At 46.8% G+C, this 72,089-nt stretch overlaps 1 non-coding gene across 1 annotated transcript; it reads right to left on the bottom strand.

The window, feature by feature from the left end:
* Positions 1-57,937: 57,937 nt before the first annotated feature.
* Trnas-gga (transfer RNA serine (anticodon GGA)) lies at positions 57,938-58,008 on the bottom strand. The gene has a single exon. It is a non-coding gene; the product is annotated as a tRNA-Ser (tRNA).
* Between the last annotated feature and the right edge of the window lie 14,081 nt (positions 58,009-72,089).

Below are 72,089 nucleotides of genomic sequence, written 5' to 3'. Positions count from 1 at the left end.
CTTGTACTTTCTATTTATTTATTTCACCGTTAGAGGTGTGGGGGTACAGGCCAAAAGCTGTGTGTTCACAGCTTGACGGTGGCCTGATGCCTTTGCAGCAGTGTACATTAATTTCAATGAAGGAGACACTAGATAAATAACAAAGATGCAATAGAACAAAAAATATTATACATATACAGAGCATTTCGTTTTAGCTGCAACAAATTTTCATAAAATGGGATGTTGCCTTCGGATGCTTTCTCTTTTGCCATTGGATTACTCGATGGGGCTGCTATTAGGACCTTGGTCCTCACTGCTTTTTTCCCAATTTGGGGAGTAATTCACAGAAATATTCTAATCAAATTTGTAATTCTTGACTTTTGGGAGCGCATTGCAATTGCGATATTGCATGGTATGCTGGAACCACTGATGAAGCACAAAAGTAATCGCAGCGCGCGCTACAGACCTAACTATATCACCTCCGCCGTCTGCTGCAAGCCGCAACTGATCGGCAAAAGAGCAACAGTGACGTCGATATCTCCACCTTCACTTAATGTCACAGAAAAACATCATAACGCGATTGAGGCAAACCATTAAAGGAGCACAGAAAGCGCTCACGACCATTTTTTTGAAACTAAGCCGTTGACCTGACCGCTAAAACGCACCATGCGAAGTCATTCGATCGACAGACGCATACATATCGCGAAATTCGATTTTTAAAATCGCGACCGCGCGCAGCGGTGGCAATGCCCGCAACTTGCCGCCAGATCCCTCTGACGTCATCGCGGTGCAACCGGCTAACTGGTTTGCTTGTTTGGAGAAGCGTCGTCTGCTACACAGAGAGAGAACTGGGAGCAGAAAAGAAAAAGAAAAAAAACGTGCGAAAAGCGCCGGCCCCGATTGGAGTGCGATCTCTCTTGTAACCGTGATGACCTCACAATCCTCCTCCTCCTCCTCGTTTCGACCTGCAGAGCGAGTCGAGCAAGAACGTGCGCGTCGATGTTCGGGAGCGTTTTATTCCAAGAAAAATACCGGGTACAGAGAATTTTTTGTGTTTGTTGTCACGTCAAGTTACGTCCTTTTGTAATCCGCCAGAAAATCTTTACGTTTACGGTTGCCCTTGCGTGTTACGCCCGCTGATAGCCAATCAATGCAACGGAACATCCTTCAGAGTGGAACGAAGATACAGTGCTGGACAAAAGTTTGTGGAACACGCGAGCGGTACGTGTATTTTCTCCTCGGTGCGACACCCTAGCGGCGGGCGGAAGCGGGCTCGTTCATTCGTTCAGAGGGAGGAACGGAGTGTACCGGTAGCGACACCAATCCAAAACACTTCACAAGCACGTTCAAGCGATACCGAAACTGCCGCAGTGCGTCACAACCGGCGCACTCGCCCATCTTTCTGAACGAGTGAACGGTATGCGGACATTTCGGTACAAGACATTTCGGTTGCGCATCACCAGTACTTATCATACCGGTGAAGGGCAAGAGCCGTGTCCATCATGATGAAACGAGTGATACGGCGACCGACTGTGAACACAAGAAGGAAGAAAAGAAAGCAAAAAAGAAAAACAAAACAAATATCATAATACATACCGCAATAAGGGTTTGCCTGAATTGCGCATGACGTTTTTCTGTGACGTTAAAGTGCCACTCCGGACTCGGAAAACAGCGTTCATTTTATTTAGTCCATGAAAAGAATGTGCCTCAAGGATTCTATACGCGAAATTTCAATCCTGTTTAAGAACGCTGTGCATCTCTGCCAATTTTTGAAGATCTCCTGAGCCTCCACAAGTTTCGATGACGCGAGGAGCGGGTGACGTAATCATAGACCCACAATTTGCAATAATGTCATGTTCTGGGGAGGGCACTCGTCTCCTAGCAACGACGCCCGCATCCTGGAGGGTCACGTGGTGGAGAAGTCACGAGAGAGAGAGAGAGAAATACATGATGATGATGATGATGATATGGGGATGACTTCCGCTCATTGAGCAGAATGCTACCCTCGCTACAACGTTCCTCACGAAAGCCTCACGGCCTCATCGGTGAGGTTCCTAACGAAAGGCCTCACGGCCTCACCTGTGAGGTTCCTCAGAAAAAGTCTCACGGCTTCATCCGTGAGGTTCCTCACAAAGGGCCTCACGGCCTCATCCGTGTGGCCCCTCAAGGAATACGTTGTACCCCCAAGTATTGATGGCCTCACGACGACTGACCTCATGAGGGCCCTCATGATGGGCCTTACGAGAGAGAATGCCTCACGACTGCCCTCGTGAGGAACATTGAGCGTGGTCTGGCCTCACTCACCCTAACCTCATCGTCATGTGGTGAGGCGTCTTCAAAAGGGTCCTCATGAGTGAGGACGCCCAGGTATGGCCACGTGAGACTCCGCTAACGGAGTGCAAAAGGTGAGCCTCCCGGAGGACGCAAGAGCAACAACGTTGCCAGATGAGAGCCGGGCGCTCCGTCGAAGCCCAACGTAACGTTACAGTCCTCAAAAATAAAAATTCATTCGGTCTAGCTTTCACGTCACGTAGATCCAAAATAATTTGCAGGAATGTAAAGCGAGACAAGAAGATTTCAGTAACATAACTTTTGTTAGAGTTCTGAAGACACGAGATTTGGTACTTAGTGGCACATTAAGTGAGGGCGGAGATATCGACGTCGCTGTCGCTCTTTTGTCGATCACTTGCGGTTTGCAGCAGACGGCGGAGGTGAAATGGTCAGGTCTGTAGCGCGCACTGCGATTACTTTCGTGCTTCATCAGTGGTTCGAGCGAATCGTGTGGAGATCGTGCTTTAATATCGCAATGTGCTCCCTAAGGTCAATATTTAAAAAGTTGATCAAAATATCTTTGTTAATTAGTCCCCTAAATGAGAAAAAATACGGTATCCTAGTAGCAGCTCCGCCGAGATCTCCAGTGACAAAACTAAAAGCGTAACTGAAAGCAAGCACCAGAAAAATTGGTGCACTATGAGGCATGCTCGGAGAACTTCGCCGAATCGTACATCGGAATGAAATAAAAGGGGTAAAGTACTACTTCGTGGACAGAAAACTGGAACAATATGCTGCTCTTGGCTTCCCGTTAAGATCCGAAATGTGGTTTACTGAACCGAAATATTGCGCCGACATGAAATCTAACCACGCGAATGCGACAAGTGTCCATCAGAAAGCAGGCCCAAGAGAAATCGCCATTGCGCTGCACTGTCGGATATGTTCTTGAGCGATTTTGTTTATGGTGCTATCAGTCTGCATCCCGCCTTTGTTGCGGGATGCAGATTACGGCTCACACCTGAAGAAAAGAGGTATCACATCAGCGAGATATCCCCACCTAGTTCTGTAGGAATAAGGGTGTTACATTGCTGTATGATTTCCAATGTACGACTTCATGAACTTACACATCATACTGAACAATACAACAACAATAATATTAATGAAACAAATACAAATACGAATACATACAAATTCCTGCTGGAGTCCGGAACGAAACTACTATGCACACACAATACAGGGTGTTCAAAATTAAGCTTTCACTAGCACTTTATAAATAAGCGAACAAAAGAAAACTGGTGCTATTTTTTCTGTTCCTTGAGTAAGAAACAGCTGCTACATAATTAGCAGCACCTGTTTCTTACACAAGTAGCTTAAAGTTATCATCCGGTTTCCTGTCATTGCTGTGTTTGCGTAGCGCTCGTGAAAGCTTAATTTTGAACACCCTGTATAACATTACATATGAAATCACTGATGTCAGTGTCGTACAGGGGCACCTCATGCAATTGCAGTCCTATTGGTATTTGTATAAATAAAAAAAAAGATGTGAACTGTTCACCTATTATTACCATTGTAAAGTTGATCTGCATTCAATAACCCTCTAGTGGCTGCTAATGTTCACGCTACTCAAATGCATTTTTACATGTTGCAGGTACACTCATGAGGCAAAGCTTTTTATCTTTCAATTCAGTTCAAATTTTACGGTGCCCATGAGCAACCATACTGGTCTTCGTATTTCCGCACCGCACCAAATACTTGTAATGAAAATAATACACTGACGGTAATCATGTACGACAATAATAATAATAATAATAAAGAACATGATTGTGCGCTCAAGGCTGACAAGAAGGCTTTTTCGACACACAAAAATGTCTATCTGTAAGCCGGTATGGGCATCGCTAGGGAAACTGAAAGGGAAAGCCATGCATGACACGCCGCCTGACAAGCGATGCTGCCTTGTCAGCGGTTGTGACATTTATTCAGAGGTGTTCGTTGACCTCAGTCTATTAGGACCGCGTAATTCACTGCGCGCTACGTTAACCGGTGATATTGCCTTCGGCCGATAGTTATCGCGAAAGTGCTGGTGAGGTGGGGGGGGGGGGGGGTTTCTCTTTTACTTTTTTTTTTCACGTTTGGGGGAGGGGGTCTGTTTATAGGAGTAGCCGAATTTGTCGTGTGACGGATTCAACCTCTCCCTAGTATTTTTCTTCATCAAGGATCTTTCAAGGTTGATGTTATAACCTTTCTAGTGCGCACAAATTTAGGCAGGAATGTACTCATTACGAATTTAATATTCATTTGACTCTGTCTCGCCTCGCTTCGGGACAGGCAGCGTTCAGGACTGTCCCTCCGCTGACGACCATTATAAAACTTGTTGTGTCGTAGGTTATCTTTATTATCACGCATCTGCTTTCCTCGTTCCTTATCTGGTTATCTTAATACACGTTTGTGTTATCTTGTTTAGTTCATGCCGCAAGGCGGCGTGTTTGACATAAGCTATATAAACAGTGGATTTTGAAATAAAGGTTGTTGTTGGTTTGGGACCTGCTTGGCTGGTGCCTCCTCCTTCCTGCCGGGAACATCACAAAATGGCGACGAGGATGGGATCACAAAATGGCGACGAGGGCTTAAGTGCTGTACGAACCACGAGCCACGGCCACAGGATGAGCTTCTTTGGTCTTCAGCCGCCGGCGCCGTTTCTTCCATTGCCGGGGGACCCAGAGTTGCCATGGGAGCAGTGGCGCAGCATGTTTTTGAACTACTTGGCTGCCATTACCGACACTACGTTCACGGGCCCGAGGAAGAAGGCGGTGTTGTTGCACTGTTTGGGTGCAGAAGGGCAACGGATCTTTCAGGCTTTGGAGACGGCGACTGTTGTCATGAAAGAGGGCGAGGGAGACGGGAAAGATGGTGGCAAGGACGAGAGCAAGCAGAGTGAAGTGTTGGAACAAGCGTTGCAGATCCTGGACAAGAGGTTTGGAAGTGCGCCGAACGTAGCCGTTCTTCGCCACCGGTTTCGTGCGAGACGACAGCAGCCTGGAGAGTCAACGCAAGCGTTCGTCGGAGAACTAAGATGCCACGCAGCGAAATGTCAGTATGGGACATTTGAAGATGATGCCGTCAGGGACCAATTACTGGAAGGCACTGTGGTCCCGGGACTACGGGAGCGACTACTTATAGAAGGCGGACGGTTATCACTGAGTGCTGCGGTGACGTTGGCAACTACGTACGAAGAGAGCATAAAGGCCGCCAAAGAGTTTCAGCAGTCTGGTGAAGTACAAAAAGTTGACAAGTACCGGCAGCAGGAGAGAAGGAAAGGGAAATGGCCGCAAAAGGAAGCCAAGGGCGCAGACCGACAACCAACGGGGGGTCCTAAACCAACATTACAACGTGCCGGTAAGCAATTGGCATGTTATCGTTGTGGAAAAATTGGTCATTTCGCCAATGACGGAAATTGTAGAGCCATAGATAAGAAATGCAGAGGATGTGGAAAGATTGGACATCTTATCAAGGTCTGCCGAAATTCAAAGACTATTAACGCAATTCAGTCAAACGACGAGGATATCGCTGTATTAAGAATTGGGGACGGACATGCGAATGAGGTGTATGCCGAAGTTACTGTGGAAGATGTCTCCATGAGATTAACTGTCGACACTGGGTCAGCGGCTTCGTTAATGCGTCAAGATGTGTACAAGGTCAATTTCGAGCGGAAGTACCCGTTAGCACCACCGCCGCGCAAGCTGGTGAATTACAGTAATCAGAAGATATCTGTTACGGGCTGCTTCGAAGCTAAGGTTGTGTTCAAGGACAAAGTGGGGACGATTTTGTTCTATGTTGTACCAAGGGGAACAACCTTGCTGGGACGTGATGCCGTCCGGGTGTTGAACATATGCATTGAGGGCAAGTCGTTGCAGTGTTTGAGTATCGATGGGACTAATGAGAGTGTCTTGCCGCCAGATCTAAGAAGAGAGTTCGGACAGTTGTTTGAGAAACGCATTGGTTTTGCAAAAGGATTTATGCATAAAGTGCATGTGAAGGCTGATGTCAAGCCTGTAGCACAGAAGTTGCGTCGGCTACCGCTGGCGTTGAGAGACAGGGTGTCCAAAGAACTGAATAAGCTCGAAAGTGAAGGCATCATTGAAAGGGTTGATGCATCGCCGTGGGTGTCACCAATTGTGGTGGTTCAGAAGCCGGACGGTAACATTCGACTTTGTGTCGATCTGAGGGAGCCCAACAAAGCGATAGTAGCTGATGCGTACCCGTTGCCTACAGTGGAGGAATTGCTGAATTCTTTATCAGGAGCGAACTATTTTGCAAAATTGGATTTGGCGTCAGCATATTATCAAGTTGATCTGAGTCAGGAAAGTCGTGCGCTGACAACATTTATCACACATGAGGGACTGTTCCGGTTTCGGCGTGTGTGTTTTGGACTAGCGTCGGCACCATCGGTGTTCCAGAAACTGATGTTGCAGCTTCTTCGAGACTGCCAAGGAGTCGTTGTGTACTTGGACGATGTTGTGGTGTTCGGCAGTGATCGGGAAGAATACCGGAGAAATTTGCGAAGGGTCTTGAAGAAAATAGCGGAGGCTGGACTAACCCTTAACAGGAAGTGTGTATTCGACAGGCAGGAAATTCAGTTCCTCGGGCACCAGTTGTCTTCCGGTGGAATTCGGCCTCTGCAATCGAAAATTGATGCTGTCATGCAAGCCCCAGCGCCCAAAAATCAAGAAGGACTCCGTGCATTCATAGGACTTACTGGTTATTATGCCCGCTTCGTACCTCGCTACGCGCATGTGGTGGAACCCCTGCGTAGACTTCTACGTAAAGGTGCGTCGTTTGAGTGGAATAAGGAAGCGGACGAAGCCTTCAGGAGAGTCAAACAGCTTCTAGGAGCAGCAGGGGTACTGCGTCCTTTCGACCCTAAGTTGCCAGTTATTGTAACAACGGACGCCTCTAGCTGTGGAGTTGGAGCGGTGTTGCAGCAGCGAGACGAGAAGAGCCTGCACACAGTAGCTTTTGCATCGAGGACCTTGTCCACTGCAGAACGGAACTATTCGACAGGTGAGCGAGAAGCGCTCGCTTGCATCTGGGCTTGTGAGCGATGGCATGTTTACCTCTGGGGGAGACACTTTACACTTAGGACTGATCATCGCGCGCTGGTCACTCTTCTGTCAACCCGAGGGCAGGGACATCGACCTCTGCGGATTGTGCGCTGGACAGCCAGACTCCTGAATTACCACTACACGGTCGAACATAAGAAGGGCTATGAAAACGTCATAGCCGATGCCCTGTCTAGGCTGCCTCTGTCCAACAGCGAGGAAACAAAATTCGATGAGGAGGTAGTTTCATGGGTAACTACCTGTCTGACAAAGGCAGAAGTACAGCGAGCAACGGAGCAGGATGACCTGTTGAAGAAAGTTATCACATACATCAGGACGTCTTGGCCAGTGAAGCGGAGTGTGTCTACAGAGGAAGAACCGTTCTATCAGGTACGGGAGGAACTGTCCGTAGTTGATGGTCTTGTGTACAGGGGTGAAAGACTAGTGGTTCCAAAACAGTTGTCGAGAAGGATCATTTCCCAAGCTCATCAGGCTCACCAAGGGATGGTAAGGACCAAACAACGAATTAGGCAGGTATATTGGTGGACCAGCATGGATCGAGAAGTTGAAGAATATGTAAAGAGTTGTGCAGTTTGCCAAGCAGCAGATAAGTCTGCAAGAGTGTCACCGGCACCACTACAACCAGTACCATTACCTGAAGGACCATGGCAGAAGTTGGCGATTGATATCGTCGGGCCATTTCAGTGTGCTCCACAAGGGTGCAAATTTGCCATCTCGCTGATGGACTATTTTAGCCGATGGCCTGAGGTTGCTTTTGTTGGAACTGTAACAGCGCAGGTGGTCATTGGGTTTCTTCAGCGTGTGTTTTGCCGTGAGGGGCTGCCTAACGAATTAGTCTCGGACCACGGACCTCAATTTACGTCAGCAGTATTCGAGGAATTCCTGAAGAATCAGGGTATTAAGCACTTATTTTCGTCTGTGTATTATCCGCAGGCAAATGGATTGATAGAACGGTTTAATCGTGTTCTGAAAGATCAAGTGCAGCTTGCAGTTTTGCAAGGGAAGCCAGTGACGGAGGTAGTACAGCAGGGTCTGCTGGCATTTCGGTGCACGCCGCATGCTACAACGGGATGTGCTCCAGCAGTGCTCTTGCACGGCCGAATGCCTCGGACGAAGTTGCACGTGGTTGGCATAGCAGTGCCTTCAACCCCTCCCGGAGTTGATCTACGTCGGAAGGTGAGCGACCGACAAGAGTATATGAAAAGATACACGGACGCGCGTCGAGGTGCAAAGTCACCACAGGTTAATCCCGGGGATTTCGTTCGCATAAAATTGAAGGAAAAAGGCAAGGCAATGCCTCGGTTTTCAAGGCCATTGAAGGTATTGAAGAAATGTGGGAAAAACTCGTTTCTGCTTCAGGATCGTCGGGTGTGGAATGCATCAAAGTTAGCACTATACTCTCGGCCTGTCTCTACGGATGCAGCCTGTTCGTCAGAGCTGTTGTCGCCTGCCATCTACAGTGGGGTGCAAGATGTATTGTGTGGTGATGTGCAAGCAGCTCAAGAACCTGAAGGACCAACCAACATAGACACGGGGAGTGATGTCCAGACCCCAGAGCCAGTGCCTCCAGCTACTTCTAATGAGGAGGGGGATGAGGATGCAAATGTGCAGGGAACTGTACCCGAGGGACAGCACACAAGTCGACCTCGGAGAGTGCGACGACCCCCAGCGTATCTCCGTGATTATGTTTTGGATTAGAAGTAGGAATTTTGAAAATGTGTGGAATGTTGGGACGGTCTATGGTCGCGTTCTGTGGTTCTAACTAAATTAACTTGTTTAACAAATACTAACAGTTACGTTAAGGGGGGAAGAGATGTTGTGTCGTAGGTTATCTTTATTATCACGCATCTGCTTTCCTCGTTCCTTATCTGGTTATCTTAATACACGTTTGTGTTATCTTGTTTAGTTCATGCCGCAAGGCGGCGTGTTTGACATAAGCTATATAAACAGTGGATTTTGAAATAAAGGTTGTTGTTGGTTTGGGACCTGCTTGGCTGGTGCCTCCTCCTTCCTGCCGGGAACATCACAAAACTCAACTAAACGTGTGTTGGCAAGCTGGCGAACGGCGTTGTATCCACACTGCGTAATTCGCTCCACCGCCGCGGGAGGGGTGCCACCGTACGCGCCCGTCCCCAATAGATTTGTAGTATGAGAGCATCGATCTAATATCAAAGAGTCTGCTGCTTTCTTCTGCTTGTAAATATAGCTGCACAATACAGTACAGCGAACAACAACAAATACTCTGATGATCATGATGAATGGGGAAATTCGCCACCTGAGTACACACAGTACAGAGAGGGGCAACACCGCCAATAGAACCACCGTTCTTTACAGTGTAAATTAACTTGCACCAACTTCGTCCGAGGAAGGTCCGGGGTTCCCTCGTCTTTGACACAGGAGAAAGTGCGCGTTATAGACGAATATTACTTGATTGTATATCGTATAAAATCGTGACGGATCGTGCGCGTTTGTTCAGGTATGAGTAGTGTACGGCACAGGTAAGCATGCAATGGCGACCGTAATCCGCATTGTGTGTCCTTTAGAACCAACCCTGCGTTGGGTTTTTCTCGAAGCTGCATTGGTAGCCCACAGAAAACAAAGGACGGCTGAGACGTTACCAAAAGCAAAACTCAGTTTCCTCGCCCTCTTTTGCCGGTGGAAATCGAGCGTACTTCCGCCGTTCATTGGCTGCAAACTCACGCGCTACCAGGAGTGCGTCAGAGAGACATCGCCGATCCTGGAGACCCTGCGTGTGTCCACGCATACACTCGGGGTCATCCCTCGAGCCTCAACCATATGCGAGTGAGAAGATGGTGGCGGGTTACGTATGCTAATTGATGCATCCATCTTGTGGAACCATCTATTTCACACCCTACTTTGACCATACATCCGCTGCCGTAAGCGCAACCCAACTTGATGGAAAAGCGCGCTTCCGTTCTTCTGACACACAATTATGGTCCGCGTGCGCTCAAGTGCGAAGCTTCGGTCTCCTCCTGTTATGACGTTACGCCTTAATATGCCAAAGTGGAACGTCAATGTGGAAACAGTGGCGTGCCGCCTTTCCTCCTTTCGACCGAAATTAGCTTCCATGCGCCAAACCGCTTCTGGATGACGGGAGAAATGCGTGATGGGTAATTGTGCCTGCGTACAATGCTCCGATGTGGGATGATGTGATAATGGCCGGCAGTTGTGTCAAATGTGTAGCACTGGCCCCCGTACGGCTTGCAGATTAATCGCGTCATGTTTCGGGTGTCAGTTTGATTTCGTTTGACTCGGCTACACGCGTTTGCTCCGTTTAAATTGAATTGACTATAGTATTTGAATCGAAGCGTTGAAATTTACGAAGTGTAAGAATAATCTACACAAACGAGCGTTGGTCGGCAATACTGGTCTAATTTTCCCCATATATTTCCAATATTCCGTCACGTCCGGGTCACGGTCCGCCTATCTATCCCTTACGGCCCACATTCGTTATCAGCCAGTATTCGACGGCCATATTGGACCAATATGGCTTAGCTGCTTGCAATATTAGGAAAATCTAGGCAAAAGCGATTAATCCGACAATTGGTTCGACAAAATTAGGTTTCCCGGTTTTCAGAGTCAGTTGTTGGCATGTTCGGAAGATGTTCTTCGGAGAGTATTATTTTTCGAGATTTCGAAGTTTTTAGTCGTTTATTTTTTACGACTGAGTTAATATCCAAAATTCGGGAAAAAAAGCGACAGTTGTGAAACCATATATTCCCAAGAAGAATGAAAAGCTTGTAAGAAAAAAAACGAATAAAGAAGACGCTTACTGATGTGCGCCAGAACCTCTTGACAACGACATCACGATCATATGGCGACGTAAACATTTCCAAATCCGGATATTCCTCGACGTAGTCGCTCGCAAGGCAGATATCTCTTGTGTCCCATTTTACACAAGCAGCACAACGTACTGAAAGTCGAGTGCAATAGGGGTGGACGGTATGTGTCTTATCAATGTTCTTTAGCTTCACGAGTCTGTTCAAGGCCTTCCACCTACCCGTCCACCCCTAATGCACTCCACTTTTAGTACATTGTGCTGCTTGGGTACTGTCTCTGTTGCATGTTACTACTTGCCCTTTTAAGAAGACCGTTTGTGCGTCATCTATGATCCCTTGTCCAATATGACGAGGAGGAGAAGTATGATTCGCAGCAAACGGGAAAGGCGACGGCCATGTGATAAAGAAAAGCAAGAAAAGGGGGGATATGTGACTGTGAGTCACGACGAAGTCGGACTGGCTACCCCAGGACACTTACACACATATTCACGGCTATATACTTACTATACACGGCTCTGAGAGTAAGGAGGGAGCTGTTTGTAGCTAAAATTCTTGTCCCTAGTCCCTGTGGCTGGAACACACAAAAGCGGAGTTTTTCGGATAAATCCGAATTGGTCAAGTTTTACCCGCAGATTGTCGGATTTTTTTTTTCGGATAAATCCGAAAACCCGGAACTCTAGATGTAACCAATGTCGAGCCATTACTGGGCCAACATGCTGTGGTGCCTGGTTATATCCAGAGTCATTTAACCTAAGAGCAGAGTTGTACGTAACGCGTTACAAGGAACGCGTTATTCGGTAACGTATTACCGTTTGTGGTAACTAAGTAACGCCTGAGTTACTTTCTAAAAAATGCAACTAATAACGCACTTAGCTACAAAAATTGGTAACGCGTTACTGTTAGTCACTGGTTCTTTTTTTTCTTTCTCTCAATGCCACCAACCACGACCGCCAATTGTGATTTTTCCTGCGCACATAGCGGCATTCCACGAGGCTGAAGCACGCGGCAAAATCCCGAGCGAAGAGAAAAGGATGCCAGAAAGCAATGTCTTTTTCATTGCCCTAGTGCCCACAGTGTTTCAGTTTCAATGTGTTGTTTGTGTTCCTGCCTTCAAAGATTCACTGTGCTCAGGACGTTGAGTGCTTTGTCTCTCTGTCCCCTACTCGGGAACGTATGTCAGCCAGCTTCGAGTACCAGTTGCTATTGAAGTGCAATATATCGTGGATGAGCTTAAACAGAGAAAAAAGAAGGCGGGGCTTTCGTATTTCTGCTGTCTTGTACGTAAATGTAACGTATAGAAGTAACGCGTTACTTCCAAGTAACGAGAACGTATTCCATTTATTTGTTAGTGACGACTAACGTATTTAGTCCCTTTTTTGTCCCTTTCTCCCCTTTCCAAAGCCCCTTTCTAACGTGTACAGCTCTGCCTAAGAGCAGAAATCGAACCAAACCCAAACCTGAACCTGAACCGAAAACCGTTATTAACCGTTATTTTTGTTCGAACCGAAACAGTCGACGCCATCTTGGAGCTGAACGGGAACTAAACCGTTAAAAAAATACCGGTTCAAATAACAGTTCATACGGAACTAAGGGCAGAACTTTGCATGTTGTGCACGAACATAAAAACTTTTTTTTCGTAGCCTTCGTCTTGCTTGCCGAAAAAGTTAGGCCCTGCAGGAATGCTGTGGATTTAATCGGGTCGTGAAATAAAAACAACAACAACTTTATTTTAAGATGATGAATTGGGAATTATGAACGGGAGTTATGACTGAAAACTGTTTTGACTACTCATAAGTCATAACTAAGACATACACATGAATTTATATATATGATAGGGATCAACGACAGTTTTTGTAGCATTCACGAACTCACATATATTATAGTAATATACTAATGAACCTGGGCTATACAGGGTAGCCACCCTCTGCATAAATGATCGCTGTCACATAGCGCTGTCCAAGAAAAAGTGAGTGAGCGCCTATGACGTTTGTTTTACAAACAGGTGCTGCATTGTAAGATCAGCCCGTTTGTAACACAAACGTCATAGAAGAGCTATACATCTTTTTGTTTTTTGTTTTTACGTCGCTATGTGTTAGTGATAATTTCTACGTTATCGTGAACATCCTGTATATAAATGCGAGTAGGTGGACCAACCGATGGATATGTCGTCGGCTGTGGGACTTTCGGTATATCAAATTTTCTCTTCTTCGTTTTTGCTTTTCTGCTTTCTTTTTGTTGTTGTTTTTTCGTGTGTGCAGTGCATTGCGAAAGCACACTATCTGAGCTCAAATACAGCATGTATCCGTGCGTACGACACTGCAGGATAAACTGCCAACATGCGTGTGTGAACTTACAAACGAACATACCAAGCTGGTTTTCTTTGTGCATTTGAAATAAAAAAGGGTAAAACAATCATACTGACGTCGTATTCAAAAATCGTGGATCGGTCGAAAATGAGTTGAACTCGAGTTGAATGAACTCTCTGTTTGCACTTGCTCTTGCCCGTGCTCTGACTTCGTTTCACAGACACTTCACTCTAACGGCGACATGGTAGCACGGCGGCGGTCAGTGATAAACGATATCGCGCCGTTTACATAAAGACCGCCGGCTCAGAATCGCACCATTCCAATCCAAGTACCATGAAGCGTCGTTTCCTGATTAACGTGTATTCGCGTTTCCTGACTGGTAAGCAATATATCAAGAGCAATGACTTAAATAACTTAGGCCAAGGTAGCAGGCCTGGTTGACTGTTATTGTCCTGCCGAGATTCTGCGAACAACCTGGTGGGTAAGTTAACCACCGCTACATGAGCTACGTGCTGGGGCAGTCAACCCAAACCGGTAATCAGACTTGTACACGTTACTAAAAAAAGTAATTGATTACCGTTACCGTTACCTTGTACGAAAAAGTAATTTTTTACCGTTACAAATTACGTGCCGGAAAAAGTAATGAAGTAACGCCTTGAAAAGTAACGCGTTACTTTGCCAATTACTTCCGATATCTGAGAAAACGATTTGAACAAGGTGTTGTTTCTGTCCTTTCGCTCCAGCGCTGTGAACATGCCGGATAGCTGAGGCCACGGCGACAAGTCATTGCAGATCGTCGACATCGTTGTGATATCGACAGTATTCCGCACAAGAGTGACAGGGGCTCATGGTCACAAGAGTGGCATTAGGTTATCGGGGTCGAGAGTTCTGTGAAAAATGTGTCAAGAGGTTGAGAGTTTTGAGAGTTCTGTGAAAAGAGTCCCAACCGGAACTCCCACAAATGACTCATCAGGTTCACGGTACAACCTACAGTCCAACTTACTGCATACAGGCCGGGTTACGGATAGATAGTGCACATGAATGGGGGGAGGACAGTGTACTCAAAAATACACTACACGTGCGAAACACTGTGGCAATTGACCTCGGGGTCCTCGGGTAAGTAACTGTTGCGGGAAAAGTCCTAGAATTAAGACAGCTGCGTTGCACCGAACTTGCAGAGGGCAGTTGGTTTTGTCTTCTCGCTGCGGTGAATCATCCCATATATGTGTGTGTGCGTCGTCCCGAACAATGTGGATTCTTTAGTTTCCAAGTAATTGATTACTTGGTAATTGATTACTGAAAATTGTAATTGAATTACTCAAAAAATTACTGGGCCCCAAAAGTAATCGATTACGTTACAAATTACTCAAAAAAGTAATTGATTACTAGTAACGCAATTACCCGTTACCCGTTACGTACAAGTCTGCCGGTAATTCATGGTTATGCTGCTGTCGTAACCAGTACTAATCTTGTCTTCCATATCGCGCAAAATCTTGAACGACCGTTGACGTTTTCCTATCCGCTGTACCACAGCACTGTACGAGCACTGTACGGCGCAAACGGAAGTGCCTGTTTTGTTTCATTTTCCCCTCCCCCGTGGCCCCTGAACCGGTTCGTGAACCGAACCTTTTGAAAAAAAAAAAACGGTTCGAACCATTATAGTTGCCTCCCGGAGCTGAACCGGAACTGTACCCTTATCTTCGAACCTAAACCCGAACCGAACCGATAAACGTTTCGGTTCGACTCTCTGCCTAAGAGTCTTTGTTGACGCCGTCGGAATTATCGTACTTTTCCTTTTGTTCCTTTACTTTTCCTTGACGTATCCATGACACTTGGATATTTCCAGCCTATAGAGTGAGATATCCTACCTCTTAACTCAAGTTTGTTCAAACTTCAAAGCAACCAGATTCAGCCACAAGCAGCACAAGACACTGGTTAAAAGTTGATGCGCGTGGGGCGGCTGGCAGGCCTGTTATCAATGGAGTGCTTCATTTCTCAAAGCTGCGGAAGAAAAAACGTAAAAATCCCCTCCACCCATATGTGGACGCGTTTCTAGTACACCGTGCTGCTTAATTGGGGCACTGCAATAACTGCACTAATATACAATTTCACAGCTTTCGACACGATGCACTTTCAATGCACTTTCAGATAAAGCAATGGGCAGTGTGCTGTCCATGATTGTCGACTGCGTTCGTTGCCCATCGTGCTCGAGCGGAGTCACCACGCCCACGGAAACAGCTCCCCCTTCAACAGGGCATTACTGGTGCAACCAAAGGAAACGCGTGGTGGCAGTAATTTATACCTTGTGCGATGGACTGAAAACATGAATATAATATGCGACCTTCGTGGAGTGCCCACAGCAGAAATCAATTGGCAGCACAAATTGGCTCTGTCAGTTAGTTGGAGCACCTGCAACTATAGGATTACATATCGGGGGCTATATAATGAAAGCGACTACGAAGACAGTCGACAGATGGAAGTTACCATCTCTAGATAGATATCCTATACCGCACGCCTGAGCTTCGTCAGTGCTCGATGCATCGTTATGTAAGTAACGTAATGGTAATGGTAGTGTGTCTTACACGTAAGGTTTGCCTGCCTGTATGTGTGGCGTCATGTTATACGTGCCGCACACTCTTAGATAAAAAGGTTTAGTACTCATACCCTTGAGGTGGCAACGGGCTGTCATATTGATACGTGACGAAGTGTGGGTGCCGCGCGGCTTAGCGCGCGAAGATTCATTCTCTCGGTTGCCCGGCTTCCGGCTGCTCATTAAAGCTTGTTGTTCCTTTATCCTACCTATCCTACAACTCGCGTCAATATATGTTAATCCGAAAAGGTGTTAAGGTTTGAATAAGACAAGGTTAAGGTACCCTTTGAATGGGTGGCAACATTAAACGCTGTTGGCATGGTGTAACGTTACCACCTTAGGGAGAATCTTGTATCCCGTGGGTAAGTGGTAAAATTGCCACTCCTGGGTACCCTGTGGACAGGTGGTAAAACTGCCTCCCCTGGGTGTTACATTATACCTTGTTGTGTTACATTATAACCTGTGAGTCCATCTACTAACGGCATATCCACACATGGCATTTTCTTCCCCCCTTACTGGCGCATTTAGCTCTTTCGTTGTTGTTGTCTTTTAATTCCGTGTTAGCGCCGTGAAGCAACTGTAGCTATGAGCGTCGTACAGACATGGACAGATGGAGAGAGGACAGCAGGAAGGAGTGGGGGACAGAGGGAATAGTATGCGTGCTCGGCCGACTTCAATTTAGCTCTTTAGGGCTACATTTGACTGGAAGTTATCCTCATCGACGGATCACCAAGGGAAAGACGCAAACACAAATTAATCGCGCTTTACAAACTTGCAAACTTCGCGCGCAAGGCCACACGCGCAAAGCACAGGTTAGGTTGAAAGGTCATGCAGATTCTCGCCATATCAACCTGTTTCTGTGGGCCAGGTGGCGCGAGTGAGCAGCAACGTCAGCGTTCCAACATATGCAACGCGCGATAGTTTAGCAGACGACGTGACACTTTCAAATACATGGTCTCGAGTTGTTCGTACTTGGCAAGATGCACCGCTTTTTCTGTGGATTTCCTACAGGTTTTGTAGCTTTCCTTGACGCATACCGCTTAAGACACCACGCAGAACACGCTCATGAAACTTCCTATTGTTTGAATCCATGGCTGCTTGGGCCCGACATGGCGCTGTGCAAACTTTGCAACTAAAGTCCCTGGATTTTTTTTTTTTTCGATCTGGATAACAACTCAGGTACTTTAGTGCTATACGGTCAAGAGCGCCCACTGTTATTGCCTAAAAATGCGCTCTCTAATCACGTATTCTCTAAGTAACGAGTACCATGTGCGAGATAACCAGGACGTCCAAGGTAAAATGACGTATATAGGGAACTGCTAAACAGATTTTGTGTGTACTCCATAACGAGTGTACTTCTCTCTCTGTGTGTGTTTATATAGACCGTTTACAGTAGCCAGTTGCTTCGGGCGCTAATAGATGGCGCCAGAGTAGCCACGCCATTGCTTGCCTTCTGCGAGTGCCTGTGTGCCTTTGCCTATGTGAGTGCTTCCGACCTTTTTTGCCGCTGTGCTACAGTTCTGTGCAAAATCTGGAAAAGCAGAGCGAATACTTGTTCCGTGATTGAGCGTAGAAACTGTGACAGAGATCTGATCGTGTGGGACGAAGCTGTTTGTTAAATTCATGAGCCGTCGCTATACAAAGACTGCCCGCGTTCGAGGCCTTCGAGGCGTTCGAGGCCTTTTGCAATGCACGGGTTTCCACAAAGAGAGAAAAACAAGCTGATTCGACAACGGCAGGTATCGAATCTTCAGAGGAAGGATTTCAAACCGGGAAAGTCAGCGAGGGTAAGTAATGCAGCCCTCAAAGTGGCGCAGCATTTCTGTGTGAGCCCCAAACTCTGCTGTAGGCGTTGGCTGCTGCTTGTGAGAATAAACTTCCTCCGTAGCAGCAGGGGTCACGTTCCTTGCAGTTGAACGGTTCCGTGTACATGTCTTGTCAGTGCACGAAGTACTCGTGAGCCCCTTGTTTGTCGCCTCTACAACCTTGATGAGCAGTGTACAAATGCTGCTCAGACCCGATTTACATGTGCATGTTGCCGCCAAAGTGGGCAGGAAGTGAGTCTTTGTACTACACGTTCTGCTCACTGTTTGTGTCGAACTGGTGTCGGCATTTAAAATCCATACACCATCGTTGCACCTGGCACAGTACTACTACACCGACATGGCCGCTGTCAAACAGCTTCGTTCCCTTTGCAAATTCTCTGTAGTTCAGCGCAGGCTTTCCGTCTCCCTCTAGCTCGTTGATCATGTGGTTGTATACTCTGAAATCAAGTATGCTACTTCATAACGACAACATAACAGCCCTTACATGCATATAGTTGTACCGCAACTCTTGCGATAAAAAGCAAGAAATGACGATCTTACGATATTACATTATAAACGCACCCACAACGTTGCGTATGCGCAACAAAAGAAGAGAGAGAGAGAAAAAAAAAAACGCCGAAATATGTAGTAACTCGAGGATAGTGGGGCCGATCATATAGGACGCACGAGGACAGAAATATTACTATAAATCAAGCAAATGCAACTTAAATTATATAAAAAGCGCACTCACCTGACCGCTGAAGCTTCGGCCAAAGCTTCGTGTCATCTTTCCATACGGAATTCATTGCAAATCGGGGAAAGTGTCTCTGGGTTAAACCGCCGTACTACGTGCGCCGTGCCAACAGGCAGCCGAAGAGAAGGCAAGCAGTGGCGCGCAAGATCACGTGCGCAGAGATGGCGGCGCCCAGACAACTCTGCTGTAAACGGTCTATACGTCGACAGGACGAAGTGCGGAAATGTGACACATGCTATAGCGTGTCTCTTTGCTTGGTTGGTCGGTTACGTGTTTTTGCCGAGCGATCTGCCTACCGATGAGGCGGCATGTTGCTCGGGGGTATTGTATAATAATAGTAATAATAATTGGAGGTTTGCGTCGCGAGACAACGGAGATCATGAGCGGCGCCACAGCGGTCGGTCTGTGGATTACTTTTGCCCACCTGTGGGTTCTTTAACGTGCGATGAAAGCTCACCACACGGCACCCCGTATTTAACGTACCTCGAAGACTGCGTGTCTAAGCAACTTGTACCCTGCCACCAAGTTGCTGGCGTCCTCGGCCGGGTTCGAAACCGCGATCTCGCTACCGAACACGCTACCGACTGAGCCACCGAGGCCGGTCGGAGGTATCGTGCGTCCTGGCCTGACTTCACAGGGATCTGTGCCGACATTTGCCTTTCGGCGTCTGATGGGCACCGTGCGCTAGAGTTCTCTGCCGACTGCAGCGGCCTCTCGAGGGGAAACACGGCGTTATGCCAGTGTACCAGACAGCAGCGTCTAGCAGTGCTGTGCTTTAGTGTGCTAGTTTCGCCGTTGGAAAAGAGCGATGAATTTGAAGCTGCCTGCATAGAAAGTCAAAGGAGAAGATAAAATGGAAACTAATTCTATGGTGTAATCTGCCACGACGACCAAGTTAGTGTGAAAGAGAGGCAACTTGCCGTCAAGTTTTCGTCCTTCTCGCTGTCCTTCTCGCAGTCAGCAGGTCGTCTGCTTGGTGTGGGCAAAACAGCAATAAGTTGGAGTGATTAGAGTGATCGTTTCCATGCGAAGTGGGCATGCCACAAAGCCGTGTATGCTTCGAATACACAACCCGATGGGGAAAGGGCGGGGAAATCACTTCTCATTCGTTTCCGCGCAACGCAGGACGAAGAAATTGCTTGATTATGAATCTTTCTGGTGTGTTTAAATCGTTTTGGTAATTTAAACGGAAAGATTCCCTGATATCGCCTTTGTGAGATGCCTCACGGTACCTGTGGACAAATAAACGACGCGAACATGAATCGGTGCACGGTAGCAAATCAGCGCTGTTTTCAGAAACGCCCCGACCACGCCTAAGGTGAAGTAATTAATTGTGTGCTTCCAGAGAGTTGTACGATTGCACAGTATCAGCAGTGAACTGGCTCGGCGAAAATTTTAGATAAACTACAATGCGATCGTGATCGGCGGCATGTTTTGTGGCTGGGCTGTCCAGTTGTCGATGTGCAGCGCAAAGGGATCGTCATGTTGTATACCGTTCATAAACAACTTCGTCTTGTAGCTAACACTTGTCTGATTCCTTCAGAACTCTACATTATTCGGGCATTGTGGAAGGGGACAGTCGAGAGCGGTGTAGCAGTGTAACACGGCCGATGTCGCACTTGCGGAAACCATTCGCACGTGGCGTTTAGTGTGTTTTGCCCACACCAACCCCGCGCATGATGGAAGCTGCAGAGCCGCAGATGGCGCCTCTTGTTTGTGAACAGTAAAGTGGTCTATACGCTAAACCCAAGGTCTGTGCTCTCCTGGCATTTTCCCTGGGATTGCGTATGTGAGAGGGACAAACCCTGGCAATTCATTGTGTCTCAGTGCTCTCGTTTATTTCTCATACATTGATGACATTTAGCTACATAAACTCTGTTTCGAAAACGCACTCTTTTACTTTGCGGTATGACCGCGTATCGACAACACACGAATGAATCCTTGCTATCGCGCTGTAGTCGTCACTATCCGTGCTTCATAAATTTGCGCAAGCCATATGGGAACAACCCCATCTTGGAGAGCCCCATGCTGAAGAGCCTTATGGAAACGTAGTATAAAAGCTACGTTTCCAATATGTGTCTTCGCTTACAGCGCCATGGATAAATCAACCAACCCTTTGACGTGTTTTTATTCGTTCGTTGGCTCATTAGGGGATATTGAGGAGAGATTAGCCAAATGTATGCTGTGTGTCAAAATGTACGACCCTGACTTATAGGTGCGTTGAAACCCGGTGAGTAGAATTCATTAAACCTCGTGAGTAGTGTTAAAGGTAACCCTGTAAGGTTAAAAGGTGTGTGTTTGCCAGAGTTCGAGGTAACTCGTTACAAGTAACTCGTTACTGTAACTAAGTTCCTTTTTTTGGTAACTTGTAACTTAACTCGGTACTTTTGCGGCGTGGTAACTTTCAGAGGAACTCGTTCCTTTTACAGGTAACTTTGTCAAAGTAAGTTAAGTTAAGTTCCAAGTTACTTTTAACTCGCTTTTCACTCACGTCCACATATTTTCTTGCTTTCTCTCTGGTTTCTTCATGGCATTTTTTGCCATAAAACGTGATAATCAATCAATGACAGTATTTTATTGAGGAAGTAAGAACCGCTGCCATTGAAATCAAGCTGAACCATTGTGCACCCACAGGGAGTAAGATGCAAAGCGTTCGAATAGACCTTCACCAGAGAAACGTCATCATGACATTGGTAGACAGACTGAAACCGAAACAGATCGGAAGGAGAGGGCTGGGTTCCACAAACGGGCACTTGTTCGCTACCACCCATTGAAAGAAAAGTAGGACCGAGGGTCGCGTCCCTTTAAGGGATCACATCGTAATCCCCTCAAGGCCGTGGCTTTCGGGTGCGACCTTGTTCACCTCTAGCTTCGAGCGTAGTTCAATTCTACCAAATTTTGACGCTGTCGAACACTATGACGTCATTTGTTTACAAACAGGGAGAGGTCTATTGTTGGATATAAAGGAAAACGATCTATAAGCGTGTTGCACTCCTCCGCTGGCAACTCCAGGTCTAACTCAACTGCTCACGCGCGCTGCACCTGCGTAATGCTGTTTTGTGGCCGAAGTAACTTGGAAGTAACTCGTTCTTTTTTTTAAGTAACTCAGTAACTGGGAGCTACATTTCAGGCTGAAGAACTTCGTTATTAACTTAGTTACATTTTGCACACGGTAACTGAACTTGTAACGAGTTCTTTTAGACGGGTAACTTCTCAATCTATGGTGTTTGCATTTACTTCCTATAGTATTAGGCTACGACGTCGTAGCATAATACTATAGGAGGTAAATGCAAGCACACACAGAGGAACACAAACGCTGGAAGACAAAACTCGGGCGGGATTCGGAATAGTAACCGCTCGCGTCAGTTCGCCGCAACGACAGTGTACAAATAATTTGCAATGCGTTTGGGTTGCTTATTTGTTCGAAAATTCTTGAAATCCAAGGAATTCCTCCATGTGGCGCAGAAACGGTCGTACAAAGTTTGAGATCTCAAAGAAGATATGAGGACGACGAACATCGGTAACTGCAACTAGAGTATTACGGGTGATATAAAGGGGGAAACGAAGCAACAACAACAACTTTATTTTGAAATGGAAAGTGGGGAGGTTCATTGCCAGAGGCGGTACTCTACCCCATTGCTGGGGTAGGGTAGTAATAAAATAATGAGCCCAATTCACAATAGCGATCGAAAGGGAAACGGAATAAAGGTATACGAGACCTCAATGATCGTCCTCCAAAAACGAACTTCTTTAAGGACTTCCGTGATTGGTATTCTTCCATGAATGCAATACACATACACCTTAAAAATGGATGTTGTTAAATCCTTACAAGAGATATTAGAAAGTTTAGCAGATCAGAAAACGATGCGATAAAGGAAGATGTCGTATCAAACACCAGCAACATGATGTCACGGTCGCTTCGAAGCAGAGTTGCACGTAACGCGTTACTAGTAATCAATTACTTTTTTCAGTAATTTTTAACGTAATGAATTAATTTCGTGAGCAAGTAGTTTTCCAAGTAATCTGATTACAATTTTCGGTAATCAATTACTGAGTAATCGATTACTTTTTTAACCTTTTGTCAACAATGGTGTCAACAATGTTGTGTACATGTGTATATAATGCGTATATATATCTGTATATAATGTGGTAAATGTGTATATAAATCTGAAATATATGCGGGTATGTGTTTTGTATCTTGTTTTCAAATGTATTTGTGGATTTCACGTATCATATATGTTAGTGTCTCATATTAGAATTTGCAACAAGAGCTGCATGGTTGCATTCGCTGCAGGCTTGTTGGCTTTAGTATGGCCCACGATATAAAAGTAACGGGAAAAGTAACGCGTTACATTTTTAATCAGTAACGTATTACATTTTTGATGAAGTAATTTGTAACGATAAAGAATTACTTTTCGCTCAGTAGTAGCAGTAATTGTAATCAATTACTTTTTTCGAGTAACGTGTACAACTCTGCTTCGAAGGAATCGCGACTGGTATATCGTGTTTTCGCAACCGTTATCGTGAACACCACTTCTGATGTACTAAAATTCCCTATGAAAGGTACAGTATCCACCTTTCGGAAGAATCGAAAGAATTCTAGGAAAAGAATACGATAGAGGAAGTTATGAAACCTGAGATTATAGCAAAGTTATGTCCCTCGCTTCAAAATAAACACCGCGATTGGCTTATGATGTTTTCGGAATCGTTATCGTGAACACTTTTCGGATCTACTAAAAGTCGCTATTAGGGATTTTTAGTGCATCGGAAGCATTATTTGAAAACCATACGATAAAGGAAGCTGTCAAATCAAACATCAAAGACGTGATGTCAGCCCCTTCGAAAAAAAATCACGCGATCGATTATCATATTTTCAGAAACGTTATTGTTAGTACCTTCCGGTGTACTAAAACTGTCTCCAAATTCGATTCGGTTCGACTTGTTACAATACGATAAGAAATTCATGCGTTTACTTTTCTCACGTGATACTTTTCTCAAAACACGTGATAACGCGGAATTTGATCATGCGACATGCCTTTAAAAGACTCCGAGGGGTCGAGCGAACATACGGGACGCGCTATAAGATCCAAACAAACACGGAAAAGACAACTTAAAATGTAGATTAGAGCGATAAAAATAAGTGCGGTCTCTCTCGCAGCCCGCGGATAGCACGCGAGGAGCAAGATGACGTATATTCGAGAAGCAAGACCCCTTGATGGAGACCCCAGCTTTGTAGGTTGAAGACATCCATCCGATTATCATCACGGGGTGAGAGGACGGAGATGAAAGACTGTCTTTGTGAACAGAAATACCGAGAACTATATTCACATTTCAAATGAATGTAGCTGGTGACTTTTTTGGGGGTAACCTGAAGCCTGACTTTGAAGTTTTGCATCGCTGAACTGCCAAATTCTAAAGAGCTGCTCGCACGTATATGTGTGCGTTTGGGACATGCAGATATTTCATCGTTTCTAGGATTGCTGTCACCCTTCTTAAACTGGATGAAAATTTGACCGATGGACAGGATTTGTGCTGCTATCTCCATGCAAATTCCATGAGCTTCGCTATTTTTTTTTTTTTTCATCATATAGTTTGGCATTTTTGTCCCTTCTCCGTAGCTAGCTAATGCGATGAGTCTGATAAGCAGTAACTGCCATGCAAGAAATAACCATAGCACAATGTCGCCTTATTCCAGATGCGCTATTTATACTTAGCCATGTGGACGCGAGATGAATTGCGCGCTTTGTAACTGAACACGTCTCAGTTGCACAAAATGGTGAGCGAGAAAGCTTGTTTAACCCACCAATGGAGTGCGTGCGCACACTTCATTTTTCTCGACGTATTTCAATAAACTGTTATATTTGATTTCTTCTTTTTCCTTTTTTTTCTTTCTTTTTGTATACCAGCGCCGTACTTGAAAATGTATTCTTACCCATCCCGTTCGCGTACGATAAGTCATCCCCATATCATCGTCATCATGTATTTCTCTCTCTCTCGCGTACGATAATTTTCACCAGGACGTGGAAAGCGACACGAAAAAAAGAAGACGAAACAGAACAGGTTATGGACTTAGTTCGTTTTAAATACCGTTATTGTGGTCACCTCACTACTTTAGATGTTACAAAATGCTACAGAAAGTCAATATAAATAATTTGATGTTACTTCTGCATATTCGTAGCAGACTTCGCTTTTGTCGGACAAGGTCATCGGATTTTGCTAAGCGCACGCTCGTTGATGGCTGTAAATTGTATTGCTCCAGAGCACATACTGGACGAGGGACATGTATACATATAACAATCTAGAATGTTACTGCTCTATAGCATATCCATAGTGCACATATTTCAATATGTAGGTCTGTTATGAAGTCTACTTCGTTTTTCGTTACGCAGAAGGACGAATTTGGCGATTGCAAGAAAAGGACCAAACGAGGCAATAAACTGAACGTAGAATCATGGTGCCACCAGTATTTTGTGAGCACGGTATACGGACGGGCATATTTTTAACTATTACGAGCCCGCTGGGCAGGCCGCAAGACACGATAGCCCGTGGAGCGCGCCCGCTGCCGCGAAGCATCTCCGGAGCAGCCGAGGAGCGCATGACATCCAGAGTTGTACGTAACGCGTTACTAGTAATTGCGTTACTAGTAATCAATTACTTTTTTCAGTAATTTTTAACGTAATCAATTAATTTTGTGAGCAAGTAATTTCTCAAGTAATCTGATTACAATTTTCGGTAATCAATTACTGAGTAAGAGATTACTTTTTTAACCTTCTCTCAACAATGACAACAATTTTCAGCAAGCCAATCTGTTCTTCTGTTCCACCACGAGTTCGACTGAAGCAATGACGCAGAAGTCGGCCGTCTCTAGTCCACACGTGTTCCATGCACGCCGCAGTAATATGATAATCCCTGAAAACCGCGACCTACTGGAGCAACAGTAAAATAGGTGACTGTATTGATAAATTGTGCGGGCTGAACATAACAATAGTAACAAAACGAAGCGGATGTTTCGATGTTGTTTTAAACGTGTATATAAATCTGTGTATGTGTTTTGTATGTTGCTTTCAAACGTATTTGTGAATTTCACTTATCATGTATGTTGGTGTCTCATTAGAATTTGCAACAAGAGCTGCATGTTTGCACACTGCAGGCTTGTTGGCTTTGCTATGGCCCACAATTTAAAAGTAAAGGGAAAAGTAATGCGTTACATTTTTAATCGGTAACGTATTACATTTTTGATGAAGTAATTTGTAACGGTAAAGAATTACTTTTCGCGCAGTAGTAATCAATTACCTTTTTTGAGTAACGTGTACAACTCTGATGACATCAGATATTACTTGAGCTCCAGTGGGCGGCTGCCAGGTGAATGGTGTTGTTATTGCAGAGGTTTATCCAGACTCCCCAACACCCTCCCACCCCGCAAGGTCACAGCCCAATCTGCCGAATCCCAGTTCGCCGAATGCAGTTAAGCGGATTATCTGTGAGGGGAAGGTCAACCCCTTTCGGCTAGCTGGGAAGGGATACATGAGCTTTTCGGCGGGTTAGGTATGGCGGAAAATGATCTAAATAGGAAAGCGGCGGGAGCGGACATCTTGCACGACCAGGAAATGTCCAATGGCTCTTGCTGAATCATCTCTGTTTTTTTCTTTTACCAATCCATCGATCAATCAATCAATCAACCATCACTGAGTGGATATAGCCGGAGAACTGCACATGGTGTTGAAAAATGACAGACACACATGGCACACTGCAGCTAGCTGGCTATAAAACGATGCAACAGATATTGTCGTTGTATATAGTAAATTACAATAGACTAGGAAACTTAGCGAGACAGCGCACAAACATGATAAATAATTAGGAGTAGATCTGTTTAATAGACAGATGACAAATTTATCCACAGCAAGAGTAAGGGGTCGTCTCCGTATCAAACTTCACAGATGTGTTTCTTGTTTGTGTGTGATAGCTTAACGTTTCCTGGTCTCGGGTTTTTTCGTATTGTATGCTTGCCACCATCTCGCATGTATTCTTATCATTCTTTCATTAACAATACGAGCGTTGTTTCGTAATTTTATAATTTAGAGTAAGAAAAAATATCTCCAGTGTCCATTTTATTGCGATGCACTCCAACCCATTAAGGCGGACTCACTTCTTAAGAAATCTATGGGGAATTTTGTTCGCAGGGTTCTCGTAAGCCTCGCTAGATTTCGACACAAAACAGGTATAGGCGTGGTCCCCCCGAGTTTATCTAGGGAATGACATATTTTGGAAAGCCTGACGCAATCCATTAATTTTGGGGTTTCAAAACATGGGAGTCTATGGGAGATGCAACAAAATCGCTTCTCTCGGCACGCCCGCCCGCCGATATTTGGGCCAAAATGATTTCATTCCCTACGGTAGCAGTCGGGGAATTCATTGCAATGAACAAATTTGACAAGCTTACTGCAGTTTTCCAGATCCCTGCGAATGAAAATAATGGGTTTGTCGTTTGCTATCATGTTCTGCACGCTGGCGTCGATTACCTTAACGATGCCGATGCCTGCACGGTGGCCTGAAATCGCGGGAGTAAAGCAAAGGGAAGAAAACAATTTTGCGAAGGTGCAGCCAACTCTCTCCGGAAGCGAAAGTCAACTAGACCGCATTAGTCCACATTAAGCTTTAAGTGTTGTTTCTTAAACCAGATATTTGATTACGGCTCCTATTGGTCTATGCACTTAGAAGCTGTGAGCTCTGCGTCACTATAGTGAGAGATCCTGTCGCAACGTTGTTACTGGATATGAGGATGATTTCAAGGCCAATTATTAACCAATGAGAGCGTATATTATTTCGTATCAAGGTAATAAAAGCATTCCATGTGAGAGGAACGTAGGTGCTGGTTGCGGCGACGGAACTGCTTGCCGTAGTCGGCCAAGCTCAGGCGGGCAACGTCACGTTAACCTCAGGGGCTATTGTGCGTCCTGGACAGACTTCACAGGGAACTGTCGCAACATTTGTCTGAGGAAAACCCAGTCTGAGGAAAACCCAGCGGAAACACCCAGACAGTTGAGCCGGTGTCACCTCCCTGTTTCGGTTTGAAACACCATCATCGTACGAACCATCCATCTCGTCTCACATCCCGGGAGTCAAGGGGCCAAAGAACCAAACCCCTGCTCCAGTCCTCAAGCAGGCTACTCTGGAGTTGATGGACGCCGCATACGGAAACCAAACCGCCGTATATACGGACGGTTCCTCCACTACTGGCGGCTCATCTGCTGCATTTGTAATTCCAGAGGAGTCAATTCCACGTGGGTTCCGCCTATCACACCGCACCTCGGCCACCTCTGCGGAGTTCTATGCCCATCCTATTATTCCTCAAGTCTATTTTCGATCACCACCCCCGCCTCTGGGTGGTTTACACAGATTCGCGGGCAGCGCTGCAGTGCATAGACAACATGGGCATCCGTGGCTCCTTGGCCCCGGTGGTAGTGAACATCTTGACGACGCTCAAGAAAGAAGACAGGGGCCACCGGCTGACCCTCCAATGGGTCCCTAGCCACATTGGAATAAGAGGCAATGAGGTAGCGGATCGGGCAGCTGCTGCAGCCCACCATAGCCGCTCAGCAGTCTCCATCATACTTTCGAACGCGGATCGGCGCTCCCTCTTGTCCGCGTTGACGTCGCCTTGGGCCCATCAAGAATGGTGTCATGACATCACGCGGTGGTCGCTCCTGTATGCTGTTGACCCAACTCTATTATTTGAAATGCCAGGCGGTTTCTCTCGCCTCTTTACGTCTCTCGTGCGTCGTTTACGACTTAGCGTTGCGTTCACCCCTGCATTCTGGTATAGACTGGGCCACAGCAACACGGCGCTGTGTACAACTTGTGGTCTCCGGGCAACAATCGAACACATTATAGAAGACTGTGGCCAGTACGTATGCGAGCGACTGGCCTTTAAATGTCAACTTGAAATTCTGGATCTGAGGCTATTCAACATCTGCAACGTTCTCGGCCCATAGAGTAACCCTGGACATCAGTGCTTTTCTTTCCTTTCTGAGGGCCACCGGCCTCCTTCAAGAACTGTAGGGATTTCCTTCCCTCGCCATCCTTTCATGTGAACCTTTTGGAATGAGGTAGGGTCCTGCACTCAACGCAGGGAAACATCCCACATCATCATCATCATCCATTCATCTATGTTGTTGTTGTTGTTGTAGGAAGAACACAATGTTCCAGGAACAATCGAATAGGCGAACTGCTTGCTTGTTTGGCCAAGCGATCTACTTTCCGGTGTTGCGGAAGGCACGTTGCCCTAGGAGGACTGTGCCTCCTGGGCCAACTTCATAGGGAACCTTACCGACAGCTGAGGAGAATCCAGCGTAAATACCCAAGGCAGCCGGGTCACGTCCCAGTTTCGATTATCTTAGTCACTAAGCCACAATAGCAAGGTAAATTCGGCGAATTGGGAATGGACATGCCGGCCATTCGGCCGGTTGGTACAGCCCATTTGGAGTTCAAAGGATTAAGGCCTCTCGGCCTTCAATGCATTCGCCGAGTTGGGATTCGGCAGATTGGGAAGACACCCCCCGCAAAACCCAAAAATTTTCCCCTTTTGTTTTCTTCTGCAGCAACCCCCCCCCCCCCACCCCCACCCTCACCCCGAGCTCGCGGTTCAGGATAAACTACTAGTTGTACAACGAATCAGGTCCGGAGATCCCGTCGAAGTCTGAAGGCGACGTCTCCAATGATTTGGGGCTTCGTGCCTATTTTTTATTTTTATTTTTATCCCCAGCGGAAGTCAGAGGGGTCACACGCCGAAACACCAAGTGAAGGTGAATATTTCTGCCTTCGTTTCCGTGTTGAAGTCTTCGTCAACAAAATCTGCCGCGCACAACTTTTCCTGTTTCGCCCACTCCTAGACAGATTCGCGGCCAGGATAAATTTCACGTCTTTCGGAAACGACAGAGTAGTACAGAAGAAGAGACAACCAGCAATGTGAGAAGCAAGTCTCACAGGGTTGTCTTTGTAATAAACCGTCAGTTGAGGTTTGACGCTGTGTCTGTGCTGTCCGTCCTTGTGTCGTTCGCTCGAGAAATGCCCTGACCTCCCGTTGCCAAAAGGAAGTCGGCAACACGCTGTAGGCACAGTCAGGAGACATCCCACCAGCATGCACAATTTTTTGTCGCGGAAATAAATCTCCGACAGCGAAATAGACATCAGGAACTCCAAGAGGAGGAACAATAGACATCACTTCCGTGGTCTGCTACGGCGGCGCGGCGACGCTCACCAGGTGCTCAGACCGCTCCGTCATGGCCGAATTTTATATCGCGATTATGGCGCCCCCCCCCCCCCCCCATTTCACCGAATATACGTAAATCTCACTCGAATTCCGCATTTTTTGGCACACATCAGAATATGAGGTAAACAGCTTTGCGGCATATTTATATTAACGGTATATATGGTACTGGAGCTGAAAGTGGGGAGAACAGAAAGAGATATGACAATATAAAAGCTACATGTCATCACCTTACCTTATAGTTAGGTAAAAATAGTATGGTACTAAAGTAGTATAGTGTTTGTGACTTATACTTTACAAACAGTTTTTCTGAAGGTTTGACTGATAGATTGGTAAAAGAACGGAGATGTTAGTCTGAAGATTTCTTTTGCCTCTGCACGTACGTTTTATCTAAGTTACAAGGGCATGGATGTGCTTAGATATACTTAGAGATAGCGCAGAAGATTATATACAGATATGCAAGGGATGCTTGCTCGTGCAGTTATGACTTGTTGGGCAGCCGTCTTCAACTGTTGCTGACGCACTTATCGCGAGTCCACTGAAGCGCATCAAAATAACGACAGCGGCCGGTCTCAATCGTGGCTGAAGTTCGTAGACCTCTATACCTGTAGCAGATCGGCAGACATGCGTCATTTTTTCGAGCGTGTTTTTGAATCGTGTCGACGCATTGACCTCGCCGAAGTTGACAGAGCCGGCTCATGTCCTATCGTGACCAAATAGCACACCGTCCACGCACTGAAAAACGCTTCATCGTGGTGCGACAGAAACATCGTCTCCGTCTCTTCCAAGCGTTCAATGTCAGGGCTATGTATAAATCTTCCAGCACGCCTGAACGTTTTCCTACCGCGGTGCGTCTTCGGAAGACGACGGTCACGACTGTCTGTGAGCGCCACATGCTGGGTCTCCGTCAAACGCGTTCGACCGCGGGACGCTTGACTGCCGTTCAAAGTCTGCCCTGTCGTGATGGCGAATTCTAGGAACGCCGTTCGACGTTGCTATGTATTACCCGCGCGATGCGAGTGTTGTTGTAGCGCTGCATAGTCAACTGGCGGCGGTAGATCTACAAGCATGAAGACGTGTACAAGCATGACCCAGAAGAGGCAGTGCTGGACGAAACTGGGCGTACATGCAGAAGCAACACAACAAGCGCCCCCGAGAGCGACTGCGAAACACATGGGGTCGTGTACTTCGTGTTGTGCTTACTATATGTGTTACAATATTTTGTGCTACTATATTTCTGTCTTCGCCTATTTTAATATGTGCGATTGAAATTTGCTTGTCTCTATATGTTAAATTGTCATAGGTTCACCTTTCAGTGCTTGCTTTGACCTTGAGTGCCTGTTTTGTTGATTTCTGTGTTATTTCTCTACTTCGTGCACTACTAGGAAGCCAATGACCTAGCCGTCGGTAGGCATCCAGACAAAAGTAAAATTAATCAAGCGATAAATAAAACTTCCGGAAATTTTGAAAGCGGGAAGAGAAAATGTTTCTTTCAATACTTTTTTGTCTGTCTTTTTTAGAAAGATTAAAAGACTTGAAAGAAAAAGAAGACAAAAACGTTGTGCAATCAAGCATGTCTGGTCTCATGACTGAAGGGCAACATTTCGTTGAGGTTGAGGTAACATTGATGAACGGTGATGGAACACAGAAGACAGCACAGACTTGAATGAATGAATTAATGAAGCAAGCGATGAAGCAAGTGTCCTTTGCTGGCTTCGAGTGTGTGCTTTCGGCTTCGCCCCGTCTCTTTTGCAAGTCAAGTAGTTTACACATGATCAGTGTCTACAAGCGTTGTCCGCGGACGAACCACTTTGCAGAAGTTCGCGATACTCGCAGACAAATCCGAAAGTGACGACGGCGATTTTTCGATGTTTCGCACTGAAGTATTGTATACCTATTCGTTACTTATTACGTTCTTAAAAAGAGACCGAAACTGTCAGCGTGCAACGAGACGATGCCGAATCCGACCCATGCGGAAGCGATGACGATGACGATTTGAGTTTCAGTGGCGCAAAAGCTACCGAGGCCGTACTGTTTTCAAAGGCTTATACCTCTCGAATAGCCGCATAGGATGCAACGTCTGACATCAGGCACGCGTCCCTCATCTCGAATGTAAACTTGGATACACGACGTCAGCTTCAGGTGCTGAACTTCGCGCCGTTCGCATGACGCAACCCTCTCTTAACCTCAGCGTCCGGTTGTCCAGTGAGCAACTACCAGATAATAAAAACTAGCTTACCAAATTTAGTATCTGTTCTTCTGGTTGCTCCGACATGTATGTGGCAAAGAAATAGAGATGATATTTACGAGGCGTGCCGCACCTGTGCTAGAGCTTGGAGGCGTCGGGGAAGCACTTTTTCCAGTAACATCCTCCCAGTGGCACACTTCGTTTCCGATTTGTAACCTGCAGAGTTCGAGGTAACTCGTTACAAGTAACTCGTTACTGTAACTAAGTTCCTTTTTTTGGTAACTTGTAACTTAACTCGGTACTTTTGCGGCGTGGTAACTTTCAGAGGAACTCGTTCCTTTTACAGGTAACTTTGTCAAAGTAAGTTAAGTTAAGTTCCAAGTTACTTTTAACTCGCTTTTCACTCACGTCCACATATTTTCTTGCTTTCTCTCTGGTTTCTTCATGGCATTTTTTGCCATAAAACGTGATAATCAATCAATGACAGTATTTTATTGAGGAAGTAAGAACCGCTGCCATTGAAATCAAGCTGAACCATTGTGCGCCCACAGGGAGTAAGATGCAAAGCGTTCGAATAGACCTTCACCAGAGAAACGTCATCATGACATTGGTAGACAGACTGAAACCGAAACAGATCGGAAGGAGAGGGCTGGGTTCCACAAACGGGCACTTGTTCGCTACCACCCATTGAAAGAAAAGTAGGACCGAGGGTCGCGTCCCTTTAAGGGATCACATCGTAATCCCCTCAAGGCCGTGGCTTTCGGGTGCGACCTTGTTCACCTCTAGCTTCGAGCGTAGTTCAATTCTACCAAATTTTGACGCTGTCGAACACTATGACGTCATTTGTTTACAAACAGGGAGAGGTCTATTGTTGGATATAAAGGAAAACGATCTATAAGCGTGTTGCACTCCTCCGCTGGCAACTCCAGGTCTAACTCAACTGCTCACGCGCGCTGCACCTGCGTAATGCTGTTTTGTGGCCGAAGTAACTTGGAAGTAACTCGTTCTTTTTTTTAAGTAACTCAGTAACTGGGAGCTACATTTCAGGCTGAAGAACTTCGTTATTAACTTAGTTACATTTTGCACACGGTAACTGAACTTGTAACGAGTTCTTTTAGACGGGTAACTTCTCAATCTATGGTAACCTGTGGCCAGCATACACATGTTCGGCACCTTTGCTTCCTCGGACAATGAGGGGAGCGAGCACCATCATCATCTTAACGAGCCCTGGGACACTCTTAGGACTGGGGCACTTTTTGGGTTGTGTCAAAGTGTCCTCAGTATGGAAATAGGCGCGAACACCATCATAATGATTTTGTGTTGGCCTGTTAGGTGAGTCACGAAAAGGTGACGTTAGTTGTCCCTTAACGGTGTGTTATTCAGCTCCTGCAGGTATCCCCTGGACACGAGGTGGTTGGTGGTTAAGGCTGGGCCCAAGTGTTTTTTTAAGGATTTCATAGAAGTGCTCTGTAATCAAATAGAAGTACGGTTCACTCGCTTTCCCTTAAGGTCATAAGGTACTTGGAGCAGATTTACACGGAAGGATCACTTTCATTTAACACTTAGCACATATGCCCCTTGCGAAGTACTCGCTTTCGTTTAGCAGTTAATACTCTGCAAGGGACATACGTTTTCGGCCTGAGAGAGAAGTGCTCACATAGGCAAGAAAAATAGGACACAAGCACCCTTCAAGGGTGCCGATACCAGGAATGTCCGCTACATGGTTCTCCTGTGGCTCATCGCCTGTCGCGCAGCTCATCTGCAGAGCTCTGTCCAGCTAAAATGAAGTAACTGATTGAAGGCACGATCACCAAATATTTGTCTAGCAAGGGGAGGCATCCACCAGGGTATGGCGCACGACTTAGGGGAGGACGCTACATGTACAGTGAAGAACTGGGCCGTGAACTTCAAGCAACAGCCTCGAAAAAGACCCCCGTCGCGGTAGCCCTGCGGAAGTGACAGCACAAAAACACATCCACCGTGCGCATGACGATGAGGTCATGTCAGGTAGCTGACCATCGTTCATGTTGCAGCTATATGGAAAAGCATAGTTCAGCACACCTTGACCCGGCATCTCGACATGCACGAGGTCTCCGCCAGATGGGTCTCAAGATTGCCCATGTTCGATCAAAACCCCCGCTCCGCACCATCGCCAGCGACAATCTCGATTTTTTCAGGGTCGGTCTCGTGGTCTTCTGTGCAAGGTTTCTGACTGTCAACGGAACCTGGGCCCACGAGTTCCAACCCAAGAGCGAAGAAAGGGCAGACAATCACGAGGGTCTACTACGCAATGCTGATTCATCGCTTGCGGGTAGTCATCAAGGCCAAATGATGCTATTTGCTTCGGAATCGGATATCCTGCTCCAGCATGTGTGTGTTACACAGCTCTGGGTGGAAGTTCCAAAACAGGCCGGTTTTTCTTGTACGGGACCAGTTGGAACAGGGAGGGGGGGGGGGGAGTTATTGCGCCCGTGTATCTCTAGGTGTTGTGTATCCCGTTTATACATGTGCACACCTTATAGTATTTGTACGTTTTGTTTTTCTGCATCTTGTCAAATATCCCTTTTATCATGCACTCTGTTCTTCATTTTTTCTGTATCCCTACCGTGTGCCCACCTCTTCGGACTCTTAACGTATCAACAATAAATAAATAAATTTCGCGTCTTCCAGGGGGAGACCTATACCATAGCCTATCCCATCATTCCATCGTGACAGAATTCGAGGTCGCTTCATTTCACTGTTTATAACGACATGCACAATAAGACGATGAGCTTTCTAGCCCTAACCATCGTGTTGTTCCGCCATGGCCTTAGGGCCATGTGAACTGTCACGTGCCACTGACGTGTAATGAAAAATTGATTTAAAAAAAAAAAAAACGGCTCGCCGTTATTGGCCAGTGGAACAGAAGTGGGCAGCGTGACGACTATAGCAAAGGAAGAAACATAAATACATAAAGAACGAATGGAGGATGGAGGGTGGAGATGCGTAGAGGGTGCGTGGGTTCGTGGGGGAGTGCAAAACACTTTAAAAAGCCACTTAGCCAATCATCATCCCGAATGACATCGTTCTGCCCCCGATTGGTTAGAAACGGCAGGCGTACACCGTTTTCGAACACTTATGCAGTTCAAAAAAGGCGTACGCCCCTCGCTTTCCAATATCGGGAGTGATAAAGGTATCATTCTGTGCAGTGGTTGGCCTTCTCCGTGCTATGTGGTGAAGTTCTGTTATGACATTGAACGATATGCTGTCCAACGATGCCCTTCTTGTTCGTCATGCCGTTGGAAGAGCGTAGAGGCGTTGCAGTGGTGGCAACAATGAAAGAAGGAACTATGCCACGAGGTGTCAAGGACAGTTGACTCTGTGCAGGAAGCAGGAGGCTCCAGTGCATTAGGTATAGCACCAGTGAATTTAACTGGCACAGCAGTGGCTTCTTTTACTACTTTGGCGTTGAACGTTTTGAGTATTTTATTAACGACCTGTAATTTGCATAGCGATTATATCAACTTGTTTCGTTGTCGTTTCCCCAACGTCAGTCGCTTGTGCAGCAACAGAACTCCCTTCCTCACTTGCCGGTATAAAATAATATCAAGTGAAGTGGTGAGACAGGAGATGAAATGAACACATCACAGGAATATAGCCCATATATTGATGGAAAAATGCTAGAGTGGAAAGAAGAAAGAAGGAAGTCTCTGAAAGGTTAGCCAGTTGCAGGACTCGAACCACATCTTCTGGATTTGCCGGTCCAGGGCTCTGCCCAGTGGAAAGTGCGGCAAAACACTTGAGCTCATCACACATGTCGATACCGAGCGGACGGCGATGGGGATGAAGAGGTCGAGAACACTTGAAGGCTTGCGTGGCCATACGTGATGCGCCACTGCGCAGATTTGAAGCCATCAAAAGAAATAACCCCAGAAAGACAGCGCCAGAGTTTTGCTGTCCCGGAGGAGACGGCTAGAGAATGGGGTGTGTTGGTGAAGTCGTGCTTGTAACGCCGCTGCGTCTGGTAAGTGCAACGTCGACAATGCGAGGAGGGGGAAATAAAAAAATTCCCTGGGAAACCGAAGAGCTGTTCTGCAAGCTGGACCAGCCACAGAACACCAAGCGTTGGTGTGGTGGCTCCATATGACGAAGCTATGGGTTACATTACGCTCTCCATGTGGCCCAAGAAGCATGCGATTTTTCTGCCATGATGAGCACCTGCCAGAATTGACGGACAATATTACGGACTTCATACAGTTGCACATGATGTTTCTTCGTTTTTTGTTTGGTGATGTATGCTGTAAAAAAAAAAGCACGAAAAGGAATATAGCTGGCATGTAAGTATAATCGTCATTGTAATGTAACGGAAGGAAGAAAAGGTTCTCGTGGTTGCTGATAGGCCGGAGTCACACTGGTTATACATTATACATTATACTATACATTATACAAAGGTCCAAAATTTCACATAAGCTCGTCATTTCTACTTCAAAGTTTGCAAATCAACTCTGTTAAAAGACAACATGATGCGACATCAACTCCATATTTTTTTTTATCAATAAATCGTTACAACAGCGAGCAAGATATCTTTAGCGTAAGAAAGAGCCACATGAACAATCTTTTCTATTGTACTGCCTGTCCTGGTTATGACATTTCCCGACCAGCTGTATGGTGGAGAGCACCCTCTGGAGTTAGGGTCGAAAGCAATGGTACCATCAGAAGAGAACCGTTGGGGTTGGTGACGGTCAACGAGATATTTGGAAACTTTTGTAGATATGCACAGCGTTGAAGGAGACCGGCTTTGCCGACATGGGCAAGCTGGACAAGCCGTGAAGTTAGCTACGAGAGTGACGAGGTCCACCAGCTATTTCCGGTCGTACCAGTGGCGAGGACGCACAAGATCTCGCAGAGCTTCACATTTTTGTGACCTGCTCAGTTGTTGGTTATCTCATTTGTGGTTACGTCGCTGCTACGCTCGTTGACTAATCTCACGTGGCCACTATATCAACTGTTAAGGGGATAACAGAAACTTGTGATAACAGCAGCTGCACAGGCTACGCTCTTCCAGAGCCCAGCAGCTACGGCACATACATGGATATTTTCAAGCGATATGAAATATATAGTAATCAAAGAACCTGGCGTGGGTTTTTCGGATTATTCCGCGTTGACACAAGCTGTAGAAACACTGAACTTGACACAAGTAGAAAGCTGTACCCGGTGCCTCTGCTTCCCGCCGCCTTTTTTTATGATCGAAAATGAGGCAGCGTTGAGCAAGTAGCAAGCGGCACTTCATAATCTGTTCTAACCTCATATTCGGGAACATCTCTGTGAGATTCTGCTATCGACAAGACAATTAACATTTTCCATAGCTTAATGAGCCTATAGGTTAATGGCTTATTACCCGTCACGTCAGTTTGGCTAATAGGAGAAATGCGCCAAACTTTTTCCCATGTGCTCCACACACCGTAGCCCTTGGGCGCGACTCGTCCTATGCTGCTTCCATAATTGCCGACTATTTGTGCAGCTTCCCCGCGGTGCCCTGGAATTACTTGCAGATGAGTATCTCAGGACTGGCAGTACAGAGCACTCCTCGTATGCATGGCTGGACGATATTTCTTTAGTTGGGACGGAAATGCTCTCCTAAGCGTCGTGGCATCAAGAGCTGTTCCGCTGCGTACGCTTCAGGGAATTTGCAGGAAGACTGATTTCATCTGGTCACCCAAGCAATAATCATCTCCACCAACGATGGGATTATTTGGAGAACTCACTGCTGCGTATGACTCGTAGTGTGTCATTTGATACTGGTGTGTACGTTTCCATTTCAGCTCTGATGCACCCAGATTTAGCAGGTGTGACTTAGTTTTGCTCGCTTGTGCTGATGCGGAAACAAAAATACGACATTGTTGTTAGATCCATTTACGTCATGACAGGCTCCTTAGAAAACAGTGGGATTATTTTCGGGATTACCAGCGGGAAAAGGTGATAGGAGTAAATAATTGCACTTCGGGCAATGGCAATGGAGCTCAGTATTAGGCCTTTTCTGGTACGTGCGATTGCCACTAGCAAAGGGACAACCTATTTGTTGCATATAAGAATGACGGGGTTCGTACGACATTGTTAGGCAACGGAAATGCGGTACACGTTTCGCGGCTGTGCGGAGTTAACACAGTGAGCGAAGGGACGCAATGCCAGAGGAAGCATGCACTGTGCACTCACCTCAGCAAATATTGTGGCTTTTCCTGGGCTCGTTATAAAATTTTACATTAACCTCAACCTCGATGTTTAACCTCGCACCCTTAGGTACGCCTTTTTGTAGGAGCATAAAAGTCACCTCGACTCGAACTTCTTCTTTTTTTTTTTTTTTTTTTTTTTTTTTTGTTACCGCGTGATATGCCATATATGCTACCTTCAGGAGCTGTCACGGAATATTTCCTTTGAGAAGCGCATCTGAGAAAATTTGTTTGCACGAATGCGCGCAGCGGCGGCGAACTCGCGCTGCCCCATCAGGCGTGTTGTGGCGTCAGGTCATCCGGGCACTATTACTGGCTGTCGCGAATTCGCGAATCGCCTGCTACAGAGGGGAGCAAAGCGACCGATCGACTGCTCTGCGTCAGACGCGGGACGGGAGGCGCCAAACACAATCGCAAGAAAGAAAAGAAGGAATAGAAGGCGCGCGCTCCTGACTATTGTGCGGTTGACGTGACGTCACAGACTGGCAGCCGAGGGAAGACGCCAAGACGCTTTCCTGATAGCTCTCTCGTGCAACAGGACTACGCGCTGCGCTTGTGCGTTTGTGCGAATATGTGTCCCAGGGCTTGTAATTCTACTTTCTACTACTCCAGGTAATTTTTTATCCTTCACTGCTCTTTTAAGATGCACGACCGATATGTTACATTTTGCACTCGCGTCTCCCATCATATTAGGGTACACTAGTTACATTGGCGGGTAATGTTAATCACGGCCGTTTTGCGTCATTTCATTTTATCTACCCGTAGGCACGCAAGCGTATTACAGTGGAGTAGTACAAGGAGTTTGCATCGAGCAAATAAAACCAAAGAAATATGCACCGAAGTTTAGTAATCATTTGAAGGTAAGAGATCATTATTAATCAGATATACACAGGTCAACACAAAGTCAAAGATATAAAAATTACAAGAAAAATTTACACTTCTATAAACCGAGAAGTGAAGAGGCGAGATAGATGACTTTTATAACAAGGGGAGCTGGGAGACTGCATTTCGAAATGAGTATGGATTAGATATTTTAACTACGTTGCTCGTGCGACTTCGGATTTGTGACTTCTGACTGATTCCATGTGACTTCTACTATTTCTCATGGTATTACTAGGGTATATCTCGTATTTATTTTTGCGCGCAAAAGTGGGATAATGGGTTTCGTGAGAATCATGATTACCAGTGACAGATACAAAGCACATCTTGTGCTTCGTCACATCGATTTCTCATCGAAGGATATCTTGCTCAAGACACATCTTAACAGACGGAAAGGCATGGGCCGATGAATGAATGAGCGCTCTTCATTAGATTGCTAAGCGTAACAGTCAGTCCTTGCAGCATTTTAGGTGGTACTAGAGTTGCATTTCTCGATGTTCTATTATTCGTATACTTATTAAACTCGGATACGAGCGTAACATAAGAAACATCGCAATAGACGCATTGATTGAAAATAATGATACGGCATATACGTTTGATGTCTCGCTTATGGTTAGTCACCTATGCAAACAGCTTTATTTTTTCTCCTTTTTTAGGGAGGGTAAACGATTGACGCTATCGAACCTACGACGTCGATAACTCGAGGCCATTTTTGAATCGCGCAACCCTCTGCGCCAACCCAATCGTTGCGTCGAATAGTAAGTTGTTGCTACCGATTTGTGGAGAGCGAAGCCTACGCATTTCTGTGACAGTTAACGTAACTGCATAAGTGTCACAAAACGGCGAACGCCTCCCGTTTTCGACGAATCAGGAAATACAGCGGTACCCTTCTGAATTATGGTTCGTTCTGAGCGTGCTATGCCTTGAATTCTCTTGTTAGGTGCCGGCTGTGACGTTTTTCCTGAGACGTTTCAGACATATGTCGGCACAGTTCCCTTAGAAGTCGGCCCAGGACGCACATTCACCCAGGGCGTCAGCCATGACGTTGCCCACCTCTGTGAGGCCGACAACGGCCAGCCCTTTCACCATCATCGCCACCTCTTTTTAAAGGGCACAGGACGACGAGCGCAGCGTAAAAATACCACCTATGTACCAAGATGTTATCTCTTATGAAGATTATACTAGACACTTATGGAGGAACATCAAGATCTCCATTAACCCATGCTTCCTTAATATAGATTTATCTTTTTAGTTCACAGTTCCGCGTTTCAAAACGGGTAATACGAAAATACAATGACGGACAACTATAATGATAGGAATTATGGGACGTTACTGCACGCACTCACGTGCGACAATTTATACCCCCTCTCTCTCGTTTTATGAGCGATTCCCAAGAAGGAGCCACTTTAGGATACGCGATTAACGGCTAATTAAGATACTTACCTTCGTGTCGCTAATTCGTAAGCCCTTCGTGCGTGGCTGTATATGGGGCATGCAAAGTGTCATTATTTTAAATTCCTCTCTCACACAGTAAATTTATTTACGCCCCTATGAGTGTAAAATGAGTGTTAGATAACTCACACCCTTATGGGTGTAAATGCTACACCTCAATAATGGGTGTAACAGAGGTGTCACATGTTACACGCAAAAGAAGGGTGTTTATTGGGTGTATTGACCCCAAAAACGAAAAAGAAGGCTTGCTCCCGAAATTCACGGAACACTAGTTCCACTGATGCAGTGCAACCTGCATTTGCAAGTGTGAACATCTTAACTATCTAGACTCTTAGAGCTTTTTTATTTCCGTGTTAGCGCCGCGAAGCAACTGTGGCCATGAGTGGCGTACAGGCGTGGACAGATGGAGAGAGGACAGCAGGAAGGAGTGGGGAACAGGGGGGTTAGTGTGCGCCCTGGGCCGACTTGCGGGGGAACTAACATTCGTTGGGAAAGTCTTCGGAAAACCCAGACGGTGACAGGATTCGAACCCGTGTCACCGGCGTGGAAAGCAATGATCTTAACCCCTATGCCACGGGAACTCTCTTAGAGTTTAGCTAGCTGTGCACTCCAAGAGCTTAGTAAGGCTTTGCTAGCTAAGCCAAGTGCTTCCGCTTTAACCAAGTCGACACTTCAACATTAGCCTGCCTTCGACATTTGCAAGTCCAGTTGAAGGCTGCGCTGCTGTCGAACTTCCCTTGTTTGTTCCTAACTGTTCGTAATCTTTGGTTCTTTCTACTTTTTCACCCGCGCCAGTAAACCTTCCAGCCAGGGGGTCAAGCCCCTGTCACCAATTTTCTAGTATAGTCCTGCTAAAGGCAGCGCTGGACTGCCAAAACGCCGACCCCTAATTTTGACTACAGATGTCCTACAGTTGGCAATACGACTGTAAATCTGTGTCTAGTAATTCCCATAATTCTCATTTTATTTTGTTAATGCAATAAATGTAGCAATTGAACCTCTGCATGCAATAAGGGGATAAGTCGAAAAATCCCAAAATGAGAAAAGGGGCCTGATCTGATTGTCAGTCCTATTGGCACACATGCATTTCCCGTTTTTTACCATGCTGTAGCGGGCCAACAAATCGCAATAAGGTCCTAAGTTTTCATTGGCAGATGCATACTGGTATGTAGATGTCATTGCAACAAAAATAGTAAACAGAGGATAAGTCGACTTATCCCCTTATTGCATACAGAGGTTCAATTGTTGTTAATCCTTATACGGCTCCCCAAGTCTCTCCGTTACTTATGGTCTATATCTTCTCGCATCCATCTGTATGTACCAAGTTTTCCATACACACACATAAGAAGTTACATATATATATATAGCAAAGATTATCACAATGAAAAAGAAAACTACAGGAGCTTTGAGCATTGTGCGGCATACACCCCTGTTGCACTGATATGAGTGTTCCAAAATTTAGCATGGTGTGTAACATAAGTGTGATCCGGGTGTATTGGTACATTACACCCGTTTTACACCAACACGGCCACACACGGGTGCTTAGTTGAGTGTAGTATAAGTGTAATTCGGGTGTGTCCTCATAGTACACCCTTTTCACACCAGGAAGGGCGTTAAAAAAATTACTGTGCACATTTGCTCTAATTTATGTGCGACACTATTACGAAAACGAGGGGGAACAGGGATTAGTGAAACGCAGCTGTCTTCGCCAATATTATCTGGGAATTGTGGAATATATACTGTCGCTTTATGAGTGTCCTGTATACGTTCCTTTGCCATCTGTTGCATGCATATCCATGTGGATTAATTTTGATTTTGTACAGTCAAGTAGAAGTTGGGCCGCTTGAAACGTGTACTTCGTACAAGTAACGATGGCAGCAGACACAGATCACATACACCTTCAGCAATGTTTATCTAAATTTTTATAACGTATAATATAGCTTTCCACGTAATTTAAAACAGCTGACTTCCTTTTAAGTCCCTCTATGTCTTCGTTTTATCGGTGCGTCGCTATTTTATTATTCCCGGTCTAGCACTACGTCTCGTTCCTTAAGCACAAGAGACACCCTGGAAAATTATGTTACAATCTTGACTGAAAAATTTATTATTTTACGAAATCACATTACTGAGAGTGAATATAACTGCAGGACTATAATTGTGCTCTGTTGCGCCGCGATCCGTTTGTCTTGCGTACATAGCTGTGGAGATGTGGCGTCTTTGTGGTCTTAATCCCATCGTGTACCGCTCAGTTCACACCACGCGTGTCGAAGCTATGTGACGCTGTAGCGTTTTTGTAACGCTTGCCGCTGCAACGTATTTTGCTGTCCTTTGATATCCGCATAATTATACGACACAAAAGCAGAACTTCACTGTATAACCCGCTCAAAGCGAAGAAGAAGCCCGTGCTGAACGGAAGTGTTCTTATCAAGCTCCTCTGCATTTACTGCAATCTTTCGAAGACTCCTTCTTTACGAAACCTTTTACGAAGGGGCCCACCCATGGAACAGGGTGGGGGGAGCCGCCGGCCCCCCGTTTGCCGCGGCGACGACCCGGGCACTTCTAAGTCAGGCGACAGGAGTCGGTCCCCGGTTGGAAGGCGCTCAAGCGACGTTAAACCATGACTGGCCACACTTAACTGGCCACACCTCGCACATCCCAAACTGAGATTCTTCAGGGTCTAGACAGCGAAGGTGCAGGGTCTCAGCCAGATGGCGGCAGCAACCTGCGCATGGATGTTCAGGACGCCCGTGAACAGAAGGGTGATGCGGCGTTTCAAGTAGTGACATATAGGAAAAGTCGTCCAAGCGGCATACCAGTCGTTTTCCGGTGTGTGACCACCTCGGACTCTTTCTGGGAAGTGAACCCCAACCTTATAGCACATGATATCCTGACAGTGACCCAAGAGAAAGTCCGACATCACCGTATCAACAAACAAGGAACCCTCATAGTTCACGTGTCATCCGAAGATTCGGCGCACCGGCTGCTGGGTCTCCAGACACTCGCAGGTGTCGCTGTTCAACCCTATATACCGGAGTCATACCTGCGCACTATGGGTAGAATTACTGGAGTACCTCGCCGATACAGCGAGGAACAGCTCTTAGAATACTTCAGTCCCAGTGGAGTCATTGGCGTCAAGAGAGAGATGGCATACTCCCGCGAGAGCGACGGCTCTGCAAACGCAATCGTCAAGTCCAGCGTCCTCTTGACCTTTGAACCTGGACACGTGTTACCTGCGGAGATCGCGCTTGGGTTCACATACTACCCTGTATCGGAATATGTCGACCCCCCTGTTCAGTGTTTCAAATGCCAGAAATACGGTCACTACGCTCAAGAATGTCGTGGATCTCAGCGATGCAAAGTGTGCTCTGGGTCGCATGACTACAAGGAATGCACAGCTCGGCGTGAGCCGAAGTGTGCAAACTGCGGCGGGCATCATACCGCGACTTATCGGGCATGCAGAGTTGCCAAGGCGGCTGTAGCCGCCCACCGGCGGCGAGCTCTGAGTGGGAAGCTACACACCGCTCCTCTGAGAGCTAACCGCTCACATCCTGGTTGTGCAGACCTTTCTGCGGCCCATTTCCCGAATCTTCCGGGCAGCAGTGAGCAGCCCACACGTGAGAGCAAGGGATCGTCGAAGTCTTTCGCCTCCGCCGTCAAGAAAGCAAAGCCAAGCGCTCCTTTATCTGAGTTGCCACATAAGGAAGTTGGCCGGCGCACGACCAGCTTCAAGCAGCAAACTCCCCGTGAACCGGAGGGACAAGACAACGTCTTTGATTCTGTACTCGTTATGCTATTTGCTGCGCTACGCGCCATCGTCCAGCAACTCCCTGCGTCAGCCGACCTACCAGCGGTTCAAGCCGTGCTTGCTCTCGAACCTCTACTAAGTAATCGTGGCCCCCTTGCAACCCGCAATGAATAATGCAGCACCACTTGCACCAACAGTTCAGCATCAAACAACGGCTATTTTTCAGTGGAACTCGCGGAGCCTGAATTCGAAGACGTCGGACTTTCGCCAATTTGTATGGAGGCACAAATTTCCCGTGCTCTGCATCGCAGAATGTGGTATCACCAAGGACTTTCGACTATCCAACTACCTTACGTTCGTCTCTGAGCCCTGTGGTAGGACAAGCCGTGCGGCGCTTTTTGTCCGTTCTGATATTCCGGTCATCCAACGCCATCTGCGTGTGACTGGGACTGGAGAATATGTCTGCTGCACAGTTCGCTTCGCCCCTTTTGACCTCACAATCGTCTCTCTCTATCTCCCGCCGGCGGTCAACTATAACGTGAACGAACTGGGAACACTTATAGATGAGCTCCCTTCGCCTTTTGTGCTCTGTGGGGACTTCAACGCCCACAATGTGATTTGGGGCAGCACACGCTGTGATGCAAGAGGTGAAAGACTTGCGGGCCTGTTTGCCGACAGGAGCCTTAGTGTTCTAAATGATGGCTCTCCAACGTTTATTCACACCACGTACCTTTCATCGTGTCTTGACCTCACCGTTGCATCGCCATCAGTAGCCCGCCGGTCTGTATGGCGCGTGGATGCTGACACCCTTGGTAGTGACCACCTACCAGTTTTGATCAGTATACGACATGTCCGTCAGTCATCTGTCTCACATTGCGTTAGACGGACAAACTGGCAACACTATCAAGACGCCATCAAGATTGCTTCTTCAAGTGGTGGGCTCCGAAATGAGCAGGACTTCCGTCGCGCAGTGGCTAATGCAACGCAGGAGGCTACAAGGACATTCCGGCTCCCTTTTCATTTCTCTGCAGTGGACGCCGAATACGAGCGGCTCCGTGCCCTTCGTCGCCGCGCGGAACGGCGTGCGCGACGCACCCATCTACCACACGACCGCCAAGAAGCGCGACGTGTCCAGAAGGCTGTCCACCGGCACTTGTGTAGACTCGGACGGGATCATTGGCGTCGTTTTTCGACATCTCTCTCTCCCCGTACCCCTATGTCTGGGATTTGGGGAGTGCTGAAGGGACTTTCTACTCCTGTGGTTCAACGGCACCCGTTCCGTTCCCTGTCCTTGGCCACCTCGCGTTCTGAACTGTGCATTTCGGAGGACTACTGCGTGCGCCTCACAGCGCAGCCTCCAGGCGTGCTCTGATCAGCTCAAGGTCTTCCACCCGCTTTGCAGGCTTCGAAAGACCCGGCTCTGGACCTGCCCCTTACCCTTCTCGAGCTCGACTCTGCACTACGGGACTCTCCTCTGCATACCTCCCCTGGAGCAGACCAGATTACGTACAAGGCCCTTCGGAATCTTCCCCTGTCAGGGCGAGCATCCCTCCTACGGATCTTCAACGAGAGCTGGAGCCAAGGGGAAGTCCCTAACGAGTGGAAGACCGCGATGGTGGTCCCTCTACTGAAACCAGGTCAATCACCGCATCACATCGATTCTTTCCGCCCAATAGCTCTTACAAGCTGTGTGGGGAAGACCTTGGAACGTATAATATTCAATCGCCTGAGCTGGTACCTCGAGAGCACGGGTTTTTTCCCCGAGGAGATGGCGGGTTTTCGCCCAGGACGGTCAGCAATAGACAGCGTCATAACTCTAACCAGTAGGACACAACAGGCAAGGGCCGAAGGTTTATTGACAGCCGCTGTCTTCCTTGACGTCAAGAAAGCGTACGACAGTGTCGTCCATAGCGCAATCATGGCGACCCTTTCAGAAGCTGAAGTCGGGGGCTGCGCCTGGTCATGGATTAAAGACTTCTTGGCTGACCGCTCCCTGTTTGTGCGCACCGCTGACGGGGACACTGCGACGTTCCGCGTGCACCGTGGTGTCCCACAAGGGAGCGTCCTCAGCCCCTTATTATTCAATATCATTATGGCTTCTCTTCCTGCGCAGCTTCATAATCACACTCACATTACAATATATGCTGACGACGTATGTATCTGGACTTCCGCCGTTCGGCGTGATACGATCCAACGCCGACTACAAGGTTCATTAGACATCATTTCAAGATACCTTTTGCACCGCGGCTTGGTTGTCTCGCCTAGCAAGACAGTAGCCATGGCATTCTCACGAAGATCATTTCATAAGTACCCGCTTTTCATCGATGGCTCACCCCTGACCTTTGTCACGACCTGCCGATACCTGGGGATTACAATTGACCGTGGCCTGACGTGGTCCCAGCATGTGAAGCTGCTTGCTACCAAGGCAAATCGTTTGGTAAATGTACTCAGGCGTATTGCTGGTGCATCCTGGGGCCCGTCATGTTCTGACCTCTATCGTGTCCATCAGGCCCTGGTGTTGGGGACATTGCGGTACAGCTTACCCATCCTGCATGGTCTAAGTCGAACCCAAGAACAGGAACTGCTCAACATCCAGGCCCGTAGTCTCCGTGTCTGTTTGGGAGTCCCAAGGACAACGGAGACGTATTCTGTCTTGGCAGAGGCGCGAGAGCAGCCGGTTCACATACTGCGGGATGGTGATACCCTCCGCGCTTATACACGCTACATTACACGGCACCCGCTCCACTCTCTTTGTCGCATTGATGAGGACTGCCCGGCGTCTGCTTTCGGCAGTGCCATTGCCCGCCTGAAAGGGAGCATTCCATCTCCCGCGTCTACACCATCCTATGCACCGGCGATGTGGACTCTTGAAAGACCCTGTATTCACTCTAACATCCCTGGACTCCAACGCAAGAAAGACGTCCCCACAGTCGTGGCCCACCAGCTCACACTGGAGCACCTCGCCTCAACACATCGACTAAGTCGCCATATATACACAGATGGCTCGGTAACCGATGGTAGTTCGAGCGCGGCTTTCTACATTCCGGATGAAGACCTGGGCCACGGTTTCAAACTCCCCTATACAGTGTCCTCGACAGAAGCCGAACTGTTTGGTATCCTGGCAGCACTGGAGCATATTACAGAATCCGGGCACGGAACGTGGGTCATTCTTACAGACAGCAAGGCATCACTAGATATGTTGTCGTCATCTCGCCCCAGCATAATAAGCGATTTGCATACCATGACGCTTCAAAAATTCAATGAACTCTTCGCCACTGGTTACAACATCACGTTTCAATGGGTCCCTGGCCACGTAGGCGTGTATGGAAATACCCGAGCAGACGCAGTAGCGAGACGCGCTGGGTCTGATGACACTTCGGCCCTGGCACCTCTGCCGCTTACAGCCTCAACATGCCGTCTATACATACGCCGTCGGTGTGCCACATGTGCTCAGCTGTTCCGTGCCGAAACAACGACTTACAATTCATTCCTACGGTCTATCGACCCATTGATGGAGTTCGTCATCACTTGCCACCGCAGCCGTAAAGAAGAATCCCTTCTCCACCGCCTACGTCTCAATGTTGCCCGTACACCCTCACTTCTCTTCAAGATGGGTCGGCTAAATTCACCAAACTGTAATGTCTGTGGAGTGGAAGCGGACATCCCGCACCAACTCCTGTATTGCCAGCAGTACCTTCAACATAGAGACACCCTCCGTTGCCGTCTGCTCCAGATTGGTTGTAACGACTTTTCTTTGTGTTTCCTCCTTTCTTTCCTTTCTCTTTTCTTCTCCTTTCCTTTCTTTTTGTTTCTTGTTTTCTTTCCCTTTCCTTTCTTTTTGTTTCTTTTCCTTCCCTTTCGTTCTGTTTCTTGTTTTCTTTCCCTTTCCTTTCTTTCTGTTGCTTTTTGTTTTTCTTTCTTTCCTCTGTTTCGATCCCCCTTTTTCTTTTTCGTTTGCCCCTTCCCCCCTTTTTTTTTTCGGAATAGCAAGCCGGCTCTTTGCCTGGCTAACCTTTCCTTTCTTTTTTTCTTAATAAACATATCCCCCCCCCCCCCCGCTCAAAGCCCATTCAGGATTATATCACTCTGAGCGGATATGCTTTCTAAAAGTGACATACATTTATAAAAGCATACGTGCAAGAAAGAAATCGCACGAACTTGAAGAATGCCATGCACGTCAAAACGACGTCAAAGCACGCGGTTGTTTATCCCTCCGCTGTTTGCTCGTGCACTTAACCCTTCAGAAATCTTGTCCGCACGCTCGGTTTGGTGTCGTTTTATGTCTCAGAAGTCGGCCTATTACGTCGCAGGCCCGGAAGGCTCAGGCGACATAACCTGATCTGCAGTTTGACCTGAAGGTGGAGCTTCACAGACGCCTCCCCTCCTATCAGGGTGAGTACCACTCCCACTGTAATCTCCTATGAAGCTTCTTCAAATAGTAGACAAGACCTCGCGTTATCTTGCGGCATAAGGCCGTCATCAGGCTCTATTAATCTTTGCTTGCCCTTTAGAAAATCGTCTTGGGGTCTTTTATAAAATGCTCGATTACTTGCCGCGCTCTTTGATTGCTCCCGTAGCCTATGCGAGAGTATAACCCTTTTTAATATGGCAATTACTGTGCTGGAAGTAATTATATCCTCACTTAGTAGGACACTGACCCTCGTCATTCCAGTGGTGACGCCAGCGAAGTACGTCGGTCAGATGTTGTCAGTTCCGAAAACATCTATTGCTGCATTCATGGCTCATAGGAGTCGCGGCTCCAATATTCGCGGGTTATCTTGTATCACTGGTACAAGATACCCTGCGACATTCACCGCGATCTTATACCCCTGTCACACGTGCACTTTCGATCTGCATTGAGCCAGTGCTCATCGAGCTCAATGCGGATCCGGCGCTTCTACACAGACACGTTCGAGTAGGATCGAACTCCGATCCTGCTTAACCCGATCCAGTTTGTTGTAACCAGGAGATTGAGATTTTCAAGACAGCTTGAAGACCGCCATTGGCATCCTCGAACTCTGGGAATTTGTAGTATTCAACAAAAACATTACATTAATTTGCAAATGTTCCTTTAGAATCCCATGGAATTTCACGGTTACGGTTTTGGTGTAATGACAGGCGACTGCGTTTGCTAATTTTTGTAATCTCGACCACTCTCGATACGGCGCTCCCCGTAAAGGCTTAGTAAACACCACCATGCTGAAGCGGTGCGGTTATTCTCGACCTTTTAGGAACATATTTGTCAATCCCAGCGTACTGCCTCGGGGCTGCTAGCGCCGCCTGTCGACAAGTCAACCTTCCAATACGCATTGAGTTGGGCCATGTAGCAGCATCGCGCACCGAATGCTCGTGCGAAATTCGATGCGGATCGGATTTGATCCGCATTGAAAGTGCCGTGTGACAGGAGTATTACAATGTTCTTAGCTAACACCGAAACTGACCTGTGTGCATGTGCTCCATCGCTTTGATTATCATTTTATTCACATAATAGTCCACATGGGTTCGGGTGTCGCGACCTGTGTGGTGAAACCCATATTTAATCCGACATGATATACTTAATTTTGTTGTTGCACAGTCACAAACACTGATGATGTATACTTCCACTGAAGGACACGGACGGAAGGAATCAGACAGGGCCATGTGTCAGACTGGCATGCAGAAATATCTGGAATCACTAAGTGGGTGACACAGAGAACAAAAGCCGGACGAACCAATAAGGAATAGCCTCACTGTAGTAAACTGGGCGAGTTGGTGTAAGTCCAACATAATATACACTGGAAGACATGGACTAAAGGTAGGAAGTATTTCAGTGCTAGTGGATGAGGTTGGACGTATGCCAACTCGCCCAGTTTGCGTTTTCCAACATGATAATGAGCGACATCATAGCCCGCGCGCTAAATTTACCCACCAGAGTGAGCTTTAATTCTAGCTCAGTGCATGGCACCAGGATCTTCGTGGAAAAATATGTCAAAATAAATATACTGGGTGTTTTTAATGCTCTAGTTTTTTTGTTTTTTTTTATCAAAATGAGCTTCCAGGGCACCATAGACGCCGTTTTTGTAACTGAGTTATCCCGCACAACCATCAATGTCCGAGGGACCTCCGGAAAAAGTCCGAACGTCGTTGCCCTCACAGGACGTCATGTGGACGTTCAACGGACATACACCTCAGAGATCAGTTTGATATCTAGGAATAAGTGTCTGTAGGGCGTCTCTGGGAGCTTTCTAAATGGACGCCCCATTCCGTCGCTGCTGTTTCAAGAATTATCCGAATCACGTCCCTGACGAAATGTTACATGGAGCATTCATCGCGAGAGAGAGGGAAACGCGGGAACGTGTAGCATTGCGTAAGTTCGACTTTCGTTGGGTCAACTGAATGTCTCAAACTAAAATCATCATGATTGTGAGATAGTACACTCAGCAATTCCTCATTTCAGTGGTTCTTCTAAACCTAGGCGCTTCACCATTCATTTTGACTGAGAGGCGAGCAGGGCTCCCGAATTTGTGGAAGCTCTTGAAACAAATTTTATATGGTATCTGTTTTCACGTTGGAAGTACCGCTGACTGAGCTTTTAGGACTTAGTGGTCCTGGTAGCTTCTGTATTTCTTTTTTATTTTAAAATTCCGAGCTTATGCTTGGTTATGGAAGGTCCAAGAGACAAACAAAGAGGATATACAGTAAATGACATGGGTTGTGCCCGAGGTTGAAAAATATGGCAGGCATAGCATGTCCGGGCTTACATTTCGGAAGGGGAGACTTGTTCACAGAAAGTCCTAGTGATGTGTCAGACGTCCTTAGCACTCGTCCTGGGATACGTGCTCGGCAGACCCAATAATGTCCCCAGGACATGTACTGACATGCAAAGGATATCCCGAGGTTACCTTAATGTGGATATCTTATTAACATGGACGTCCTCTGGACATCCGTAAAATATTAATTGTTGTTTGGGATACGACAGGGCGTATAACATAATTCGGCTGTGGGTATTTCAACGCACGTGCTCCTTTTAAGATATGTTGTTTAAATGTAATGACTTTCAACGAGGATTGTCTCCCACCTGCTATCTCGCTTTTGCACGATATCCCATAATTAAAAGTTAATGAACATTAGGTAATTAGTCATATTGTAGTATTACACTCTCTTCGAGAGAATGTCCGCCTAGCAGTAGAACTGAACTGCAAAAACGACATCTATGCTGCTCTCGTAGCTTTCCCGTAAACGATAAAAAAAAAACACCCTGCAAATCACAATGATGATGACTCTTGCAGGTAGCACTTTTCTTGCAATGTGAGTCCTGGATCCAAGATATTTTCTGAACCAAAAAAGAAACAATGCGGGAGGGGGGGGGGGGGGGGGAAGCGTGCCATATGCACTACTTAGGGTCAATTGAAGCACTGTGTGATGACAGGAATTAAGAGATGGTTCAGGACATCCATCCCCCGTTTAATCTGTGCCTGCTGTCAGTTTCTTGCCCTCCATTCAAAACTACGACATGACAGGGAACGAAATGATGTGCATGTTCCATATCACTACCTTTCTTCGCATCTATGCGAATACTGGCTTAGAAGCATGCATTCATCGATAAATGCCATCCGACGTCGTTTGCAAACAAGTACGTTGAGTTTGAGTTTGAGTGCGACAAAAAGCAAAAAGAAGGCACCTAAGTACTTGATTTGAAGCTGTCAGTGACTTTCTGCACGATTTCCCCCCAAATCCAGGAGCGTTACTAGCACTTTCAGGAGCTAAAGTCGTTTACTTGAAGCACTTTTCTAGTGTCTTGTGAACGCAGCGCGCTTTCGCGAAACCAATGGCAGGTCTGCGATAAAAGAGCGCATTTTGCGTGGCAGGTGCTGGGCAAATATATTTTTGTTCGGGCGTCTCTGCCACTCGAGGTCCTTTCGCGAAACGGCAGAGTGGGCGGCCAGCGCTGCTGTTCTTGTTCAGAAGATAAATTCGAGGCCTCAAAAGACATTTGTTTATTCTGAACGGAGAGAACATTTCCCCAAGTGTTTGCGGTGCGGAGAAAAAGGTGATTTAAGGGGTCTGCAGTGTCGACGGTAACAGGTTGCATTCCTCGATGCACTTTTGTCGACCGGGTTACCCAGAACGATGCATGCGTATGCAGAGTGGTGAGGGCCCCTTGGAGCGCACAAGTATCGCGGCTGTTTCGCCGTAGCCTTGAGGAGGAATTGTAAGTGTTTAACTTCTTCAATGTCAATCGAGCCTAAGCGGATACCTGTACCCCGTTTGCGATATTCTTGTACACGCGATACGCGCATTTACATGTACCTCATCTCACCTGGCTGACCTTCTAATGCAACCTGCGCCCATCCATCAAGAACGGTGCCTGAAGGGTTACTGATCTTAAGCAGATTTGGCTGTGCGTAAAATACACACTTCTTTATCCGTCGCTCAGTTTCCTTCTGTGAAGACTTGGAAGGAACACAATTACGGCTGAGAAGGTATACTAAAAAGTATCATTCTGACACCAGCCGAAAAGTATGTTACCAATACGGTATTTCTTCCGTAAAGTTTTCTTTCTCGAAGAGCTCCAGTGGGCACGAAAGGATCATGCGGGAAGTCTTAGGGAGAACAAAAAGTATTGTCTATCATAGCCAGTTGGCCTTGCTCCTTTGTAGCGGATGACATCACTTTGCTGATCTGTCCGTTATCGTATCGTTTTCGTGCAGTACGTACGGTCTTCTTAGAGACTCCCCCTCGAATATATTTAACTCTCCGAAACAATACGGTGCATCATTGTATCAACGTGCTACATACAAGGAAGCTCTTTACTTGGATTTCGGAGGGCTCTGTGACATACCTCTAGCTATGAGAGGATTTGTGAACTTCCGTGTTAGCGCTGCGAAGCAACTATGGCTTTGAGGGGCATACCGACGTGGACAGATGGACAGGGGTCAGCAGGAAGGAGTGGGGGCCGGGGGGTTGGTATGCGCGCTGGGCCAACTTCAGGGGGAACTGTGCAGACATTCGTCTGGAAAGTCTTGCGGAAAACCACACCCAGGGACAACCTCAGACAGCACAGCGGAGATTCGAACCTGCGTCACCTGCCAATCTTGGCACGGAAAGCGATTATCCTAACCACTATATGCTACGGGAGGTGCTCGGGAGAGGATGTGTAATATAAAACCACATATTGCCCTTCTCGAGCATGTAAGTACTTCGAAGCTCCGTATGTACTCGAAGTTCCGGCACAAACACTGTTTCATTTACGTGAAACACGAAGGTACTACCAGTACTAAAACGAAATCATCTTATAGATTCGGACATTCTGCAATGGGGTCCCGCTAACGTACGCAACAAAGCACAGAGCGCGTATACCCGAGCGGCGTACCCAGTAGTTGGACGGGAACGTCCTGAACTTGAACCTTAGCGTCAACTTGGGGCTCCTCTATTTTCGTGGGTCATTCACGCGCAATCCCCCTGCAAATAAGCGGCGTAATCCTCGCGATTAACGCGTTCTTTTATTTCGTAATGAATGAATGGAAATGAGGAGAGTAAGATGAACGACATGCGTGCAATTCACACAATAACTCGCGACAAAAGGGACCGGAGTGCTGTATGCTTTCAACGCTGTACGTGACACAGCAACCGGTGCCTAATGCGCTCGCAGTAATTATAGCACACCGTCTCGACCGGATCTGTTCGCTGCTTCGGAGTTTGTTGTTTGCTCGTACTTTGTTCGTGCAATTACGCGCTTGAACGAGTAACAGTCTCGACAAAAGTAGTCGCCCGGAGCAGTCACTTCCTACATAAATATTTCAACTGTCAGAGCCGAGGAGGCAGATGGCCACAGCGCGGCTTTGCTCACACAGTCGGCCACCCATTATCCACGGAGCGCCCATTACGTGATGGTAGGTAAATGCCACACGCTCATTTACATAATGACTCAATCATGGATGGTGGATGCCACTGCCTCGGAGGTGTAGCAGAGCTTTTTTTTCTTTTTTTTTTTCTGCGTACGGTGGCGCACGTACATGGCAAACATCAGCAAATACAGTGTATATAAAAGGCGATAAAAACCGTGCTGTTTGGTGGTACATTCTAAAAGCGATAAAACCCCAGTGCACGGGACATAGACAGACAAAACAGACGAAGCACTGAGTGACCAGTCAGTCAGTGCTTCGTCTGTTTTGTCTGTCTATGTCCCCTGCACTGGGGTTTTATCGCTTTTATAGTGTATATAAACTCAGAGAAACACAGCGAAGGAAGCAGACAGGCCTCTGTGTGAGACACATAGTGAACGACGACGAGCAGTGTAAGCCCCTTCGATGCTGACTTCAGTCCTGCAGTACTTGATGCCGATTCCAAATCTTGACGAGTCAAATCCTGATTGTGTGGCCCGTATGTACATCGCTGGCTCGGGCGTCACAGCTCATGTGGATTTATTAAAGGGGCACTAAAGTGCAAGAGTATCTCCTCGCAGAATGAAAGATGGCGTTACTTTGACATCAACACAAAAGGAACGGATTTCGTGTGTTGCGTCGTTCGTAAATTATGCGCGAACGAAACCACAATTTAAATGACTATCGCATCCCGAAACGTGTGCTTGAAACCGATACTGGAATGTCCGTCACCGCTTCACAGTCTGCTTGGCGAATGTTTCTCTAGCTTAAAAATTTGCGTTCCCTCTGCAGCTAAGGAAGCTCCAGCGATAGTAACATCATGATGACGTAAGCCAGACACACGAATGGGAGCGAAGCGCAGGCGATTGTATCCGCGTTCATCTGCTTCGTGTTCGCACCGCAATATACTAAGTGTGAGTTCTGACGCGACCACGTCTCGTGGAACACGGCGTTAAGCGTGAACCGCATGGCCCGAAAAGCGTCCGAATTCTTTCCGAACCGAATTCGGGACCGAACTTATTTCGGAGAACAGAATTCCGTGCCGAATTCGGCCCGATCTGGCGAAGCCAGATTTCTCCTCCGAAATGGGAAGTGACGCCAACCGAAAAAGTAGAAGCATCCAATGGCTATCCAGCCGGAAGGAGAACCATAGCAACGATGACGTAGCAATGGGGTTGACTATTGCCGTGTGTGCGACTTCTATCCCTATATGAATACAGGGATTATCTCATTGACCTGGATGGTTGAAACGCGATGTTCCCCAAGGCCAGAAGCCTTCGGCCGAAATTCGGGGTGCACTTCGGTAGCATGCGGTGATGCACAGAAAAAAGTTAGGTCCCGATTTCGATTCGGACAGTTTTCGGACAGTTTTTCGTGCCATGCGGTTCACCCTTTACGCTCCTGGCTGTACGAACACGACCGACGCTAACCAGAAACAACATTCCACAAGCTGATCACAGATTCTCCGCGTCCTGCAGACGCCGTCACGCCCGCCGGTTGGTCGACAAGAGCTCCCTGATTGGCCTTGTCCGAGTGACGTTTTCTCCTATTTCCAGAGTGCCTACTTTCCGGCATACTCTCAAAATCCGTCTTCTGCTCTTGCCATGCATTACATCAAACTGCACAAAAACAACTCCACTATAGTCGTGTTCAACCTAAGAATGAAAAGAAATCTAGTCCGTCAGCTCTCAATATATTACACCACCGCAGATAGGATGGCTGGACACAGAGAGGTCACGCCCTCTCCCTGAGCCACATAATGTAATCCATCATACTGTATCCATCCTGTATCATAATGTATCAATAATACATCACTCTGCTTCCGTATTACCTATTAAGACTGGCCGCATGACACTACGCTGCAGCAGAAAGTGGGCTCCCCTACGGATGGCGCATGGTGGCACTGCAGTATTTCTCCTGGCGTGCTATTCTGTATCCTTATCTCCACCGGCGTATTTAGTTGACGGACTGTGTTTATTTTCCTTCTCAAAGGGGCAATAAAGATGCAAGGTGCAAGGTGCACTCTTTTCTAATGCAGTGTGATTCGTTTCCTACAGTGACGTTTAGCTTTTTTTCTGTCGCAAAAAGTAAATAATGGCTCCAAACCGTCCGAATATTCACTGCACTCTTTCGCGCTCATGCCCCGCCCTGTGATGCCCTGGCGACAATAGCCACACGTCATTTTGACGTCGTGCACCAACAACCATTCAACATGCGGGACGCCTATACATTTATTTTGTTGTAATATCGGGAAGTGAGGACAATACATCTCTACCCGAGAAACGTCATCATGGCGTTGGTAGACAGACTGAAACCAAAACAAATCGGAAGGGGAGGGCTGGATTCCGTGCCACGACATCCAACGCGCCGTTACGTCCATCGTGCTCTTACATCCAAAAACGAGTCGTTACGTCCACCCTGTTGTTACATACAAACGACCGTTACATCCAACGAGACTTTACGTCCATTTCTGGCCGATACATCCATAAGTCAGTACATACAGCGAGCCGTTACATCCAACGGAAAACCATACACAAGGAGCTGTTACGTCCATTGCGCCATTACATCCACAGACGTAGGAAAGTCTGGGACAGTGGTTCCAATGCCAGCGCAAAGAACGCAGGTGTCGCTGAATATAGACGCCTGTGTCAAACCTAGATGCTAACGCGGTACCTCACGGGTACGTCTTTGAATAGCAAAAAACTAACAAAAAAGTGACCTGTAATACGGATTGACATTGATTGGTTCATAGACAGCTGCTATATTGGCACAATCACAAAACGCCGGTCGTTAGGGTATGAGGCATGTTACTGAGATTCCTATTTCTCCCTATTATTTTTTCGTCAACATCAACATCAACTGAGTTCTAAGCAATGCGAATGTGAATATTTTGAGATTTGGGGATTTCAACTTGTGGACCAACCTCATAAATAGAACCTGACCTAATTTATTCTCTCACGACAGCAACTCTATCCGTTACTTGTGAACAAATCAAATCATAAAACAGCGTAATTTGACAGACTCTCACGAAAACAAAAATAATCATCTCTGTTTTTCATCATATCATCATCTGTTTGTGTAAGAGTACTGGGGTAGCCAGTTCGACGTCGTCGAAACTCACATCCCCATTGCTTTTTCTTTATCACATCACATCACGAAAACAAACAAACAAAAACATTCCGGGGATACGCCGCGAAATATGTGTTACGGAGTGGCTGATTCCAAAACTACATCGATGCCATATTAGTTAGGACCATAGCTCGGTGCGATCATGATCGCGGCAGCCTTGCTAGTTCTCCGTGATCGCACTCATGATCGAGATCATCAGGCTTTGATAAGGCATTGCGATCATGATTGCGCCGTGCTATGGTTAGGACACGACCGACATATCCTGAAGCCGCTTATCCATCGAGCATTTACATCCAAAAGATTACCAAGTCTACCGTGCGGTTACATCCAACGCGTCGGTACATCCATACCGTGCCGTTATAGCCAACGAGCCGTTGCATCCAATGCGCCGTTACGTCCACCGATGGATGTAACGTCTCGTTGGACGTAGCGACCCCAGACCGGAGGGCTGAGTTTCACGAATGGGCACTTGTTCGCTGCTATTGGAAGAAAAGTAGGACCGAAGGTCGCGTCCCTTTCAGAGACCATCGTAATCCCCTCAAGACCGTGGCTTTCGGGCGCGACTGCAATAACTCAGGGAAAAGAGGCGCTGACGCCAGGAATCGAACCTGGGTCTTCTGGTTTCCGGTCAGATATGCTACCACTACACCACACCAGCAGGCCGTTTTCCCATGAGCCATTGAGTGCCTCATGCACGGGGGGGGGGGGGGACAACCAACCACGCTATTCCCATTCTCTCTTACATCTTTCTCAATCACTCTCTCATTTGTTCGCCCCTAACTTTGAACGCAGTTCAACTGCGCTGTCGAACACTATGACGTCATTTGTTTACAAAGAGGGAGAGGTCTATTCTAAACATATTTACACTTGTCAATCCCAAGGTAGCCAGATCAAAAGGTATCAGAAGCCCACAATATTCCATTTCATGTGCGCACAATGTTTTCAGCGCTGTATTGCTCCGCGAGGTCACAGCGATGTTCCCACAACCGGTTCTCCCCGCAAGCCGCAGAAATCTCCTCCATCTCCAGTGAGTGGAATGCAGCTTTGCTACACGTGCGAGACGTGTGACGTAGGTGCTCTCTGAGTAGGAAGGAGAGACTCGCGCGGATTATGCTCTTTGAACGGCATTGTTTCGTGGTAAAGACGCTCGCTAGAAGTAAATGAATTTCATAATTGAATATCGTGAGCCACGATCTTTCATAGCGCATAATAACTGGAGAATATTCGTGGAGCTGTTTAGTGCCCCTTCAAGTTGAACACGACTATACTTCGCGTCGGATGTTCGGCGTTATTGTCGATCGATTCCGGAACTATAGTGCCGTTTTACTCGAGTAAAACGGCTCTATAGTTTCGGAATCGATCGCGACAGATACGACAGTCCGTTTAAGCTTTCTCTCTTCCTCTCCTTCTCAAGTAATGCGGCAATACGGAGCGGCGGCGTATCACGGAAGATCGTTCGAGGAAACCAATAGGATACCGCTCCGCATTGTCGCGCTTCTTCCGAAGGTGAAGAAGGCTAACTGCGGTTTCGTTCGCGCGTAAATCACGCACGATGCAATCCAGTTTCTATTTATGTTGGTGTTAAAGTAACGTCATCTTTCATTCCCCGAAGAGAAATTTTCGCCCTTCAGTGCTCTTTGAAAGCATCGTCAACAAGAGCTGGAGTGAGGGCAAACGCCCTTCAATTCTGGATGCTCTACAGTGTAGCTCACTTACTGAAACGAGCGAAATCTTCCCGAGATAAAGCGTCCTCCACGCCAGTAAGCCCGTCGAACTCCGTGTGCTGAGTTGCGGAGCAACTATGCAACAATTCCACTCGAATTGATACCATTTCGTATCAAGTCGAGTGGAATTATTCATGGAAGCACGCAATCATTTTCTGGAGGCTCGGGTTCTGCAAGGGCAGCTGCGCTATGGATCACGTTTTAGACTTCATGACCTTCGCAGAACACAAGTGTGCTCAAGATCACTGTGGCAGCTTTCTTATAGACTTCAAAAGGACATACGATGCGCTCTGTACTGCCGCGCCATCGAGGGGCGATTCCTACGTTGGTTCGCAGACTACCTCCGAGGAAGGGTAGATGACGACATGACAGACGTTGGAAGCAGCGACAACCATGTTCTTATAGAGGGGGAGTACAGCAAGGAGGCGCTCTGAGTCGTCTTCTGTTCAATGTGGTTATGTACCACAGCGATTGTCCAACAACGCACGAGTATAGTGTGTGCGCTGACGACATATGCTTGGGGACTTCTGGAATACAACTGCCCGCATTGCAATACCGTCTTTAGAACGAGTAGACACTACGGCCTCTTTACGTTGGGAAGGAGGCACGTTGTATAGAAAAGAGGGCATGTCAGCCGCGAGGATCCTGTAACCCAAACCCTTACAATAACGACAATGCGCCATCATTGATTTTTGGGAGTAGTCACCGATGTGCAGTTAGCGTAGGATGCTCATGTAAAACGGTTGGCTTGGTTTGGCGTGAGAAGTAAGACACCTTGAGGGATGTGCTGACGCACGAGTAGCAAATCCTAACTACAAGGCTGACCACTATCACCACCTAAAAAGAAGTGTCAACGTTAAGCTACGTTCCCAAACGGGCGAGTCTTACAGCGAGAGCTGGAAAGCGACGCGAGGCCGAGGACTCGCTACCACAGGCTGTCGCTTAGCGACAGCGCGTCCAGCGCCTCTACGCCTCGAGAGAAACGCTGGAGCAGAAGATCGTGTTCATCGTGTCGTCCAAAATGCGTGTAGTTCGTCAAAGTCATCTCATATAATGCCCTTCTAGATATTTTAAACTTTGTACACAATAACAGACAGGCGTAAACGTGATTACGAAATATTCTTTCTTCAGTAAAGGATAAACTTTACACAATATAGGCGTTGACAATCGGATGTTGAGCATTGGAGAAGACACTCAGTAAAATGAATTTTTAATTACACGGCCCGAGTACTTCAGGAACTCTAAATGGGCGGCTGTCAAGAGCTACTAACTCCAAATGCAAAGGGCGGCGGGCTCCGCTGTAGCCTTTTCGCAAGACATTATGATGTGTTCCATATTCTCCACAACACCTAGCTCACATAGAGCAGTTGGGGGAGGCTGCTTTCCTGATCTCATGTAAGAAGCGTTTTCTGCAGGGGACGTTGTGACGGAATCAGTGGAATAGTGTTCCCTGCGGGCAGAGGAAGCGACGCAGGCACAACAAATGTCACGTCTAGATCTGTCGTGTCGATCCGATTGCAGTTCGTCTAAGCCAAACATCCCTGCACATTCTCTTGCTCGGAATTGAGGGGATGAACCGAGAGTCCGAGCAAGTGAAGTGTACCTGACGTGCCGGGCGCCACCGGTATGCTGATGACGCTGCTGCATCCTGCTTCGTTCCTAGGTATGCCGGAATGTCCAGTTCTACAGCTTTCTTCCAGGTTCTAGGGCTGATGCTTGCTTCACTACCGACTCCGCCAATACAACTGAGTTCTAAAAATAGTTGTGAAAGTATATGCATGGAACCCGGACGATACAATGTGGCGCGTACACTCCAGCGAACACCGGCATGATGCCACGCGATGATATGACGGAATTAACGGAATGTCAGAATGTAGCGAAGGACATTTTCACTTAGGCGGCTTTTGACAGTTCACTATTCCTGCAGGGGACGTTGCTCTCACAGATTACGTGTTCCAGGAGGTCGTGTGGAGATATTCCACTCTGTAAACAGCGCACACGCGCAGTGCCTGGGCACTGTTAGCGAAGAGGAAACAGAAGAGTTAATAAGGCGAAACAAAAGTCGAATTCCCTTCCATGAAATACATCCGCATCCCCTTCTTCCAATGAAGGATGCACCGAAGTACCGTACGGTTGAGGAAATCTTACTTCGACATAAGTCAAACGCTTTTGCAACCGCATCCACAAGCCAGAAGTCACATGCGACGTGCTCGCACCTGATCCTTCAATTGCGTGTGTGAGCAGGATTCCCCTATTGGAATCAGACATATGTCGGCACAGTTCCCTTAGAAGTCGGCCCAGGACGCACATTCCCCCAGGGCGTGAGTCGTGACGTTGCCCAGATACGTGAGGCCGACAACGGCAAGCCCTATCACCACCACCACCACCACCACCACCACCCTATTGGAATCATGAAAACCATCGAAATAGAGAGGGTTTTCTTTTCCTTTCATCTCAACTCAACTCATGATTACCTGATCTTGCATCCTGTGACTTACCCTATAATTTTAATGCATTTTCAGTACATAAAGGCTCAACAAATTACCAGCAGAAACGAGTAACAGTCAACCGATCTGTTGCATTTGACGTAGGGCGTCGTGCTACACAGCTAATCATTCAGGACGTGTAATCTACATCGACATCACGCAGGTCTATCCGTCTTCATGCACACTTTACCAAAAGGACAGATCAAACTACTCACAGTTACAATAGTAAAAATCTCAAATCCAAAAGACACTCATGGCGGCCCCAAAGACCTTACTAAGATACATAAAGGAAAAAAGGTTCGTGGGAGTCGACAGAAAAAAAAAAGCAAGAACAAAAGTAGACACATTAGGGGCCTCTCATTTATAAGTTCCCATGTGGCTAGATCAAAGTGACAGGCAGCACAGAAACGTATTACGGTGTATTCAGGCATGGAACAGCCCTCCTCAAGATAAAGCTATCTTGCCGCTTCGTCGCCAGTGTGTCGCGGAGTCCTGCTCTCACTATCACAAGACAGTTCATGTGTAACACAGGGTACACTAAGCAGAACGGTCACACCGGCCTTGACGGCGGCTAAGGTTTGTCTGCAGTGCCCTGAGCTGCAGTGGCAATTCTCTTTCATGAAATCAGTGCCGCCAAAAGTGGCAGGACAAAACGCAGTAATCAGTGTTATGGCAAAACAGCCTGCATGTGGCGCGAATTGTTCCCTATAGTATAAAAAGGTGCTTAGAGTACAGATTTTAGCCTCATATCACCTTTGTTTTCGGGAGCTTCTTTTTGTATTGGGCTAGACTTTGTATCCCCATAATCAGGGATTTTCACAGGATGTTCATCTCGGGGAGGGGGGGGGGGGGTCTTCTAATTTTGCTGTGCGGTGAGTTGACACCCGTATCTGCTGGCTTTACGAGCTCTTTTTTTTAATTTGCGTTTTCGCCAGGTATTTCTTTAGGGGTTCGGTGGTGCTGGTGGGGGAGGGTCTCCTATGAAAAATTCTTCCTCCTAAGCTAACAATTATGTTATCGCGAGGGAGCTTCGTGTGTTTATACGTTGTCATGCGTAGCGCACAGTGACATATTAGATGTAGTATAGTGATTTTCCTGACAGTTCCAATAGACAACTTCAGAAAATCCCAGAATGCTTAGCGCCGCTTTGAACTGTGAGAACTATGGGAACTGTAGGAAATACCGAATTAACATACATATCATGTCATATACATGTCATATACTTCTACTAATATGGTGATAATAATAATAATCAATAATAATAATAATAAGGATGGTATGACCAGCGGCATGGCAGAGCGGCTTCCAGCGTCCGCTCGTTGGTAATATAGCCAAGGTCGAGCTGACTGGGAGGTGGTGGGTTCGAATCCTACCACCGGCTGTGCTGTCTGAGATTTTCCCCTGGGTTTTCCGACAGTCTTTTTAGACGAATGTCGGCACAGTGCCCCTTCAAGTCGGCCCAGGATGCATACTAACGCCCCTGTCCCCCACACCTTCCTAGTATCCTCTCCCCATCTGACCACGTCTGTACGCCGCTCAGAGCCGCAGTTGCTTCGCGGCGCTAACACGGAATAAAAAAAAATGAAATGAATCGAACTGTCATATCACAACACAAGAGTTAACAGCAAACCACTGTGGTAAGCCCGTACCGAACCCCAAAACATAACTGTTCCTATCCTTATACGAGGATGAGGCACTCACTACATGCGTTGTTCCGCACAAGTGCATTGCCAACACGCCGAGACCACGGACGCGTTCCACAGGAGCCATGGTGGAACACGCTGATTAGAACCAAAATAAATTACCCGACCACAGAGTATATTTAGAACTGCAGCCATTCTGTATTATTCGGGACACCGGAATAGAGATGTGCCGCCTTACGTTAGAACACCGACATGAAAAAGTGAAAGTTGAAACGTGACGTGGCATGCGTGCGTGCGACTTGTTAGCAACGATTTTCCACAACAACAACAACAAATAAACAGCGACATAGGGGCCCGATTTCAGCACGTATGCACAGTGTAAAGACGGCTTACCGTTTCCAATTGTTTGGAAATCTTGCCGGCGGTGATGTCGGAAAATACTGGGGATAACATGGTCCCGGAGAACGTGTCCTCGGAAGAAAATGTCCCTTGAAGAAAAAGTTTGGGCAACTTATGTTTCCCGTAAGAAATGTTATCTTTGGAAAAGCGTCTATTGTTGTCTCTTTGCCTTAGTAAGATCACTATCAGGTATTTCTTGGCGTCAGTGTGGTTAATTACTCAGTTGTTTCTTCTTGGAAAGCGCGCTACGACAAGGCCCGAGGCATAACACGTTTTTATAGTGGTATGCACATTTCAGTTCCGGTTAACACTTTGTAGGGGGAGTAAGCTTCTAAAGGGCGTCTTTATCTAAAATCGTCTTTTTCGCCTTTGTCACTAATCGCCGCAAAACCTGTAATATCTTCATAATTACATTTATGCTCGAACTATCACGGCAGTACTCACACGCGTAACAACCTTCCAGCTGTTTCGGAATCAAGTGCGTGACAGCTGAGTGTGAAGGAAGGGTTCCACTCTCGATTTTTTTTATGATTCTACATGCTTCGTCAACTAGATATGTTAATGTGGCATTGTACCAGTTCTATTGTAAGAATCGTAAGAGTACCGTAAGGATTAACTAACCAACCTTCAGAAGTGGCTGTACGACACACACACACAAAAAAAAGAGAGACAGAAACGAACGAATAAATGTTTTGCAGCAGAACCAACGGAAATCCCTCAACCGTACACTCTGCGCTCGCTGCAATCTCCGATTATCTTTGTAATCCGTACCATTAGCACGTTTTCGTGTGCGTACGCGTCGGCGCACATCGCCACAGACGTTGTCCCTCCAGATTAGCCTGTCTTCCTGGACTGCTTTAGCGGATTTGCCCTTTCGAGAGGAACAAAAATGAGCCACTTTCCCCCTCGGAGGAGAAAGACGCTGGCATTCCGCCATTCATAGAGCGCCATCTCTAGGTAATCCCTGAGATTATCCGCGAGCTACAGAAGAGAGCCAGGGACAGGACCCACCCACCCACGAAAACAGCGGCAGGCCGACACAGCATGGCGGCTTGACGTTGTCTCATGACAACGGGAGCCCATCGGTCAAGAGGGTAAACGAGAAAGTTTTGTCCCGCTGCAAGTGCTTGCAGGGGAACCCCATCTGCGAACCGAGCCTTTGTCGGGACCCCCTACTTTCGTTCCGTATAAAGCGAAAGAAGCCTTTGAAGCCCGCTACCGTAACAATGGCGCCCCTGTCACTAGTTCTTGTCGGTAACCTGTTATTTACCGAAAGATTGGATCAGGCTGTGTGTTCCAGAGAATCCTGGAGACCGGCGTGGTATAGTGTCGAACGAGCATAATGAATTCCAGCTGTTTCGCACGGTCGTTCAGGACGGTAACGCTGTACGTCCAAGATGAATCGCAGACAATGAAAAACATTTCTGGCGTTACGAAGCAACACTTCACGGAGGGGACGGGGCTGGCACCAAACACCGTCTTCGTTGATATTCGGTTCCATCACTGTCATGTGTGTCGTACAGCCATATGTCCGTACCGTAATATTGGCAAGTATTTGCTCAGCATGCTTAAGTACTGCAAGATGTTCGAAACCATGTCGTTCGTACCACTCGATCAAACAGTCAAGTCGAGCAGGACTCGACGCACATTCACCGTAGGACCTTCTTGTTTCCTTTTTCGATGCCCGTAGCACGTTCCTAATGGCAACTTGCTGTGTGTCCGTTCACTACGTTTCCGATAAGCACAAATTGCATGCTGACAACGAGCTCTATAATAAATATTTCACCAGTGGCTCCCTACCTGAGTTCATCACCCCTTCGTCTCCCATTTTACCGTCGCTCTGCGTGAATAAATTTATTATTCCTATCGATATTTGCACAGTGCAAACAGTCGGACGAAGGCCATCCTATCGTAGGGGGTTATGTGCAGAGGTGGCCGCCGTTTTATGTACATAATGAATGGATTGGATGCAATTTATGAAGCAGCAAAGTTTCCTCCTAACGCAGTAATAAAGCACTTCCAGTAAAGCATGCACCAGCGTTCTCAGCCCACGCACGTGCATTTCTCTTGCGCTCTGTGGAAATGTCGTGTTTGCTTTCCTCTTAGCACGGCGCAGTGGCCTGAGGGCAGTTGTCCGTAAGAAGCCGTGCGTGGTCGTAAAAGATGTGTTGATGGGAATGTAAAATTTAATGCTCTGGAAGCTATGGTTCGGGCGGGAAGAATACTGTTTTATGTTCCGCAGCTTTCTGTACAATTTGCCGCCATGTTTGCCGACTAGGGGAGCCGCAAGGCGTGAGCAGCACGTGTACAAAGAGTGTCTGAGTGGTGGCGCCCCGGTCAACGTGTTTCAGTAGGATTGTTTGTCTTAGACATTTTTTACGACGTCTGGCGCGCCGGAAGACGGTGCGTGCATATCAATATGTAATCGAAAAAAAAAAAAAACTTTAGTATTTCCATTGATACCAGCGATACCATTGACACATCTACCCTTTCAATTGTAACTTCATAGAATAAAATGCTCTGAAAAGAGAAAAGAGAAAACAGCAGCAACAACAAACAGCGGCGTGCCCAAGTGAATGAACAGCAACCCGTCGTTGGTGGTTGCCCCTCCACAGCCATGCTGTGGACTGGGAGGTGGTGGGATCGAATCCCACCACCGGCTGTGCTGTCTGAGGTCTTCCCTGGGTTTTCCAGAAGACTTGGCAGACGGTTGTCGGCACAGTTACTCGTGAAGTCGGCCCAGGTGGCATACTAACCCCCTTTCCCCACTCTTTCCTGCAATCCTCTCTCCAACCGTCCACGTTTGTCAGCAATAAAACTGAAGCAAACTAAAGCACAGAATGACGTAAACGTATGATGGACACCAAAGGGAACACTATACATAGGTAGGAAACGTCCATAAAGGACCGTAGCGAACATTAGAGGGCAAACCATATAGTGTAATATAACTGTGTAGTATATAATAGTATGTAAATAGTGCAATATGTAAATATATGTATTGTTTATTTACAGCACAAACTTTACGAAACATAAGTTCATGTCAAGGTAGTCATTAGCACAAAACATGACTAGAACTAGCAAACGCATAAAGCTGATAGACGCAACCTTCCCGGAAACTTTGATTTGTCGAAACAGAAGAACAGTTGCAGGAAGAGCAGACAAAATGCCAGTTTGGGCTTTGAAATGTACCCTACGACGGTGCAGATGACTAACACTTCTCTCGAAGTTTATGTAGCATGAGTGCATCGATGCACTCAATGATAGGTGGGTGCATTTTTTGAAAAACATCTCGGTATGCGGTGTTTGGTACTCGCAGCTGAAATACAGAGACAGCTGTGTCGCTATGCGCATTGCAGGCAGACTTTAGCATGATTCCTTCTGTGTGTTAGGGAGTTCTTAACATGTAATATGTTATATTTCAAAATTATCTCTTAGGAATGCATTGAAACCGGAACCCTGTTCAGATGTTCAGGAACCTTTAAAATATTTTCTGAACGAGTTCGTATTGCGGGTACAAAAGACAAGAACCTTCACTAAAAACCTTCCTCGGCGTAGCCTTCCTAGCGCTAGGTCTGGCGTGTTGTGCTTTCCACTCCCGCCACCTGCATCACCACACCTCACGTGACACCCAACATCGCATCAAGTCACCTTCCCACCGCGTTTTTTTTACTCACCGCGCCGCGATATCTGGGACACACGGCGCATGCGCGTTATCCGAACTCCGCATATACGAGATGACGCCGAAATACATGGCTTAAAAATAACAAGAATTTAAAAATATGTCATGTAAAATCCACTTTTCAAAATAACGTATCAAAAAAAGACTCTGTGAACATCCACGGTAGCAAAATAAAGTCGTAGAAATACACTTTACCAAATCAACTCTTCAAAATAAATCCTCTCTGACTGGAGCACGACCGAAGCTCCCTACGTCAGCCCTGAAAAATAGTACGGCTGTCGTACACTTGGGAGGGCTCATACAGAGAAAATGCTCAATTGCTTCGCAAGATGATATGCCGTGTCTAAGACTCCGACATCACTAATAAGCCGTTCGGCTTCACGACTTCTCGGTTTGTGTGAAAGTCGTTTTAGAGAATGAATGTCACACTGTAGCTGCCGTTAGGCTTAGTGGGGCGTACATGTCGGAACAGCACGTTTGTTAGTTTCTTATCAAGTTAGTCCGGCATGGACAGAAGCCTGACACACGGAGAACTTGTATGTGGATGTGTCGTCCTTTTTTTTCTCCGTGTTTAAGGGTTTCTGTCCATGATGATTCTTCACCAGCTAGCCTGCGCCTTGTCCCTTCTCCAAGTCAGTCCTGTCGGCATTTTTCCGCGCGCGAATGTGCATTTTAGGTGGGTGACCACAAAACATTCATTTCCATCGGTTCGTTCGCTAAAACAACGTTCATAGACATTAAAAACTCGCGAAGCTAAGCGGTTAATTAGTGATATAAGATTTTTAAAAACGGCATATCATCTTGCGAAGCATCCGCGAATTTTGAGATCGCGCCCGTGTTCTACTCTTGTATTCGTACATGCGTCGTCTTCTTCTGGATATTTCAACTATTTCAGTTCTTATTAAAGGACACATAATTCATAATGTATAAATATACATAAAAACGTTCGAATTGTGCGTTGCAGTGGAAAGAACGTTGTGTCGCCCTTAAATTAACATACGGCACATTCCCTCCCTAAGCGTATCTATGATTTATTATCTAGTGCTTATTTTGAGGGCGTGAATTTTTCAGCGATTTATTTCGGAAGTTGGATTTTCACGGGGGTATTTTAATATCTTTATTTTGAAGTATTTATTTCTGCGTGCACCCGCATATACAGCTGTTGCTGTAAAAAGGGGTTACGAGACTACACTTGTAAATACCGATCCAGAAATTGCTGATCAGTACACTTCAATTGGTTTCACCGTATCCCGGAAAGACGATATCTAAGCAATCGAAACTTGGAGGGCAATTTTGTGTGGACCACTTCGATGGTGTCCAATTCGGTATGATTTTTTTTAAGGGCAATTCGATACAGCGATAACACTGACATAAATAAAGGGCGCATTTCGTTTGTACTAACAAGTTTGCACTTATTCGCGGCAATAAATTTTGTTTGCATTTACAATTTAAACGGCTACAACCATACTTCTTTAAACAAGAGGCCTGTTTGTGTGACTTTTCCTTGAACGCGTCCTCCCTTTCTTCCAGTGGTCCGTTATTTTGGGACCTGTATGTGGCAGAAATAACGACACGACACAGCGAAATCTTGCTTGTGTTTTGAAGTACTAGAGAATGGGGCGCATACAGTTAATATGTTTGGACGAACTGTACCATTTCCGGTGAAGGTTGGACCTGTTATGTAATATTATGGAGAGCTATTCAGGCCAACCAGCTGCAGGTTACGGGTTCAAATACGGGCGGGGACGCTAGCAACTTGGTGGCGGGGTACAAGTTGCTTAGGTACACACTTCCTCCGCGAGGTTGACGTTACATGTGGTGTGCCGTGTGCTGGGATTTTAGCGCACGTTAAAGGAGCACTGCGGTGACCCCCAATTTTTTTTCTTTTTTCTTTTTTCTCGTTTCTCGGTGCAGTGTGTTCTCCAACGAATAAAATGAGTTCCTGCGAAAGAACGATGAGCGTAACTAACGTAATGAGGATAACTAACTGGGCGTGCGTACAGCGATACAAGCTCAAGCATGTATAAGCGGCGCGTGATCTGCGAAAAAAAAAAGAGAAAGAAACAAGGCACGGAGCCTTCACCACGTCACGAGTGCATCGTGTCGGCCGTCTGCGGTTGCTTTCTCCAACCGTTTTTTGTGAATTCGATTGCACAGCTATAACGCACCGTAGAGCGAAAATATTTTACATGGTGATTTGTGACTCCTGGCTGGTGGATAGCTCGACAGATGAGGCAGGATTTCGAGCGATGTTAAATGTCACCTCACCCTCGGGCAGAATCAGGTGCGGATCTAGAGGGAGGGGGGGGGGGGGGTCAAGATGTCCTGAACCCCTCCTCGATTTCTGTCTTCGCACAGTGTTTAATTAAGTTATATCGTGTATATACCATGCTGGCCAAGGCTAGATCCTCCTCTCAGAAAAGTCCTGGATCCGCCCCTGGGCAGAATTACGCCACTTATAGACAACTCTGACACCGCTCATGATCATAGTTCTCTCGCGACGAAAAGCCACGAATTATCAATACCAGGCAAGGTGCTCAAAACATTTTTTAAATTTTTTTTGCCAGTCATGCCTCAATCAATGGTACACCTAACGTCTCATAAGCCGTTCCCAGCATCACGGACAATGGACAGCTTTGCGAGCTGGTGTTAATCCCTCCATCCACGTCGTCACTTGCCCCTGCTAATAACCACACCACGTTCGTTTCCGCAATGCAGGCCACCCCGTTCCAGGAAGAGCAGCGCAGACCTGCTGGCCATCCAACGGCTCCTGGAAAAACGCTTGAATTTTACACCACCAGGATTCAGCCAGCAGCTTCACCGTCTGTCAGCCCCCACTTTTTCGGAGCAGGATTTATGGGCTCGTTCATTCCACCTAATACATTTTGCGCTCTCGGGGGGTCGAAGACCACGGAGAATTCTCTTTGCAGCTCCATTGAAAAACCCGTGGCGTCTTCTCACCAGGAGCTTTTCGAAACACGGTCTTCAAGTTGTTTTCCCTCGCGAGATTGCGGGAGACAATTTGGGGATATGAGTGGCCTGCTGGTCGAGAGTATTCCACGCGCTTGTTAAGAAAACTGAGCGTTTCTCGGAACGCAAACAATTCCGCCCTGCTGCCACCACGGCATAGCTACAAGGTGCGGGCATCTGTGAGCGTAGCTTGGCAGTGACTTCGCGTCTTGTCGTCCATCTCTGCCGTGTTCTCCAGCGGCGTCGTGAATAAAATCCCGCGGTGAAAATGGGATGTGCCTCATGTTCTTTTGTACGTCGTATAGGGGGTTGTAAGAAGGGGACGAATGTTTGTGTATGAGAATCTGACAGCAGATACCGAAGACCCGGTTTCTTGCATGTGGCCGCACTTTTGCATACATTCGGGATGCAATGTCTGTCATTGTTTATTTATAGAACACAGGATGTGCACCACAAAACAATTATTCTGTGCGAGTTCACTAATCACCGTCCAAGCAGCGTCACGGGCGTGTTTGTTGTTTCCAATTACAGCGGGCCTGTCTGTTGGTGATCAGTCATTTTCTAGATAGGGCGAAGGTAGGTGACAAAGAAAAGCTATTCTGTCATCTCATGATGTTATAAGCCAATTCGAACTTGAGTCACTGTAACTTGGTTTTGCGAGCATTTTTGCTGCGTTTCCGGAGATCCCAAAAATTAATCGCCGAAGACTAGAAACCACATATACTTTTAAAATATAATTGCCTCGAGGAAAATTACTATAACTATTCCCGCTTGTGTACTATGCCAAATCTTTGAAGAGATGTGGGGAAAAAATCGTAAAAAGAAGGCTTTTTCTGCGGTGCCATCAAAATTTCGGGAAATTTAATATTCCTGTCCTAGAAGAAAAGAGTCGTTTTTGTCAAAGCCATAGTCCTCAGCGTTGCCAGAAAAACTGAAATAGACCACACTGCAATTCCTACAACAGTTACCAAATAAGGAATTCAGAGAGGAATACACTTAATCAAGCAGCAAAGACCTCGTTGCAGTCGCGGCGCATTCCGCGAGCTTTCATCCCCGCACCAGCACAGACATACAGGAAGCCTTTGTCGGGCAACTCCTTTCCAGCCTTTAATTCGAGCATTCCCAGATGGCCACGCTCAAGTATGACGGAGCGCCCCCCCAAAAAAGGGCTGTTGTCGAGAATGAAAACGTTGAGGAAATCCAGGGAACTGTCAGCGGCAAGCGCTTTCGCTTGCTGACGGCTTCCATTCGGCACTAACTGTCTGGAAGTGTTTGTTTTACAGGGGGGGAGGGGGGTATCCACTAAAGTGCCAGATTTTCGGAAGGACACGTAGTGTTATCCAGGCTGACCATCTTCTTAATCGCACCGCCTTAATGCTGCCGCTTAAATAAACGTCCTTGTAATCTTACAGCTATCTGGTTTGCGTCTGTGGCGCGTGCGGCAGCGACGAGTAGTCTCTCATGGACTCCTCTGCACGCATCGACATGATTTCTCCTAGCCTCGCGTTGTGCTACGTGAAGAAAGAGTCATTTCAGGGAATGTGGAAGCATACTGAGGACGTAAAGTCGACATAAAGCGGACGTGCGCGTGCGGGTTGACGTGGTCATCAACCTCAGCGTCGCCCCGCGGATCATATTCATAGGTCATCATAGGCAGTCATAGGCCGCGCTCCACGTAGAAGAGGAAGAAGAATGTCATTAACGCACGCAGCCACACGTACGGATTGGATCGCAATAGCGTGAACCGGGCTTTAATCGAAAAAAAAACAAAAACGCAGGTGCAGAAGGGTTTCGGCTTATAGACTCTGCTGGAAATATGTCAGCACACATACAGGGTG

This window comes from Ornithodoros turicata, chromosome 2, assembly GCF_037126465.1.
Source record: "Ornithodoros turicata isolate Travis chromosome 2, ASM3712646v1, whole genome shotgun sequence".
Classification (NCBI taxonomy): Eukaryota; Metazoa; Arthropoda; class Arachnida; order Ixodida; family Argasidae; genus Ornithodoros; species Ornithodoros turicata.
This window is presented reverse-complemented; position numbering and strand designations above follow the sequence as displayed.